We start from the raw sequence: 59,640 nt of genomic DNA, 5'->3' as shown, positions 1-59,640 counted from the left end.
GAACCCAGGCCGGGGGTGCCCAGCCTCTACTCTGCTCTCCACGAAGCCCTTGGGAGGCCTGACTGGGGTACTTTAAGGGGGTGCTTCTGAATGACTGGGGTTTTCCTCATCCACCCACAGGGAGCCCCCAGGTCTGAAAGATTGAGGAAGCTACTGCGCCCATTGTGGCCCTGGGGCCACTGAGGTGGGGGTTTGGGGCAAGGTCCTGTCTGAGGTCAGCGGGGCTGAAACCAGGGTTGGGACCGGGGAAGAGGACCCAGGCTGGCCCAGCCAGTCTGCATCCTGATCCGGGCCCTGAGCTGGAGCATCAAGTCTGCAGACAGCATTGATTTATCCCTGCGGATCCTCACCCAACCGACAGAGGGCCAGGCGGGCCTCCCCTCCTGCTGCATGCAAATCTACCCAGGGTGCCTCTGCTCATCTGTCCCTCCCTGCCTCCTCCCAGAGCCATCCTGGTATTGGGGGGTGAGGGAGAGCAGGACGGATATGGGGTAATGGGAAGCTGGAGAAACCTACTTGCATGGGTTCAGGGATCTGTGTGGCCCGCTCCCTCAGCCTCTCTGGGCTGTTGTATCCTCTTTATAATGAGGGGGCAGAGTAATAAGGGCAATTCTGAGCAGGAAAAGGACAGGCATGCCATTCTCCCTTATCCTAAATTCGAAGTAAAGTGGTCCAACCAAGATCCAATGGCCAGACATAAATAAAATTATTTTAAGGAAACAGTCTTTCCTGGGGCCCAGAATGAGATCCCTCTGTAACCTGGCAGCCTCAGCCCCATGCCACCCTTTGGAACAGAGACCACACCCCCACCCCTGGCCCACCCACTCTAAAGGCCTCTTGCCCATCCAGTACCCCACCCCTGTGTCGGTGCCCCTGCATGGTCACACACAGAACAGATGCTAAGACAAGCACAACCCCCACCTGTCCCCAGGGCTCCTCCCTCTCCACCCCCCCACCTCCCTGCCCTTGCACCTGCTCTCTGAAGGTCTGCTGGGTTTGCCCAGCAGCCATGGGCCAGCTCCAACCAGGCCAAACAGCAAACTTCTCTGCTCTCCAGGAGGCTGAACAACACCCTCTCCAGGGAGGTCTGAGCCCTTCCAAGTTTTTCCTTCCTGGGTTCTCTCCCTCAGATCTTGAGTCCCATACAGTTTCCTTCTAGCTTAGAGTTACTCTTTTCCCATAGTTCCTCATTCTTCATACTAAATGTCCCCTGTTTAAGCTATGTGATTTCTAACTGAATGACTGAGTCGTGTCCCTTAGGGACTAGGCCAGCTCTCTTTCCACAGACCACGGCTTCCTTCTGGGCACAGAGCGTGACTCTGGCGCTTCACCCCCTACTCCTAAAAGTACATTATACAACAGAGTACATCATGTTGTGTAATATGCAAACAAAGACCTAGCTGGTTGGAAAAAGTGATTGAATAAATGAATGTCAGGATAGATGAATGAATGAATCGACAAATGGATGGGTGGGTGTATGGATTGAAAGGTGGGCAGATGAATAGATGGAAGGAAGATTGGATCATTGGTCTGACTGCTTAATAGATGGACCTTAAATATTGAGCTCATGATCTTTTTATAGGTTGTTACTAGCTTTATGGGCTGGGTCTGTGTTAGGGCTGTAGGCAATACAATCCTTAAGGGCCATTCGGAAGCTTCCCGCCACAAGAGAAGAAGGACCAGGAAAAACTTGCTGGACACCAGGAGTCAGGCCATGCAAGGAATGGAAACTGTCTTGAAGGAACCTGATTGCACACCTGCATTCCATCCGCCTTCCAAGCCCGCCAGCTCAGCCCCCAGACCCACTGACACAAGTTTCCCACCAGTGACTGCATAGAAGGATGAAACTCCAGCTCTGGGGTGCTGCCATCATGGACCCAGTGTCCCCTTGGCTCAGTGCTGTGCAGTCCTTCCCTTTGGGTGTCCCATCCCTCAGCCCCTTCCCTTAAATAAATTCAATTTTCTTTCATCACCGACTGAGATGGCTATTTAGCTTGCCCGCGGGCACCACCCACCATGCTCACCTTTCACTCCTTAAACTCTCACAACATCTCTTGGCTCCTTTCGGCATGGACCTAACAGTCTGTGTCTTAAAACTTTTGTCTCCCATATTCCAAACCACCTCAGCCTTGGGCTGAGCCTATATTAAGTCCCAATAAAAGTGGGATTCATTCAGTAATTAACAAGCAACCAAATGAAATAAAGGCCATGCTATCCTGAGCGAAATAATGAGGTTGGGTTTCACAGTCCGCCCCTTTCCACTCCTTCAGCCCCATCCCCATCACCTCCTCCCCACCAAGCCTCTGGGCTGGTCCAAGCCCCCAGCCAGTCTCACACTGAGACTTTAGGGGTGAGCCTATAACGCATACGGGGGGAGAGGCTAGTGTCAGACAGTACCAACGATTTCGCTTTCTGATGGTGGAAATTGGGACACCCTTTCCTCCCCCAGGAAGCATAAAGCATGAGCCCTGAATCTAGGAGATTAGCTTATCGCTAGGGAGAAAACCACAGGGCTTTGGTTGCTAGTGTTTGCATCCCTCGGTCTGCCCTGAGCCATCCTATCATGTGTGACCCACTGACTTCGTAGAGCTTCCAGAGGGAAAGGGACTTAGACATGTTCAGTGAGGCCTCAGGCTCAGGAGGTGGATCCTGCCTCCTTCAGACAAAAAAAAACAACTCTCTCATGACCAGAGTAAACCAAAGATGGAGAAGCCACATGAGAAGGCAGGAAGTCCCTGTCACCTGAGGCTCATGACTCAAGGACAAACTCCAGGTGGGGGTGCTGGTGAATGGAAGAGAGAACTGGACATTTTATGTCTGGATTCTAGGAAGATCGAAGAGTCCTAGGGATCAGCCGCCACCAGTGGTGAGGAGCCCCTGGTGCATTTCTTTCCTCACTGGGCCTCCGTTCCCGCATCTGTGACATGGGACTCCACACCCTGCCTGCCTGACTCACAGGGCTCTTGTGAGGTCCTAGCAGCAAGATGGATGTGACACTGTAGAGGGGGAAAGGCATGGGGCATGTCACCAGGTAGGCCCAGCGCTTAACGTGTCACTGTAGCATTCGAAACTTCCAGGTCATCTGTGTTGCTCTCCAGGGTCCTCGTTCAAAATATGAGCTCCCCTGGGCAAGGAGGTAATGGAGTCCACAGATGAGGTCAATAGAGATGTGGTCATATCTTCTTCCTCTTCTGAGCAGTTTTGGGGGCTCCAAGGAGAGACAGGACCCAGGACTGCATGTAGAGAACTGGCCCCCGTTATGCAAAGAGTTCTCTGGGCTTGGCTGAAAGTTGCAGCTCAAGGGAAGATGTTTAATGCAAGAGGGGATAGGTCTGTACAGCCTGGAGAAGCAATTTGCTCCCCACTAAGAAGGGGGTAGGAGGAAGGAGCGGGTAGGTAAGGAAAGAGGGAGGGGAGAAAGGAGGGGGAGGGGCAGGATGGGAGGAAGTGAAGGAGGGGAACCCAGGCGTGCAGCAGAGATTAAACAACCCCGCCTGGGCCATCCAGCTGGCGGGAGAGGACTGGGTGTGGATTTGCCTCGGTTTCCTAAGTGGCTTGAGGCAAGAGCGTCCCCAGAGCAAACAGCTGGCCCACTCAGCCCTCCCGGTGGTCCTGCCTCAGTTTAGGTAGAAGAGTCCGCTGGATATCACCACGTAGCCCTGCAAGGCAGAGAAAACCATGAGCCAAGTCAGAGGCCACACAAGGACCTGTAGGACCCCCAGCTACCCCGTCAGCCTGGCTCTGAGTTCACGCTCTGTCACTCTTGCTGTGTGTCTCTGGGCTCAGTTTTCTACTCTGTCACTAACAGCACCCACCTCAAAAATGCTACTATGAGGATGCTGTGAGACCACGCGGACAGAGCCCTCCATACATGGTCAGCACCATCTCTGTTTTATGATTGGGAGTCCAGACCATTGAGTATCTCCTCCAAATCCAAGTCTCCCAGCAGAGCCAGGCACTCCCCATAGGTCCTCTGCTCTCTACAACGCACTGCAGAAATGTCCTGGAGGCCTGCTGATCATTCATTCATTCACTCATTCGGCAAATCTTCACTGAGCCTTTACTGTGAACCAAGCCCTGTGTCAGGTGCTGGGGGACCCAGCAGACAACAAGCCAGACCAAGTCCCTACCCATCTGTAGCTCTCATGTGGTCCAATATGGTAGCCATTAGCCACATGTGGGTAATTACATTTAAATTAATTAAAATTAAATAAAATGTAAAATTCAGCTCCTCTGTTGTACTGGCCACATTTCAAGTGCCCAAGAGCCACATATGCCCAGTGGCTGATAGTGGCTACTGTGTTGGACAGTGCAGAGTTCCTTCCTTGAAGAAAGTTCTATCGAACAGCGCTGGTCTAGGGACCTTTGACCTAAGATCAGCTGCCAGGATTTGTGGGTCAGCACTGACCATGCTTGTTTAGAGAAACCTTGGGGAAATCCCCACTAGTAGCCCTGGCTCTCTGTGCTCCTTCTTAGGGAGGTGGATCACACAAGTGCCTTCGGATCGTAGTTCTTAAGCAACAAGCATATCCTCTCTGGGGAGGAGGGTGGTGAATAACATACAGATTTTGGGCTTGAGGGACCTTGGCTAAGCTTTCTGTCCTATGCTTGTCTTGTTGAGTAAATTAGGAGGAATATTAAACTTTTATGTCCCAGGTGAAATAGAAAGAAGCTGTGGGATCTCACTCAGGCAGCTGTTTTGATTTAGTTTCACTCTGGGCCCACAATTTCTGATCAAGGAAAGTGATTTTAGAAGGTTCCAGAGTTCCTTCTCCCATCCAGCCTGCAGAGGTTTATGTACAAAGCCAGAAGGAGCCCCTTTGTCATCCTCCCCAGACACCAAAGGGGCTGTAACCACCCAGGGCACAGAATCAAGGGACATTGAAGGCCCCTGATTGTGGCCTGCTATGATATTTGATGAGGACTAAAGGGTGTGTGAAACCCTCCCACCAGTGTCTCTTGACATCCTGGGTTTTCCATCTCATTGCAACTAAGGATTCATGGGGTGGTCGTGGCAGAAGCAGGGGGCACCCCCAGGCCTGGCTGACCTTGAGATCCCACTGTTTGCATTAGCGGGAAGAGAGGGAACGAGGTGATCCCCACGTCTCGAAGCCCAGCCTCCCTCCACAGGCTGAGGAGGCCCCTCTGGTCACAACCACCGTCTCTCACCTGGTGGACAAAGACCTCAGGAGTGACGTAGTGGAGGTTGACCACGTTGGGAAGGGCAACCCCCATGCCCAAGAGAGCTACAGGCAGGAAAAGAGAAACCAAGTTCAGCCGGAAGGCAGTGACAGAGCACTGCCTGGAACCAGGTCTGTGCTGAAGTCCTCATGTTTATACCCACTTGACAGAAGGGAAAATGGAGTCTTAGGAAGGGAAAGGAATTAAGCTAAGATCACACAGCTGCTAAACAGCAGAGCCAAGATGTGCACAGAGGCAGCTGGACTCCAGTGGCCACCCTCTGACCCTCTGAGCCTGGGAGGTGGAAAGGGGCCGGATGGGGCCTGGGATGGGGGTGGACAGGAGGGGTCTAACGGGACCACACGGAGGGGAGGGCAGGGCTCACCATTGAGGTGGTCCAGCAGGGGCTTCTCAAACACGTTGCCCACGAGTGCCTGTATTTGATCCGTCTGCAGCCGCGGAGCCAGGGAAGTGGAGGACCGAGGTCCACCCCAGCAAGGGTCCGGGAGAGATGGACAGGCAGGCCACACATGAACACACCGATGAACGCATAGATGGCAGAGGCACAGGGGGAGGGAGGAGGGCAGGTCACCCTTGTCCTGGCTTCAGGCAGAGCCCAGCTACCCCCAGGGTCGGGTCAGCCTTCTGAGCACTAGGCACCCAGGAGCCACTAGCCTGAGAGGAGGCTGAGAGACCAGCGCCTGACCGACTGACACTCGCTCATGGGGACTGGCTGCCCTGTTGGTGCTGACTGGCAGACAGATGGACTGACCGATCGATAGACCGATGGAGCATATAGACTTGCAGGCCAACGGACAAAGGGATGCATGGTGGCTGCTGGCCCAGCCATGTCACGTGACGGACGGAGCAGCCAACACCATCGGATGCTGGCCTGTCCAGTTTACCCATGGTTTCAGTGGTTCCTGGGCTGACAGGTCATCGACCACCAGGCAGAGTGACAGGTAGGCCAACTGACTGACACTGACCTCACTGAAGAACCAAGGCTGACTGACCGGCTGACCAGCTGACAGGCATCATGGGAAAGACTGTCGATGGGTGGACTCTGACTGACCACTGTCGCCAAGCACCCCAGGAGGAAGCCTGGTTGTGGTAGCACACACAGATGCATGCGTGCACAAGTACACGAACACATGTACCCCTTTCCCAGGCTCATGGCCTGCCCCACTCTGGAGACCCCGGCCCCATACTTACGTCAATGAAGCCCACATTGGAGGAGGCCACAGTGAGCTTGACTTCCCTGAAAGGGAAGCAGGAGGGTTAAGGAAGGGACCTGGTGCCCACGACCCCAGTACCATGACTGCAACATCCAAGGCTCTGTGATGGGTAGTTGTGAGCCCATTGCACAGAGGAACACACTGAGGTTGCTAGGCCCAGGAGGCCTCACTTACCCCAACACAGATGTGGTCCCCTGAAGCTTCACCTTGGACACAGAGAGCTGGAGGCTAAGGTTTACTGCCTGGGTGAGTGGGGAGAGCAGGGTCAAAGGGCACAGGGCCAAGTGAGACCTTTCAGCTGGCCACCAGTGACCCCACCTCCCACCCATGCCCCCACTCATTCAGGTCCCCCACTTCCCTGGCCAGTGGTGAACAATAACCAAAGCAACCAGATGGAATCCCTTCAGAAAGTAGTGGGTGCCATGAAGGCAGAGTGGTGGCATGCAGCGGGCTGATAGGGACCATCTTTCTCAGGGTGGTCCCGAAAGGCCACCTAGAGGAAGGCTACAACATTTAGGCTGAAACCTGAAAGAAGAAAAGCCAGCCCTAGCAAGAGCCAGGGGAAGAGTATCCTAGGCACAGGGTATGGCCCGTGCAAAGGTCCTGAGGCAGAAATATTCTGGAACATTGAAGGAATAACAAGGAGACCAGTGTGGATAGAGCAGAGCAAATGAGGAGCCTGGGGCAGGAAGTGAGGTCTCCCTGACAATCAACGCCCTCCCTGCCAGCCCCACCCAGCCCACCTCACTCACCACATCGAGGGAGAAAAGGGAGTGGAAAGCCGAGTTGGAGGCCGAGGCCAGGACCTCCACTAAGGGCTGCAGCTGCAGTGTAGCATTGTTGGGATGGAGTGTGGCCACGGGCGTGCCACCCAGCCGCACCTTGAGCACCACGGGCATGGGCTCAGGAAACTGACGGGCCACCTGGGGAGCCAGCGGGGAGAGAGAGAGGAGGCCACCTGGCGGCAAAGGCTGGGTGGGCTCTCCACTCATCATTCCTCTGATGCTGATCAAGCCATCATTTGTACATTACTGGTTCTCAGGGGTGGGACCATCCGAGGCCCCTGCCCTCAGGCATGCGGGTCTGATGGGATGATAAGCATAAAGAGAGGCATGGCCTGTGCAGTCTGTGCCAGGAGGGAGGGAAGCTCGGGAGCCATGGAAGCTCCCGGAGCCTCCAGGACAAGACGAGGCGTGGTTTTAAAGATGGGTAAGGAAATGGAAGCAGAAAGAACATGACAAGCAGAGACAGTGCGTGGGCATTCCTCCATAGAGGAGGAAATAGCATGGTGTCTGAGCAGGAGGGGCCATGCCTGAGATGGAGGGGGTGCAGCTGAACCCCACTTGGGATAGATAGGAGCCAGCAGAGATCCCACAGCCTAGAGAGTCCCCCATCCCAATCCTGAGTCTTGACTCCCAAAATGACCAGAAATGTTACCAACCTCGGGGATGATCTGGCCCAGCACAGAGGTGGTCAGCAGGTTGTCATCCGACTTCTGAAATCAGTCCCCCACGCATGACAGCTTTTAGGGTGGCAGCTCCCCAAGCCATGACTTGCCTCCCCTCAACCCTCATTTAAACCTTCTAACGGCCTCCCTCTGGCCCCAAAGCTCCAGCCACCTCACCCACCCATGCTTTGGCCTCTGTGGGGGGTCTCCCCAGGCTGGACCACAGGGGCACACCTACCCCACATGCCCCAGACAGCAGGTTGACCCTCACCAGCTCTCCTGTGATGTCCATGTTGAGGGAACCAGCCTTCTGCAGCAGCAGGAGGGCAGAGTCAAACAGGTCCTGGGAGAGGCCCACGGTTGCCATGGCACCATTGGTGCCCACGTGCTCTGGCAGCATAAAGCGGGTGGCATTCATGGGCAGGACGATGGGCTTGCCCAGAAGGAAGAGAACAGCCTACGGGGGTGGGGAGAGAAGGAACAAGCAGCGGGGCGTCAGCAGGGAGATGAGAGGGCTCCATCACAGAACCCGGCCTCTGAGATGCCACCCAGCCCAGGATGCCATGTGTCCTGTGCACACCGGGAATGCCATTCCAGACCTTCTCTCCTCAGCTCCCCTGCTCTTTTAGGAATCTTCCAGAACACCAAGGACTCCAGAGGCAACCAGCCTCCTGCTCTGGGATGGCAAGGAGGCACTTACGTTGATATCCAAGGAAATGTAGTCCTTCGTGATGGTGGGTTTATTGACCATGAAGTAGCGAATCTGGGACTCGGGACCCACAGGCTTCAGGCCTGAATGAAACCAGAATGAAGAAGAATAGACGGCACACTTAGTCTAATCTACCCAGAAAACTCAACCACCTGACTACCTTGTTTAGCCAGACCCAGGCCAAGGAACAAAAGCGGTGGGAAAAGGCCCCTGAGTAAGCAAACTTAAGTTGCAAAGTGCACACACCAAGGATTCGGCCACTCACCACCTGTTGATTCTTAGTTTAGACACAATTCTGACAGTTTTAGTGTCCGCTCTCCCAATCAATGGAAGACTGAAGACCCCAGATTAGAAGGAAAGAGACAGATCACACTAGGTACAAACACCCCCTGCTGAAGGCAAGAAGGAGCCACGGAAAAAGAAGAGAGTTCACGTTTACCAAGGTCCAGACATTAGACTTACACTCTCTCGTTCTATCCTCACCACAGCTGTAAGGTTAGGAGGCCATTTCTCACACACGTACACACACACACACACACACACACACACACACACACACACACGTGTGTGCGCACAAAGTTTGGTGAGTTCAGCTGTGTCCAGGATTGTATACCAGGTCCATCCGACTCAGAAGCTACCCTCTCTCCCCCTAATCACACTGCCTCCTACAGGCACTCAAAGGGCACAGTACCGGCCCCAGGGTCGTGTTAGATGCAAACCCCTGTCTCAAAGGCAAAGCAAACCAACTGCCAAGTGCAGCTGCCAATAGTCACCAGCTCTGGACCTCGCAGTCCATGACAGCAGCATGGGAGAAACACCAGAATCCCAGGCAAAGCCATCGGACAGGAGAAAGTGTGCTTCAGATAGGAGCAGCTTCCAAAGAGGCGGGGGCGGGGGCGGGGGAGCGGGGGTTGAAGGGGGCAGGGGGCAGGGGGCGAGGGGTGGACAGAGGAAGCCCTGGATTGTGTGCAGGGCTCCCTGAGAACCTGTCAACAAGGATGCTTTCTTTGATCTGTGTGGAGATGGGTAGGCAGGTGATTGCCAGATAGTTCTTAAACATTGATAAATATTTAAACTGCTAAAAAGAAAATGAGGCTGACCTGCTTTCATAGCTTTTAGTTTCAGATTGTAAGATGAGGTCCTGATGGAGCCTTGTTTAAGGTGAACTGTGGCCACCTTTCTAAGTGGACTGTGCTTTGTGGCTGCCAGCACCTGGGACTTCGTCTGAGGGAGGGGAAGGTGCGGGGTGGTGGGGAAGAGACCAGTGACTGGTGGGAGCTGGTAGACACACGGGGAGGATGTTAGAGGTGTGCTACTCAGTGTCAGGAGCTCCCCAAGGGCGGTGCCTGCTCATTAACAGGCCTCCCCTGTCTGACTGCTCCCCTCCCCAACCAGTGCTCCTGGGACCACCCCCAGTGACCCACTTACACTAAAATCCTCATCTCAGGATCTGTTCCTGGGGGTTTAGCCTAAGACAGGGTCTCCGCTAGTACGCTCCTACTACTCCCTGGTAATGAGGACCCCTGGGAAAACCAGAGGTGGGACAAGCCTCGTGGAAAGTGGAGAGAAGGAGCTGTGACTCCGGACGGTGGTGGCCCCTGAGGGGAAACAGGAGAGGGGCACTTGGGAGCAGAAGAGCTTGAGTTCTGTTGAGCACATGCTGAGTGGGAGGAGCCTGTGGGACCTCCAGGAGGAAATGGAATATAAGGACCTGAGCCCTGAAAGGGGGAGAGATAGAGAGTCCAGCAAAGAATGTGGGAGATGTGGGAGCACAACCAGGGGAGCAGGGGTCTCTGACTCTCCAGACTGGGGAGGAGGCCATTGCAAATTGCATGTACTACCCTACACACACACACACACACACACACACACACACACACACGCATACATGCACTAAACATTCAGACATTCTAGAATTTTTTGAGATTCCCCCCAGATTCCATCAATAATTGTTTAGTCAGCCTGGCCTGTGTGGCTCAGTGGTTGAGCATCGACCTATGAACCAGGAGATCATGGTTCGATTCCCGGTCAGGGCATGTGCCCAGGTTGTGGGCTCAATCCCCTGTAGGGGGCGTGCAATAGGCAGCCGACCAATGATTCTCTCGCATCATTAATATTTCTATCTCTCTTTCCCTCTCCCTTCCTCTATGAAATCAATAAAAATATATTTAAAATAATAAAATAATAATAATAATAATAGTTCAGTCATCCTACAATTGACCTCCCAGCAGTCTACCCTGACCCAGAGGGGGATTTTGATGGGTGATAAGGGCCTCAGAGGGTCTCAGATGTCAGGAGACTCTCAGGTCTTACCAATTAAAGTTCCCAGGTGGACATTGAGGCCCTGCACGAGGTTGGAGACGCTCAGACACATCTGCGACAAGACAGAGGAGCCTGGGTTGGGGCGGCACTCAGGGCTGGAGGAGGCAAGTCGGGAGGATCTAGGGTCCCAGTCTGGAAGTCTCCCCAAACTGGACCCCAAGGCTTGGAATCCCTGCCTTCCTCCCACCACCAGTGGGCATCTTCAGGCACCTCATGTAAGCACCAGAGAGTCAGAGGGGAAGCTGGGGCCCCTGGGTATCGAGGAAAGAACAGGACTGTGGAGTACAGCAGAGGTGGCCAGAGCAGGGCCTGGGCAATGGAGGCAGGGAGCCTGCTGCATAGAGGACCAACTGGTGGAAGGATGCTACCTATGGTGGAGGCAGGCCAGGGAGCCCAGTGTTCTCCTGGGCATAGTGGGCAGCCAGAGAAGCGTATTAAGCTAGGGTCACTGTGATAGAAGGTGAGGCAGGGGAGAGACTGCAAGGCCTGGGGTGGCCACTGTCTGGTCCAGGCTAGAGCTGGTGAGGCTGGCCAGGCATGGCCAGGAGAGGGCCAGGTCAGGCTGTGCCTCCTCCGCCCTCGAACCTCAGTTTTCTCATCTGCAAGATGGGGGGATGGCACACAAAGGGTTAGTTTAGTCTCTACTCCTGCCTCTTAAAGGAGGTGGGGATGGGGTAGGAAGGGGCAGCGATGGAGCACTGGCTCTCTGTCAGCAGTGGGCCCACGTCAGCCACAGGCAGCTCATGACAAGAGCTAGAATAGTAACAGTGACAGCATCACTCACACCGCCCAGACTGTCCCAACTTCTCCATGGATGTTAATGCGCTTAACCCCACAGCCAGCCCCTCTCTCTGCCTTCCAGGTGTGGAATCGGGGGCAGAGGTAGGTTAGGCAACTAAGGATCCTGTGTCCAAGGATCACAGCTGAGGGGAAGAGGAATTCGAACCTCGGCCACATCTGGCTCCAGGCCCATGCCCTTGTCCATCCTCATTTTCACAGCCACGTGGCCCCAAGAGCACTGTCCCCATCCCCCACTCTTGCATGAAATAGGGGCTGGCCCAAGAGAATGAGCCTCCTTCCCCTGCCACCCCCAACCCCACCCTTTTTGGGCTTCCCCATCACTGCCCTGGACACCTCTTTTCTACTCTCATGGGGAAAGTCGAGGAGCCCCCTCAGGGCCTTCTAAAGAAAAAAAAGCAGCAACCATCACAATCCCCCTGTGCCTGCCTCCCCCCTGTACCTGCCTCCCCCCTGTGCCTGCCTCCCCCCTGTGCCTGCCTCCCCCCTGTGCCTGCCTCCCCCCTGTACCTGCCTCCCCCCTGTGCCTGCCTCCCCCCTGTACCTACATCCCCCATTGCCTGCCTCCCCCCTGTGCCTGCCTCCCCCCTGTACCTGCCTCCCCGCTGTACCTGCCTCCCCCCTGTACCTGCCTCCCCCCTGTACCTACATCCCCCATTGCCTGCCTCCCCCCTGTGCCTGTCTCCCCCCTGTACCTACATCCCCCATTGCCTGCCTCCCCCCTGTGCCTGCCTCCCCCCTGTACCTACATCCCCCATTGCCTGCCTCCCCCCTGTACCTGCCTCCCCCCTGTACCTACATCCCCCATTGCCTGCCTCCCCCCTGTGCCTGCCTCCCCCCTGTACCTACATCCCCCATTGCCTGCCTCCCCCCTGTGCCTGCCTCCCCCCTGTACCTACATCCCCCATTGCCTGCCTCCCCCCTGTGCCTGCCTCCCCCTGTACCTACATCCCCCATTGCCTGCCTCCCCCCTGTGCCTGCCTCCCCCCTGTACCTACATCCCCCATTGCCTGCCTCCCCCCTGTGCCTGCCTCCCCCTGTGCCTGCCTCCCCCTGTGCCTGCCTCCCCCCTGTGCCTGCCTCCCCCCCTCCCTGCCTGCCTGCCTCCCCCCTGTGCCTGCCTCCCCCCTGTGCCTGCAATCCCCCCTATGCCTGCCTCCCCCCCGTGCCTGCCTCCCCCCTGTGCCTGCCTCCCCCCTGTGCCTGCCTCCCCCCTGTGCCTGCCTCCCCCCCCCCGTGCCTGCCTCCCCCCTGTGCCTGCCTCCCCCCTGTGCCTGCCTCCCCCTGTGCCTGCCTCCCCCCTGTGCCTGCCTCCCCCCTGTGCCTGCCTCCCCCTGTGCCTGCAATCCCCCTGCATTCACACGCCTGCTGAGGACAGCGATGCTTTCCTTCCCCAGAGACCCGCCAGGAGTCCTTTACCTTGTTGCGCAGGACGGCTTTGATGTGTTTCTGCACCCGGACCAGCAGCGCAGGGGCCGCGCTAAGGGAGAGACACAGACAAGGCCCCTGAGCTCCCGGCCAGTGCGCTTGGGCCTGTCTCCTTTGGCAGAGCCACAGTCCGGGAGCGGAGTCTCTCCCCTCGGTCAGGGGCCAGTGACTCCCACTCCACACCTGCCAGGGGCTGGACACAGTGCTGGCACAAGTGCCCCCAGAGATGAGGAAACTGAGCCTCACAGAAGAGGTCGTTGGTCTCAAGGTTTGGAAGTGGCTCAAGGTTTGAGATGTGAAAATGAGGCTACGTTTGGGGGAGAGAGACAGGGCGTTGGGAAAGCTGGGCCCCGCCATGTCTGTGGCCACCTGGCTCCTGGCCACTCGGAGCCCAGTGAAGGGGGGCTGCCGCCTGCGTGGGCTCCAGTTCTCTGCGGCACGTTTAGAAAGTCCTCTCCTGGCTCTGGGCCCGTCCCCTCTGAGCAATGAGAGATGGGTCTAAGTTAATGTGTCTCCACAGGGATTCCTAGGAAACCTGCTAAAATGTTGCTCCAAGCTGCCGCCCAAATTCACTCAAGTGCCCCTGGGGGAGGTGGAAGAATGGCATCTGTGCTTTTAATGCCATCCACCTCGGGGTTTCCATTTCTGTGAACAGCCACCACCCGGGAGGACTGCAAAGGGATGTTGAGTTCCAAATGGTGATCATGGGACACAAGCATGAATGAATTTATACCCAACTCTTCTCTGGGAAAAAGTCCCTCTGAAATGCTCACCCACCTCAGTGAGCCCTGCCCACATGTGGGAAGGTGTAGGCGTAATGCAGGGGATTCCCAAGCCGTAGGTTAGTCAGCCTGTGGGGGATTGAACTCCACCGTTGGCCAGCTGTGTGATCTGAGGCAAGTCACTTAACTGCTCTGTGCCTCAGTCTGTCATTCTGCAAAATGAGGGCGATACTGGCACCCTCCTGGTGGGATTACTGTGAGACAGAAAGGGCCTGGACCGGACCCAGCACACAGCAGGCGCTCAGGAGGCGGGAGCTGCTGCTAGCTGTAGGTGAGGACAGGTGAGAGCTGGGCAGGAGCCAGTCCCCCTGAGCTTCAGGCTCCCCATCTCTGCAGTCCCTAAAAGAGGCATCAGCCCAGAACCCTTCCAAAAATAGTATGTTTGTGTGCATTGTCACATGGTGCAGGGCCGGGAGGCGGAGGGGACACGGGCAGGGGCTGCATACTCACTGTGTGACCTTGGCAAGTCCTTCCCCCTCTCTGAGGCTCAGTGTGCTCAGCCATAAAACAGGTGTGACACTGGAGATCTCTAGGCCCGTGGTGGCGATTGGATGAAGGCTTGAGCAGGAAGCTCAATAAATGACCGCAGCCCAGGCACCCACCTGTGACTGCCATCGAACACGATGGCGTTGTTGAAGAGTGAGAAGCAGGAGGAGATGCTGACCACGGGGGTCCCGATGGAGCCCTGGTCCACACGGGCATCAGCCAGCAGTACCACGGGCAGGACCAGCTCCAGGGGCTCTGGGACTCTACGGAGATGCCATTCTTGAGCCCCAGCGGCACCGCCCAGCAGAGCCCCCGTTGACCCATGCGAGATCCTGTAAACCCACAGACCAAGCCTGCCTCCCCCCGACTTGATACAGGCAGGACCCCCACTCAGCACAAAATGACCCCACCTGAGTGCCCCAAACTCCACTCAGGGTCACAGACGTTACTCGGGGTCACACCTATACCTAGTGGATAGGTATGAACTCTGGTTCCCCGTAACTCTCACCACAAGACCCTGGGCCAGTCACTCCCCATGCCGAGCCTCAGTTTCCTCTTCTGCAAAAGTGGACATAAGATTGGGGGTACCGATCTCGAGGGCTGTGCTGAGTTCTCCATGAGGTAGTCATGTGAAAACACCCTCCTGCAGCCTGGCCCACAGGAAGCCTAATTAAAATGGTAGTGTCAGGACAGAGGAGTCAGAATACCAGTAAGAGATCTCTCTGAAGGCCCAGCTCGTAGTTTGAAACTTAAATGAATATGCAGTGACTGATGCACAGAAATAATTCTAATAGTTATGTTTATTGAGCACCTCGTATGTGCCTTGCACTGTGAAAGGGAGGCGTCATTTTCATTACAGCAACGAATCCCTTCACTTCAACCCTCGTAGTCTTGCTGTGAAGATTCATCCCATTTTACAGAGGAGAAAACTGAGGGCTGGAAAAGTGAAATGACTCTGATTGTCCCTGAAAATCCTCCTTCCCTGCCCCCCGCTACGAGGAGACTCACTCACCGAAAGACCTTGATAGTAAAATTGGCTGCTGCAAACAAGCGTACCCCAAAATCATCAACGAATTTCAGCTGAAGGCGGAGCACCTGGACGTTCAGAATCTGGACCCTGCAGGGTAGGAGTGGAGGTGACAAGGCAGCTCCCATGAAACCATGGAATGGACTCTGGGGTGGGTACTCTGAGCCATATCCGCATCCACACTGTCGATGTTATAAAGAACGCCTTTGGAAACATGGGGTGAGGGATAGGCAGTGAGTTCTCCGTCTTAGGGGCATGCAAGCCATGGATGGGCAGCCCGGTTGTAAGAAAAGGATGCAGAGAGGACCCTAGCCCTGGACAGGAATTGGGTGAGACGACTTCTCAGGTCTTGGAGGGATTTTAGTGTCTGACTGAGGTCTAGAAAGCTGGGAAGGTGGGGAAAGAAAGACTTCAAGATCCACAGAAGGCAGAACTCCCCCCTATACCATCCCAGTCAACCACTTGGGCTTGGAGCCCTCCAGCAACGGAAAACTCACTCCCTTCAAAGCTGTCTGTTCTGATTGCTCAGCACTTTTCAACTAGCCTAAAATTTCTCTTTTTTTCTAAATGAAAGTCATTTTTTTCCCTGCATAGTAGTGAGGGGCAGGTGATTCAGACACTACAAATGGTATAAATTTTAAAAGTCACATCAAAACTCCACCCTCAGAAACTCTCACTGTTAGCACTTGGGTAACATCCCTCCATCCTTAGGCCACAGGCTGGCCTAGAACCTGAATCTTTTCACTTGACAACCGCCCTAGGTGTGTTCCCACATCTACAAGCAAGGACTCTTAGCATTATATTTATACTAGAGGCCTGGTGCACGAAATTCATGCACGGGGGGGGGGGTGGTGTCCCTCAGCCCAGCTTGCACCCTCTCCAATCTGGGACCCCTCAAGGGATGTCCAACTGCCCATTTGGCCTAAACGGGCAGTCGGACATCCCTCTCACAATCCAGGAGTGCTGGCTCCCAACTGCTCGCCTGCCTGACTTCCTGATTGCCCCTAACTGCTTCTGCCTGCCAGCCTGATCACCCCCTAACCACTCCCCTGCCAGCCTGATTGATGCCTAACTGCTCCTCTGCCAGCCTGATTGCCCCTAACTGCCCTCCCCTGCAGGCCTGGTCCCCCCCAACTGCCCTCCCCTGCAGGCCTGGTCCCCCCCAGCTGCTCCCCCCTGCAGGCCTGGGTCCCCCCGCAACTGCCCTCACCTGCTGGCCATCTTGTGTCCACATGGGGGCAGCCATCTTTGACCACATGGGGGCAACCATCTTGTGTGTTGGAGTGATGGTCAATTTGCATATTACTCTTTTATTAGATAGGCTAGCAGCACACTGTCTGTGGTGTCACCAGAGTACAAATCATGTAGGAATCTTGATTTTGATGTCGTGCCCAGTTCTCCACCATTACCAACCAGCCGTAGGGCCTCAAACAGGGGGTCTCTCCAGCTGCTCTTTTACCCACCCAGTGTTTTAAAGTCTAAAAATGTTTAATTAGTTGCCATCATTCAAAGATTGATAGATTTTATAACTTCCCTTGGGAATCCAAAGATCTGGCAAGAGTGAGTCTGTGCGCCCACATGGATGGGGTCAACTGGCCCAGCCCCTCCCTGTCTCTGTCATTGAGTCTCTCTGCACTACACGGGGGTGTGGAGGTAAAGTAGGCTCAGGCCTGTGCCCTAAATTCAGTGCCTAGCTTTCGGAGGAAGGAGCCAAGAGTCCTGCCAGCTCTGGGGACCCAGTCTTGGCTCCTCGCGGCAGAAATCTACCAATTCAGAGGCACAAGTCCCCTATGTCTCCACCTGGGGCCCATCTCCTAAGTCCCCCTGTGACCACTCACCTAGTGGGTGGGAGTAGCTAGCCTGGTGAGGGAAGCACTCCCTATAGACTAGGAGGCTGGAGCAATCTTCCCAGTGTTCCCGGTGGTGAGAGCACGCACCTGCCAGGTGGGACTGCTCGCCTCGTGGCGGGCGTACCTCATCCGGAGGACGGGAGCACTCACCTGGTGGGCTGGAGCACCTCTCCGCTCCGGTCCAGGAAATGCGGGACAGTGACCTGCAGGGCCTGCTGGAGGGGGCCTTTCCCCATTTCAGACACTGTGAGGCCAGAGCAGGGTGAGGTTAGGCTGCTCTCCGGAGCCACCCAGGGAGACCACAACACCCACCATCTGCCCCGAGGCCTGAGCAGAGAGGCCTCAGAGACTGGAAGGGGAAGGCTTGTCACGGAGTGGGTGGATGGGGGGCCAGCTGCCTCCCCACGAGCCCTCCTCGGGTGGACTTCTCACACCAGGCCCGAAAGGCATGCCTTTCCCCCTCTCTCTGTCTCTCCAGATCCTACTTGTTCTACGCTGCTCCTCAGAAACAATAACAACCTTTGGCCTTTTGCAAGACTCTGATGGGGTCCCACCTCCTCTGGAGCCCCAAACAAAGGGGCCTCCCCATCAAACAGGGGCGGGAAGGTCTGAGGGCTGGAGGCTGAGAACTCTGGAGTCCCTCAGGTTCTGGGTGCAAATCTCAGCTCTGCTACTATCTGTGTGGCTGCTCTGTGCCTCAGTTTCCTTGCCTTTAAGTTTGCAGCGATTATAATGGTACCCATCCCATAGGGTCCTTGTGACGACTCAGCACACAATTAATGGTAGCTCTCCCCGTTGCTGTGTATTTTTTGGGATAGCAGTGGCTGCCATTCTATAGTGCCTCCTTTGTGCCAGGCTGCTCCTCACAGTTCTATGCCATAGGTACTGAATGATGCCCAGTTTACCAAGAGGTGAGGACACCTGGAGAGGAGAAGTCAGATCAGGGCTGAAACACCTGGCGCCCAAGGCCCTGGGCTTCCTCACACCTGTACTGCACCATCAAATGAAGGGTTGAGATGCCCGAACTCCGCTCAGACTCACTGTGGGACCTGGAGAAGTCCCTGGGCCTCTGGGCCTCGGTTTCCCCAGACCCAAGCATAAAGGCAGTGGTCTCTAGGTCCCCAATGCCCCACTCTCCAGTCTGACCCTCTGTGGCCGAGCCGAGACTCACACCCAGGCCTCTGGACCTCCTCTACAATGCGTTCTTGACCTCTAGGGGGTTTGGCAGGAGATGGAGGACCCTGTTAAGAAGCCAGGCGGCCTGGCCGTGGAAAGGTGTGTAGGGCATGGGCCTCCTGCCAGATTTCCGCCCAGAACAGAACAAACACAGGCAGGTGCACCTGGAGGCTCCTGGACAAAGGAGGCTCATATGGGCGAGGTGGAGAAAAGGTGGCCGGCGGAGGGCAGTGGCCTCCTGTCCCCACCCGCAGGCATCCGTGCCTGGGGCCGCGTGCCAGCCACACTGTAACACGGATCACTGACCCCTTTCCTCACCTGCCTATCTGCCCAGATACAAGGTGCTGAAAGGCTGTGTCCGCACCAGGGGACCCTGCTGCTTCCCTGAGCCACTGCCTCACTGCTTCGTGGCCGGGGCCACTGACCGTCCTTCCGACTCTCTGGCCCGAGTCCCTCACCCTGTAGTCTGGCCTCAGGAGAAGCAGCTTCTGATGTCTCACCCCTAACCCAGCTTCAAGACCTCGAAAGCCTCCCAGGGGCAGCTGGGGGGCAGCGTTGGTCCCGCCCTGAGCCTAGGTTTCCTCACTGTGCCTTCCCCAGGGGATGGGGTGGGGTCATAGGACAGAGGCCTAGGTTGGGCCGGGTGAGGGGATAGTTCTCACTGTGAGCTCAGCAGGGATCTAACTCCAGGTGCTCCCCCAGTGCCGTGCTAGACATGCCTTCCCCAGCACGCATGTACACACAGACACCCCCATGCATACTTACGGCGCGCAGCCACACTCACCTCCATGCACCACGGCATTTGCACACATGCCCATGGTTAGGCACCCACCCGACACTCGAGTACATATGTGGATACATCTCCATGAATTTTCAAACTTACACACAGACACACACAAGCAAAAGTTGCCAAACTGACCCACGCCTACCCCACTTAGGCCCGTGAGCACAATCACGCAGCACACTTGCATATGGGGCACGACATACGCCCCACTCATGCATTCACGTAACATTGGTTGAGAAGCGCTGTGTCAGAAACTGGGAGCCAGGGACACCGTGACAGATAAGATCCGGGTCCTCGGGGGCTTTTGAGTTCACAGGTACATGCACACACTTAGAATTGTACATACATGCTGACATGGACCCACTCGCACATGCTCGTGACAGACACACGTGGGACAGCACAGTGGCACATCTCTTACCGTAGCTCAGCATCGCCTTGTTGAGTCTGACCACGGTGCTCGGCAAGGAGGCGTCGACCACGGGCAACAGCAGCGCCAGCAGCAGGCCCAGCCTGCATGCCTGAGCCATGGCAGTCCTTGTCCTGGCCGCTGCCCCCAAAAAATCTGCGGGCTGGGGTGGAGACAAGCATCAGGGAGCTTGTCCAGATCCCACTCCCAGCCAGAGGTCAAAAGCCCTGAATGGTGATCCCAGCCCTACCCCGGGCCCCACGCACAGGCTTGCGTCTCTGCATTGGAAGAATCACCTTCCCCAGCCTGCTTGGTCAGGAACCACGAGGGATCTGGTTTGGAAATGGCCCCTAGGCCCAGAGAAGACATGGCCTTGCCTACAGCCACACAGAAAAATGGGGCTTCTGCAGGACCCAAGCCCTGCCGAGGAGGATGGGGAGACTCACAGATGGGGAGACTGAAGCCCAGGCCACCACCCTGGGGCCCAGGGCTGGGTCACCTGATGCCAGTGTGACAGCCCATTCTAGGGTCCAGCTGTCCAACCCCAGCCAGGGGAGGACCTGGGGTGGCTCCTGTCCCCATCTTGTCCAGGAAGTGGGCCTCTTCACCACCTCTTGCCCCTCCCAACCCCAGCCCAGCCAAGTGGGCAGATCTGTGTCCAATTCGGGGAGAGGAAGCTAGGCGGGAATGAGGGCTGAGTCCCAGTGGGGAGCACTTCCCCAGAGTCCCACAGCAAGAGCAGGGATGGGCCCTTCTGCAGAAGGCGGTTGAAAGTAGTGTCCCCATTGAACAGATGGAGAAGTTGAGGTTCCTCCTTGGAAGAGTGCCAGCCCATCCTGAGTCCTACCTCAGGCAGTTCCTGGGTCAGGTGGACTGCCAGCCCCAGACAAGCCCTCATCTGCCCCGGGCAGGTCTGGAAGCGGCTTTATAGGCTCCCTGGTATGCAAGGCCTACTGGGAAGGGATGTGGGGAGGGACAGGTTTGCTTGTGGTTGCAAGTGTTTTCCCTGCAAACATGGCCTGTGCCAAAGTGTCTTATCCCACTTGGGCAGTGGGGCTGCCACGTAGCCTGCCCTGGATGCCAACCACGGCAAGACCCTGGGTTGGGCAGCTGTGGGGCCTTGAATGGCAAGAGATCTCTGGAAGGAGCTCTGCTCCCAGTTGGGTCCTCTCATCACTCCAGCCAGACCTGGCCAGGCCCAGGAAGGAGAGAATGCTCAAGGTCAGGGGGTGGCTGCAGTAACCTCTCAGGCCCGGTGCCTCCAAGCTGGCCCAGAAACATGATCCTTTTAGGGGGAGCAGGAGGCTGCCTGAGCCCCAGCCCCAGTGACTGGCTGAGCCCTGACCCTTGTCATAAACTGAGCCCTGATCCTCATCAGGCACTGAGCCCTAACTCAGAAGACAACAGACAAGAGGTGTGGATGATCCAGTCCCCACTACTTAACACCCCAAACTCTCTCCAAATGCAATTATTGGTCATAATTACTAGCATCAGAGGAAAGTGTGTTTGTGAGTGTAAACATGGAATGGGCATTTGACACATTGGTTTATGGTGTTACAAGCCTGTTTACATGACCTTACACATGTGCAGGTGTGGAGAGTTCTGTGTACAGTATGTATATGTGGGCTTTGTATACTGAGTATGTATGTGGGTCTGTGTGTACATGGTGTTAAGTGCATGTGTGTATGTGTACATATGTATAGCAGACTGTTCCATGGTATTGGGAGTGTATGTGTGTTTGTGTGTATACATACATGTGGACATAGGAGGTGATCGCATGACTGCAGGCAAGGCCCCTTCATTTCTCTGTATGGCTCACCTGGGATACAGATACAAGGAACCTGGGCCTTCCCCCTCTCCAGAGTCCTCCATGGCTCCCACTGCCTCCATACCAGCCCAAATCCCAGGCCCAGCGCCCAGGCCCACCCTGTGCTGGGTCCCCACGAGAGCCCACAGACACCAGTGAGCTCTCCCTTGAGAGGCCAGAGCTCACGTGGACCAGCCCTGTCTCTAGCCAGGGTCCCTATCCTATTCTATAGGCAGAGGAATGAGAAGCTCCAGTTGCACACTCCCTAACACCCTACTCCTAGCCTCCGTGTGTCCACCCGTGCATAAGACCAGCCCTCCTGGCCCTGACCGTAGCGGAGACAAACAGCAGACTCAGTGGAGAGGGGCGCAAATATTGACAGAAGCCACTCTCAGTGTTTGCTCTTAGGGTGAACATTTCCTCTTCCTCGGCATTTCCAGCACCGGGGACACTGAGGGACAGACAGGAGACACAGAGAGGGAGATTCCCACCAGCCCCTCCTCCCTACAGCAGGGCAAGCACGTTCAGTGGCACCCTATGTGCAAGGTGTCCTGCCTTTACCCTCACCCCCAGGGATGGGAGCCGCTCACGCCTGCAGCCAGTGCCTGGAACATTGAGGTGCTTCGTAAGTATTGGTTGAGTTAATAAATGAATGTACAATTGTTAAGACCCTTGTAACAATGATAATGGCAACATTTTCAGGGCTTCCCCTTCACCAAGTATTCTTGAGGGTACTGTATTAGTTTCCTAGTACTGCTACAAAAATAACAGACTTAGTGACTTAAAACACGAACTATCTTATAGTTCTGGAGGCCAGAAGTCCAAACGGGGTCTCCCTGGGCTAGAATCGGGGCATTGGCAGGGCTTTGTTCCTTTCCAGAGACTCTGTTTCCTTGCCTGCACTCCTTGGCCCATGGCCCCTTCCTCCACCTTCACAGCCAGCAAGCTGGGCTGAGCGTGCCCCGGGCTGCCATCTCTCTCCTCCCTTGCCTTCCTCTTCCACATATAAGGACTCCTGACCACCCTGGGCCCACCTGGACAATCTAGGTCTTCTCCCATCTCAGGGTCAGCTGATTAGCAGCCTTCATTCCATCTGCAAGCTTTAATTGCCCTTTGTATGAAACCAAACACATTCACATGTTCAAGTTTTAGTACACAGGCCTCTTTCGGGAACCATTTCTTCTGCTTCCCACAGGTACTTAGCCTGCAATTTGAGCAATAGCCACCAGGGGGGCAAAGTGAATTCATTTCAGCTTCACAACCCAGTTTAGGCTCTCTCCAGAGGCAGGGGGCGGAAAATGAAACCAGACATTTCCACTCTGCTAGGCCATTGCTTTTCCCCAGTAAAAAGCAGAACTTTATTCAAACATCAGCACACATATATTAGTTCGTATTACACAAAATGCCCACCAGTGAGAAGCTCGGCATTCTAAAATGTATTCAGATACAACCGAAGAAAGTGGCAAGGCTGGGAAACTTGGAACAAGAAGGGGTCTGGAGCAAGAAAAAGCAGGGCCTGGATATGGGAGCCTCAGCTCTCACCCCTGCCTCGCCCCTGAGGCCCCGGCATGACCCTTCCTGTCTCGAGGCCTCCGTTTCCCCACATTAAAGGTGGAAAGTTGGTCGGAATGGGCTCCTCCCTTGAGGAAGTTCCAAGGCCAAGCTGGAGACTAGGTAGGCCCCTCCCCCGCCCCTACACTCCCCCCCCCCTCTGTGAGGTCACAGTGCCAACAGCTCCACTTGACCCCAGCAGATTCCGCAGGACTCCTTTCAGGGAATGATAGGAGGCTGAGGTAGCAGCCAGTTCCTCCTCGCCAACTCCCAGAGAGCCTCCCTCCATTCCCCATCCTAGAGAAGGAAACCAATGCCACGGCCCTCAAGGAGCCCCCGGGACCAGGGTGACCCCCTCGACGATGTGGCCTACTTCTGCAGGGATCCCAGGCCCAGGAGGTGAGGACAGCAGCCCTTTATGATTTACAAAACGGTGCCCCTCAGCCCTCACCTTGGACGTGAACAGGCATTACCACCTGCAGGTTACAGGTGCAGCAACTGAGGTCAGAGGTTTGACAGTGGCTTTCCTCAAGCCTCCCGGCCAGGAAGTGGTGCAGCAGGCATCCTTTCGGCCTGTGTTTATTGGGCTACTACTGTGTGCCAGGCACCGAGTGGATTGCTGAGAGCACAGTGTTGGATTTGGGGTCAGCAGACCCAGGTCTGTCGCTGATTCCCAGGCTGGTGGTCTTGGGCAAACTTCTCTGCAACTCAGTTTCTCAGCCTGGAACATGGGGACCGTGTTTCTTGTGAATTGTAAAATGCCACTGTGAATCTTGTCAGCCCCAGAGCGGTCCAGCGAGGCCGGAACCCCTGCAGAGTGACGGAGGAGTCCTCGCCAAACATGAGTAAGCAGGGAGGGGAGAGGGGAGCCCTGGGATCTTCGTGGGCAGCAAGGGGCTGAGGGTCTGAGATGTCGGATGAGCAACCCAGGGTGACCTGGCAAGGGGCAGGGCATGGGGCAGGGGTGCTCACACCAAACTCTGGGTGCGCCCAGGTGTCTGCAGGCACCATGTCCCACAAGCCAGCAGTGACATGACAGCCCTGTGTTCTCTGCAGATGATGCCTTCCTGTTTCCGCTCCGTCTCAACGGCCCATCCCCAGGCCTGGTTCAGTTCGTAGTGGGATGTATGTGTAAGTGTATACTGAAGGGCTGCCTCAGGCCAGGCTAACCTTGGAGGTGGGGGAGGGGGTGTGAGCCTGGGCTGGGTTGCAGGGGCGGGAGAGAGCACAGGTTGAGCTCTGGAGGTCTTCCCATCAGAGGTGTCAGGGGTGTCATTCCAGCCAGGATCTCTTCGGTGGTTGGACAGAGGGACTGGGAGGGAGACTTGCAGCTTGGAGGAGGAGCTAACTGCCAACCCTCGCCTACTCTGACAGAGGCCTGGCCACTGGGTCAGGAGAGCGCTGGTGAAGTCATGGGAATGGTGTGATGAAACTGGCCCTCCATCCATTCATTCACTGAGCTATCCATACCTTTGTTAATATTCATCAACTCATCAACTCATCCATCCTTCTACCCTTCCTCTCTTTCCCCATCCACTCAGCCATCTTCCTATTCATCTATCTTCCAAACCCCTTCTCCCATCCGTCTGTGTCTCCTTCCACCTGCTCATTGTCCTGATTTCCTACTTTTTGCCTAGCTCCACGCTGGGCAGTGCTAGGCACCAGGATGAACCAGACAAGGACCCTGTCCTTGAGAAGCTCCCAGTGTCTAGAAATGGGCATTCATGCATCCTAGGGCTCCTGTGTCACTATTAAGTATCTATTAACTGCCAATTGCAAGCAGTAATCACCTATAGGCCTCATACTCACTCCAAGCTGGCACTTACCCATAAGCAGAGCAGGGTTGCCCTGGGCTCAACTAGCAAGTCGAGGGGGTCTCCCAGCTCCAGTCCCGCCCCCCACCCCAACACACACACACACACACACACCACATGACACACACACACACACACCAGGGAGTCAGCAAGTCGTTGGAGAATAAGAACAAGGGTGCAACGACTCACTGGTCTTCTGTCTCCTCTGCAGCCTGGATCACCTGCCTGGCCTGCTTCCTGAGGACTCAGGTCCACCAAATTCTATTCAACACCTTCAGGTAAGCAGGGCAGGCGAGGGAAGGCTGATAGGAGTTGGAACCATGCAGCTGGTAACCATGGCAGCCTCCTCACTGGTTTGAACCTCCCCCTTGATCTCCAGACCAGACAAGCTGTCCCACACCTGGCTTTTCTCAGATACCTTCACCCCAGAACATACTATGGCTCCCCATTGATCCATCACCTCAGCCTGCAGCCCTTTGAAATCCTGCCCCACCTTTCTTTGCGAACTGCCCTCATTCTGCTTCCTGCGGTGGACTCGTTGGGCCAGCAAGGCAGGGTTCCCACTTCCTGGACCCACTTTTCCTATTCCCACCTCCACACCTTTGTACACTCTGTTCTTCCTGCCTGGAATGTCCATCCCGTCCCTTCCCGTCCCTTCCTGCCCCGTCAGACTCCCTGAATTCCTGAAGAGCTTTCACTTCATTCATTCACTTGAAGTCTACATGCTAAATGTTTCCTTCATGCCTACTCGGGGCTCAGCCTTGGCCCTCGCCTCTCATGAGCTTCCAGTTGAGTGGGGAAGGCAGACACCAGGAACAGTGTGAGTGTGGGGAGTGAGAGTCTGGAGGTTGTGGCAGGAGGGGACATTTGAGCTGAACCCTGAAGGGTGGATTCACCAGGAGCGAAGACAGGAGGGGACAAACAGTGTGTAGATGGAGAAAGGGAGTGCTGAGAACGCAGCAGCCATCGTGAATTGACCTTTGATGGCCCCAAGTGCTGGGGTAAGAGCTTTCTTCCCTCTGTCATGCGATGGAGCCAAGGAACATGCCAACAGCCTGGAGAGGGTGTCGCTGCCCAGAGAAGGGCCTGCCCCTCAGGGTGGGGAAGAGCTGGAGGCCAGGCAGGGACTGGCCAGCCTGTGCAAGCCCTGCCTCGCCTTGACCACTACTTCTCTGTCTTCCAGATGCAAACCGCTCTTCCAGAAGCTCATGGAAAAGACAGGTGTCCTGGTCCTCTTTCTTTTTGGTGCGTCCCCAGGGCCCCGGCCCATCCAGGTCGGGGAGTCCCTAGCTCTCGCCCATTCTGTAGAGGGAAAGACTGGGGGTTCTGGCACTGACTAGGCAACACAGCCCCTCTATGAGCCCCAATTTCCCATCTGTCTAATGAGTGTTGCTGGGAGGATTAAATGTAATAATGACCAAGAAAATTTTTTGAAAGCTTTGAAAACTGTAAAGCTTTTTCCAAACCATGTTATGATAATTATTACTCCCTCTCTCTGGATTTCTGTGACTTCCTTCCAGCCGCCACCACCACCTCCCACATCACAGTTCTGCTTTCTCAAGCAAAGGAATCTCCTTCCTCCCCTCAAATGTATGGGGACAGGGTTGGATTTCTTAGAAATTCCTAGAACACTTAACCCAACAAATAAGGTTTTTGAAAATATATGTTTTATTGCTTTTTAGAGAGAGAGGAAGGAAAAGGGAGAAGGGAGAGAGAAATAAAAACATTGATTGACTGCCTCCTGCACACCCCCTACTGGGGGGTCGAGCCCACAACCCGGGCTTGTGCCCTGACTGGGAATCAAACCATGACCTCCTGGTTTATAGGTTGACGTTCAACCACTGAGTCATGCCAGCTGGCTTGAAGGATTTTATTAATGGCTTAAACAGTAAGATTTCAGGCAACACAGTATCATAAAATGACTACCTCCTTTTCTTCTCTTTGCCAATTATCCCCAATAGGATTGGGACAGGGGAGGGGGAGGAGATATGGATTATTTGATTTATGTGAGACACTTAGCATTTTTGAAATCATTCAGTAATAAAGTAGACATCACTATTATCCCATCTTACAATGAGTTGTAGAAAGGTAACGTAACTTCTCCCAAAGTTGCACAATGTTAGCAAGGGGCAAAGTTGGGATTTGAAGCTAGATGCCTTTACTCCAGACTCTAAGCTCTTAACCTTTCATCTTAAATGGTTCCTCCTCATTCCTCTGGCCCCACAGGATTCTGGGTGTTTATGATGCACTTACCATCCAAAGTGGAAGTCTGGCAGGTGAGTGTGTGCTCTCTTCAGGCACACTGCTGACTGACCTTCCCCATTCAATGTCACCTCTATAAGCTTCTCTCACTGTCACCACTCCTGGATCCTAATCAATTCCTTACTCACCCCAGCTCCAAGTCTCTGCCTTTGCCATGCCACTCACCTGGAACCCATCTCTCCTACCAAAATGTGACTTTCAAAGACCAGATGCAATATTCTCTCCTCCAGCATGCCTCTCCTGTCACTCACTCCCAGAGATAACACATCTCTTCTTTATCAAGGCTCCCACATAAAATGGGATGATGAGGGCAGGGACTCACTCCACTCAAGGCAGTTTTTTCTGCTCCAATAAGATGGGGATAGGCGATCGTTTGCTATGTGGTTCCTGGGGAAGAAGGAGGAGGACACCAATGACAAGAGCTCCCAGCCTGAGGACTGCAAAGAGGCTCAGAAGGCCTAGAGAGAAAGGATATTTTATGAGCCTGTCCCTCCCTCTTTCTTCTTCTCTTATGAACTCTCATTTCCTTCGAGATCCAGCTAATATGTCACTTCCTTCAGAAACACCCAGGCAGAGGTGGTCACGTTCCCTTCTCTCCTCCCACAATTTTCCGTAATCACTAATATGAGTTTCTGTAATCATTACTATTTCCCCAGCTGTACTGGCAGCCCTTGAAGGCAGAGCTTATTCATTCCCGCAATATCTACCTCAGGACTAGGCACCAGGTTGCCACTATCAATGTTGGATGATAGGATGGCCACACGGGAGTATGAATGGAGAGAGAATGGGTGGGAGGATGAAAGTGATGGATGTAGGGGTTGGGGGAACTGTTTGGAGGATGAATGAGTGAATGGAAAGTGGATGGATGAAAAAGTGAATAGGTAGGGAGGCAGATGGACTATATGGGTGGGTGGGTGGATGGATGGATGGTTGAATGGAAGGATAGATAGTTGGGATGGTGAATGGATGGGATAAGTGGATTGATGAAAGGGTACATGGACAAGGTGCGGTAGATGGATAGAAGTGTAGAGGGATGAGAAAGGTTGGATAAATGGAGTAGATGGATAGAAGAGGGTAAATGGATGGGATGGTGGATGGGAGGGAGGATAGATGAGTGTGAATGTGGATGGATGGATGGATGGATGGATGGATGGATGGATGGATAAAAAGGAAGGTAAATTAGATTTTGGATAGATGGTAGATTGGTAGATTATGAAAGAGTAAACAAGAAGGTAGATGAATGAACAGATTTATGGTTGTGGGAAAATGGATGGATGAAGCTCTATTGGGCCCAAATTCGACCATCTGAAAGAGATTTCTTGCTTCCTCAACACCCCACCAGGATGACAGCATAAATACTCCACTGCAGAGCTTGAGGTAAGAAGTTCTATTAACACCTAAAAACCAGAGCTATAGCTAGGACCTAGGATGTATTGACTAACAATGTGGGCTCTGAAGTCAGACCAACCTGAGTTTAAATCCCTGCTCCAGTACTCTCTACCTGGCTAAACTTATGCAATACACTTTACCTCTCTGGGTCTTTGATTCCTCATTTATTAGATGAGGCGTAACACCCACCTTGCTCTGGGTAATTATGGGTGTTAAAGAAGATATAAACTGTCTTGAATAATTCCTGGCCTATAGTTAGTGCTCAGCAAAAGACAGCTGAAAAGAATTTTAACCAACAAGATACTACCTAGCGGCATTATCCTTAATTGCAGACAAAATACTCAGGAATATTTGGAAGGAATGAGGTAGGTTAAAGAATATTCCAAGCAGGAGGAAGAGCATGAGTAGTATTTTAGAGATAAGATGGGGATAGGCCCAGGAGAGTAGAAAAATGTGAAGCTAGTTCTTAATGGGCTGACTGGCAAAGGTAGAAGCCAAGGGTGACAATAATACCACAGATCAGTCAATCCATGTTCTCACCCCTTCCTCGTAAGGCTGTACCAGGAGAAGGTGCGACATCACACAGGGGAAATCCAGGTTCTCCGAGGTATTATAAATCAGCTCACTGCCAAGCTCCAGGAGATGGAAGCCATGTCAGATGAGGTGAGATGCTGGCCATTCTGCCCCCAAACACCTAACTTCTGTTTGATGCCCTGTTTCTTATACCCCAAGTTTTGATGAAGTATGTTCCCCAATAACTTCCTGAAAAAGAGTGAAATAAGAGGTACAATTTATAATTTATGAACTTGCATATTTAAAAATATCTTTATCCTACCCTTATACTTGATTGTAGTTTGGCTGGGTATAGAATTATAGGTAGAAAGTACTTCCCTCTGAGAATTTTGAAGGAAGCTCAGTATTTTGTTCTAGTTTATATTATTGCTGTTGAGAAGCCTAACTTTTATTATTGGTCCTTTAAGTGTCATCTTACAAACTCCATGAGAATTTATAAGATATTCTTTTTTTCCTCAGTGTTCTATATTTAACCCACTTGGGGGATGCTGAGTTTATCAGAATCTATGGATTAATATTTTTCAATAGTTTTGGAAAATTCTTAGTTATTATCTCTTAAAATATTGCTTCTTATTATCTGTGTCCTCTCCTGGGACTTCAACTATATCTATGCTAGACCTTTAGAATTTATTCCACATAACTGTTATGCTATTACTTGATTGGTTTGTTTTTTTATTCTTTTTTTCTAGTTGCTTAAGTTTTTATATTTTCTATTCACATTTCTTTAAGCTAATTAATAATCTTATATTCTTTTCTGTTCAGTCTACTGTTAAATCTTTCCATTAAGTTAATTTCATATATTGCATTGTTCTAGAACATACATTTGATTCTTTTTCATAGATTTTTAACTCTATGGTGAAACTTCAACATTTCACCTGTGTTGTCCATCTTTTCCTTTATTTTATTTAACACTGGAGGCCTGGTGCATGAGATTCGTGCACGGGGGAGAGAAGGGAGGGGCACGTGTCCCTCAGCATGGCCTGCACTCTCTTGCAGTCCAGGACCCGTTGGGGGATGTCCGCCTGCCAGCAGTCAGACATCTCTCTCACAGTCCAGGGCTCTTGCAGTCCGGGACCCCTCGCTCCTTATCGTTTGCCTGCAGCGGAGTCAGGAGAGGCTCCCGCCACTGCCACTGCGCTCACTAGCTGTGAGGCCAGCTTCTGGCTGAGCGGTGCTCCCCCTGTGGAAGTGCACTGACCACCAGGGGGCAGCTCCTGCATTGAGCATCTGCCCCCTGGTGGTCAGTATGCAGCATAGTGACCAGTCGTTCCACCATTTGGTCTATTTGCAATTAGGTTTTTATTATATAGGACTAGAGGCCCAGTGAACAAAATTTGTGCATGGGGGGGGGGGGGCGGGGAGGAGGTGTCCCTCAGCCCAGCCTGCACTCTCTCCAATCTGGGTCCCCTCGAGGGATGTCCAACTGCCTGTTTAGGCCCAATGCCAATAGGATCTGACCTAAATGGGCAGTTGGACATCCCTCTCACAATCCAGGACTGCTAGTTCCCAACTGCTTGCCTGCCTTCCTGGTTGCCCCTAACCGCTTCTGCCTGCCAGCCTGATCATCCCCTAACCACTCCCCTGCCAGCCTGATTGCCCCTAACTGTCCTCCCCTGCAGGCCTGGTCAGCCCCAACTGCTCTCCCCTGCAGGCCTGGGTCCCTCCCAACTGCCCTTCCCTGCAGGCCTGGTCACCCCCAACTTCCCTCCTCTGCCAGCCTGGTCACCCCTAACTGCCCTCCCTTGCAGGCTTGATTGCTCCCAACTGCCCTCCCTTGCAGGCCTGATCTCTCCCAACTGCCCTCCCCTGCTGGCTATCTTGTGGCGACCATCTTGAGTCCACATGGGGGCAGCCATCTTTGACCACATGGGGGCAGCCATCTTGTGTGTTGGAGTGATGGTCAATTTGCATATTACTCTTTTATTAGATAGGATAGAGGCCTGGTGCATGGGTGGGGGCCAGCTGGTTTGCCCTGAAGGGTGTCCCAGATCAGGGTGGGGGTTCCCTTGGGGCATAGGGCGGCCTGGGTGAGAGGCCTGTGGTGGTTTGCAGGCCGGCCATGCTTCCTGGCAACCCAAGTGGAGGCCCTGGTATCTGGGATTTATTTATCTTCTACAATTGAAACTTTGTAGCCTTGAGTGGAGGCCAGGGCCAGCCAGGTCGGGCGGGAAGCTTGGTTTCTTCCATCGCCGGGGGCAACCCAAGCCTCCTGCTCCCTCTAGCTCCATGGCCACTGCCATCTTGGTTGGGTTAATTTGCATACTCTCTCTGATTGGCTGGTTGGTGTAGTGGAGTGATGGTCAATTTGCATGTTTCTCTTTTCTTAGTGTAGACATACACTGAGTGGCCAGATTATTATGCGTTCAGAGATCATAATAATCTGGCCACTCAGTGTAGATGCTTATGTTCAGAGATTCTGTGGGTCAGGGATTCAGATAGGACAAAGCAAGGATGGTTTATCAGTGTTCCATGATGTCTGAGGCCTCAGTGGGGGAGACTTGAAGGCTAGGGCTGACTCGAGACCTGGGCCTGCAATTAACCGTGGGATGTTATCACTCATGTCTGGAGGTTGATGCTGGCTGTCAATTGGAACTCAAGGCTGTTGACTAAAGCACCCAAACGTGGCCTCTCCATGTGGTCTGGGCTTGTTCACAACAGGGTGGCTGGTGTCTCCAGAGAACCAGGCAGTGCTGAATCACCTTAGGACTTAGTTCAGAAGTTATACAGCATCACTTCTGCCATAATCACAGTCCCACTCAGACTTATGGGGAGAGAAATTAAGTCACACCTCAATGGGAAGAGTGTCAAAGTCACAAAAGAAGAGCATTGGATGGGAGACCTTGTTGTAGCCATTTTTGGAAAGTACAATCTGCCAAAGCTGTAAAAAGTCTAATCAAAATAATAGCCAGCATATACTGAGCCAGCAGTGGAGCGTAGTGGCTAAAAAGCTGGAACTCTGGAACCAAACTGCCTGGCTCTGCCTCTCATGAGCTGTGTGACCTTGGACAAGTTATCCTTTTGTGCCTCGGTATTCTCATCTTTAAAATGGGGATGATGATAGTACCTACCTCCTAGAGTGAGGAAATTAGAGTGAACGTATGTGATGCTGAGAAGCCCTGGCACATAGTAGCGACTTTGTACCTCTTAAGTCTAATCCTCACAACAATGGGAGTGGACATGATTGTCATCCCATCTTACAGATGAGAAAAGTGAGACTGAGATGGGCAGTAACCAGCCCAACAGCCCACAGCAGTAAAAGTCTGTCTAACTTCAGGGCCCCTGCCCTTAACTTCGCGGAGACTCCATTCCCACGTGTGACACCCTGTCACAGTGGGAATAAAAGCACTGCGTAAACCCAGTGGGTGGGATGGGGTGGCTCTGGGTCGCCTGGGATCCCTCACAATACACTAGTCGTGACTGGGGACCAGCCATGGCTTCCACAGGCAGGGTCAGCAGTTAGGGGAGGACGGCCTGTCACTGGGCGTGAACACACCTGTGGACCGTGCTCTGTAAGTGCACAGCTTATGTTTTCTGTCTCTTCAGCAAAAAATGGCCCAGAAGATAATGAAGATGATACAAGGAGATTACATTGAAAAGCCGGACTTCGCCCTGAAGTCTATCGGTAAGTGATCACCTCCCTCAATGTGCGCACCTCAAGTTTCCTCAGAAACTCTTCCGAGGGTGGATCTCAGTGCTGGTCTGGTGCACCCTCTGCTGCTGGGGAGTTCATCTTCAGAGCTAACCCTGCTCCCCAGCTGGAATCTTTCATGGAGGCTGACGTGGGGAGGGGAGGCCTTCCACCACCCCTCCTCCCACTCCCTGTCCTCCAACCTAGGGGTCAGCAGAGCTGCCCTTGCCCCAGGTGGGGAAGACGGACCACGTTAAAAACCAACACAGGCCCGATTATGGTTGGGGATTGGTGCTTCGGAAAAATAAAGCAGGTGGCTGGGAGGGAGGGTACCTGGGCAGAGCGGGGAGTGTTTGGGCTGTAACCTGGTGAGGAAGAAAAAGCATTCCAGACCAAGGGAACCGATTTGAAAGGTGCCCCTGCAAGGACACAGCAGTATCGAGTGAGGGCATGCAGGAGGAAGTGAGGTGGGGCCGGCAGGGCCGATTGCCTCTGTCTGGCAGCCACCAACTGGCCCAGGCACCCCCAGGCCCAAGCAGATGTGAGATCAGAGGGCATCAGCTTAACCTCCCAGGGCTGGAGTAATGGGTGTAAGAATTACTGGGTGTAAGTATTACTCGTGTAATTCTTACATCCATTTCTCTTCTGGGAAATGGGTGTCCTAGTAAGAATAGCCATAACAATGGTGATGACATAAGTGAGGGCTGACTCGGTGCCAGGCACTGCTGGACAAACACTGAGGTATTCATTCATTCCAACCTCACAACAACCCTATGAGGTGGATGTTATCTATCATTCCTTCTATTATTGTTATTATTATTCCCATTTCCCAGAGAACACTGAGGTCCAGAGTCAGTGTCCAATCAGTGAGGCTCCCCTCCACCAGGGCTGCTCAGCTGAGACCCTCCATCCCCCACCTTTCATACAGGAGCCTCTATTGACTTTGAGCAAACATCACCCACATACAACCACGACAAGGCTCGCTCCTACTGGAACTGGATCCGGCTGTGGAACTATGCACAGCCCCCGGACGTGATCCTCGAGGCAGGGGGAATGGGGGAGAGTGGCAGGGGTGTGGGCAGGGGTCTGGGGGTCTTCACTGAAATCGGAGGTTGGGGGTGAGAGTAAAAGGAATGGAGCCTGGGGCAGGGGCAGGGCTTGATGCAGGAGACCGATGGGGCAGGGCAGGAGGCAGACAAAAGTGGCAATTGGTGGGGGTGGGGGTGGGGTGGGGGTGGCGAAATCAGGGGCAAGGGCAGGAGGCAAGAGCAGACAGCAGGGACCACTGGGGGGCTGGGCAGCAGCAGGAGACAGGCACAGGGATAGGGGGACAACCTGCTTTAGCTAGAAGGGGCCTCACCCAGCCCTCAAGACGGAGGGTCAGGGAACCCTGAAGGGCCTAAACAGGCCCCTGTCCTCACTGCGCTGGGCTGAGGGGAAGACTCATCTTGCTGCCTGCAGTCAGGGGAGCTTCCTGGAGTTGGGGGCACTCAAGCCAAGCTTGGTAGACAGGCAGGCTCTGGCTCACCCAGAAGGGCAGAGGAGGTCTAGGGGAGCAGGATGGGGTGAGGAGTCTGTCCTCATCCACCCACCCAGCATAACCTCCCTTGCACCTGCCCCTCCAGCCCAACGTGACACCTGGCAACTGCTGGGCCTTCTCGGGTGACCGCGGCCAGGTGACCATCCGACTGGCCCAGAAGGTCTACCTGTTCAACCTCACCCTGCAGCATATCCCCAAGACCATCTCACTGTCGGGCAGCCTGGACACGGCCCCCAAGGACTTTGTCATCTACGTGAGCAAGCCCTGGCAGGGAGCAGTGTTTACCTAGGGCCATGGTCGGCAAACCGCGGCTCGCGAGCCACATGCAGCTCTTTGGCCCCTGAGTGTGGCTCTTCCACAAAATACCACGGCCTGGGCGGGTCTATTTTGAAGAAGTGGCGTTAGAAGAAGTTTAAGTTTAAAAACTTTGGCTCTCAAAAGAAATTTCAATCGTTGTACTGTTGATATTTGGCTCTGTTGACTAATGAGTTTGCTGACCACTGACCTAGGGTATGGCCTCGTAATGGCAGCATGCCAGGCTCTGTGGTAAACTGCACAACTCATGCAGGCTGGTGGGCCTTGGGGAGGCTCTGTTAAGGCAGGGCATGGCCAGGGTCAGGGTCCGATCGCAGCCTTCAAGGACAGGGGATAAACAGCTATTCTACACTGAGTGCCCAGATTATTATGATCTCTGAACGCACAATAATCTGGCCACTCAGTGTATATCCTATATAATAAAAGGCTAATAAGCAAATTGTCCCCTCAACCAGGAGTTTGACCAGCAGGCAGGCCAGCCAACTGCCCATGTCCCCTCCACCTAGCCAGGCTGGCCGGACCCCACCCATACACAAACTCATGCACCGGGCCTCTAATATATATATGTGTACACACACACATACACACACACACACACACATATGTATACACACACACACACACACACACACACACACACACACACACTGAGTGGCCAGATTATTATGCGTTCAGAGATCATAATAATCTGGCCACTCAGTGTATATCAACCCAAGCTTTTCACAGCTAGTTTAGTTCTCAGAGACCCATTTCACTGATAAGGAGACTGAGGTCCGGAGAAGGGTAAGGGAAACACCCAAGTCCTACAAGTCAATGGCCGAGTAGAGGTGGACCCTCAGCCTCCTGAGTCCCAGGCCAGAGCTCTTTTCTATCCATTATTCTGTACTGTAACAGAATGGTCCCCAAAGAGGTAGGCAGCTCCCCATCCGGGGGGCGGGGGGGGGGGGGGCGGGTGCAAGCCTCAGCTGGAGAGTGGCAGCACTCTCTGAAGGTCCTGCCTGTGCCTGACACTTGCTTCTTGGTTCTGATTCCACAGGGCATGGAAGGCTCCCCCAGGGAGGAGGTATTCCTGGGGGCGTTTCAGTTCCAGCCAGAAAACATCATTCAGACGTTCCAGCTCCAGGTACCTGAGAAAAGCTGCCTTGCTGAGCACCTACTAAATGCACTGTGTGCCGGGCTTTACCCAGGGGACCCCACTTCATCTCCCAACAGCCCAGGAGGTGCACGATTGTCACTAACCCACTTGACAGAGAAGGAAACTGAGGCTCAGAGTGAGGGACCTGCTGCCAGGATAAGGGTGGGCCCCTGAGGAGATCCATGCAGTCTCTGGAAGTTCCCAGTTTCCCTCGTCTGCCCAGGAGCCCTCCCAGGGGCAGCAGATGTTGAGTGGGAAGGGCCCATCAGGCTAGGAATGCTGGCTTCCAACGTAGCATCTGCGTGCTGGCCATTCCGTTATCAGCACCTGGTCCAACCATAGGTGGGGAGGCTGAAGGGGAGGGAGCTGGAGACAGAAGCAGGACTCGACGAGTAGCTGCTGGGATGGCCCTGAGACTTGGTGGAATAGCTAGGCTTGGGAGCTGACACTGGTCCAAATCCTGACCCAACCACAAATTCTGCGTGATCTGGGTCATTCCCTCCCTCGCTGGGCCTCAGTTTCCCCTTGTATAATTCCCTGGGAGATAGAGACAATCCAGTCTCCTACATCTACTGTGTTCCAGGTGCCAGTGAGTCGTCCAGCTCCAATATCTCATTTCATGCTCACAGCAACCGTGGGACACAGATGTTACCACTCCAGTTTCACAGGGCGGGGAACTAAAGCCCAGAGAGGGATGGCCATTTACTCAGGGCCCCACAGCACATAGGTGCCAGGGCCCCAAAGCTGGCACGCCTTCCTGATCAGTGTGTGTGTCCTTCTGGCCTTAGCATCTTCCATCCCAGCCCCTGAGTACCGACTTGCTATGTGGCCTTGGAACTGTCCATTCCCCTCTCTGGGCCTCAGTTTCCCCTCCTATGAAATGGGTCCCTGCCACTCCCAAACGCCCTTCTGAACAGGCAGAGTGGGGGCCTAGGGGAGAACTGCCCCGTGTCTGTGACTCTTTCAGAACCAGCCCACCCGGACCTTTGGGGCAGTCAAGGTGAAGATATCAAGCAACTGGGGGAACCCACGCTTTACCTGCCTATACCGCGTGCGAGTGCACGGCTCTGTGACCCCACCCAGGGAGCAGCCTAACTGATCCCCCACCCCGAGAGAGATTAAAGTTTATTCTTCATGACCCAGCCCAAGACTACGCGTCTTTGGCCCCAAAGATTAAGGGTGGGCTAGCATTTGATGTAGCAATTATTGATCATGTACTGGGTGCACAGGCATCCTCACCACAGCCCCATGGGGCCCTATTTCACAGATGGGACAGTGAAGGCTCCTAGGAACAAAGTGACTTGCCAGAGGTCACAGCCAGAAAATGGCAGCATCGGGACTCAAACTGTCTGACGGCTGTACGTAAGTCATCTCCCTTGCTCCAAGGCGAGCTCTGCCCTTGACTCAGGCATGACCTTGGGCAAGACCCAGCTCTCTCAGGGCCTCAGTCTCCACAACAGTACAATGGGGACAGGAGTATGGCTGTTCTACCAGATAAGGTGGAAGATGGGAAATCTCACCCCGGCCCACCTTGGAGTGTTTCAGCATCTTAGGCAGGACACACCCACTCCGGACCTCAGTTTTTCCAGGCATAAAGAAACATTTATTTTCCCTTTTGTGCATCAAAACATAACATCGACAAGTAAAGTGGCAACCCACAGAATGGGAGAAAATATTTGTGAATCACGTACCTGATAAAAGATTAATAACCAGATTATATAAAGAATTCCTACAAAAGAAACCATCAACAAAACAAGAAAGCCCACTGCATGGGAGAACATATTTCCCAATGCTATTTCAGATAAGGGTTTAATCTCCAAAATTTACAGAGAACTCATACAACTTAACAAAATGAAGATAAACAACCCAATCAAAAAATGGGCAAAGGACCTAAATAGATACTTTTTGAAAGAGGACATACAGAAGGCCAAGAGACCTATGAAAACATGCTCAAAGTCACTAATCATCCGAGAGATACAAATCAAAACAACAATGAGATACCATCTCACACCTGTCAGAATGGCTATCATCAAATCAACAAACGACAAGTGATGGCGAGGATGTAGAGAAAAAGGAACCCTCTTGCACTGCTGGTGGTAATGTAGACTGGTGAGCCACTGTGGGAGACAGTATGGAGTTTCCTCAAAAAAACTAAAAATGGAACTCCCATTTGACCCAGTAATTCCACTTCTAGGGATATATCCCAAGAAACCAGAAACACCAATCAGAAAGGATATATGCACCCCTATGTTCATAAAAGCACAATTTACAATAGCTAAGATTTGGAAACAGCCTTAAGTGCCCATCAGCAGATGAGTGGATTAAAAACTGTGGTACATCTACACAGTGGAATACTACACTGCTATAAAAAAGAAGGAACTTTTACCATTTGCAACAGCATGGATGGAACTGGAGAGCGTTATGCTAAGCGAAATAAGTTAGTGGGAGAAAGATAAATATCACATGATCTCACTCATATGTGGGATATAATAATTAACATAATTTGATGAACAAAAATAGATCCAGAGACAAATGGCAGAGGAGGTGGGGGCGGGGGGATTAGAGAGCAACCCAAGGACTTGTATGCATGCACGTTAGCATAACCAATGGACACAGACACTGGGGCGTTAGGGGCTTGCCCAGGGTGGGAATGGCTGGGGTGGGGAGGTCAATTGGAGAAAAAGGAGACATATGTAAAACTTTAAACAATAAACAACAACAACAAAAACACGAACAAAAAGAATTCCTAAAACTCAACCACAAAAAAAAAAAACCACAATTCAAAAATGAAGTAAGGACTGTACCAAAGATACAGACATTTCTCCAAAGATATATACAAATGACCAATAATCACATAAAAAGATGCTCAATATCACTGATCATTAGGGAAATGAACATCTAAACTACAGTGAGATACTACCTCACACCCATTACAAATGGCTACTATCAAAAAACAGAAAATAGTAAGTTGAGGAGGATGTGGAGAAACTGGTACCCTTGGGCATATTGTGGGAATGAAAAATGCTTCAACCATTATAGAAAACAGTATGGTGATTCCTCAAAAAGTTAAAAATGCAATTACCATGTGATCCAGGAATTCCACTTGGTATATACCCAGAAGAATTGAAGATGGTCTCAAGGAGGTATTTGTACACCCACGTTCCCAGCATTATTCACAGTAGCTAAAATGTGGAACCAATCAGGTGTCCATCAACAGATGGATAACAAAAAATGTACATGCCATGAAGTCTTATTTGATCTTAAAAAGGAAAGGAATTCTGACAGTTTTACTAGAGGAAAAGAGCTGTGGAGATGAATGGTGGTGATGGTTGCACAATATTATGAATGCATTTAAAACAATTGAACTGTACACTTAAAAATGGTTAAGATGGTGCATTTTATGTTACATGTGTTTTACCACAATAAAATCTGGGGGGAAAAGTTATACTAGTCACTCATTTTGCATGCATAACCTTTGCCATAGCTGAGTCCCACCTGTTCTGTATTTGAGCTTACAGAAGTGCTAAAAACAGTCTCTACTGCCAGAATCCACTATGACTTCACCCACAAGCTGTCAGCACAGAGCAGGGCACACAATAGGTGCTGGGTGAATGATCACCAAAACCCCGGCCCCAGGCAGGTGACAGGAGATCAGTCCTCTGGGAGGGAGTGGCAGGGCCCCAGATTGGGGCAGGCTGGCCAAGCTGGAAAGGGCACGGACTGGAGCCTGTAAGGGAGGGAATTCATACAGGCAGGGGCAGGCAGATGGGGAGGCTGGCACAGGTCCAGCTGGGCATTAGAAGGGCGGATACATCGGAAATACACTTGTTTCCTGCCAGGGCACACTGGACAGGCTCTGCACCAGCCCCTGGAACCTTCCAGCACCCAGCCCTCCAATGGTCTCCAGAGTGGGTGGGCTTCAAGGGATCACCCCATTCTCCCGCCTCTCATTGCTCCCTTCCCCTCCCCAGCAATCAGTGGGCCTGGGAGCCACACATGCTCAACCTGGCATTATTTCCATAATTGTATAAGAACCATTTTTGTCATTAAAAAGCCACACCATACTGAGATTTGTTGAAAAGCAAACCCATAGGCAGACTACTTCCTCCCCAAATGCCCGTCCCAGTCTTACTCCTCTAACTTTTCTTCCCATCATTTGCCCTTTAATTTTGTTTAAAGTGCTTTTGTTCAACAAATTTTTTTTGAAAAGTTTTATGTAGCTAAACCATTCTTTTCCTTTATAGCTGATAACTTGTATACATTGCAGGAAGAGCCTGCACAGTTTTAAGATTATAGCAATATACTCCTATATTTTCTTCTACCAATTTTATCATATATATTATATACTAGGTTCCCAGTGCACAAATTCGTGCACCTTGAAAGGAACTGTGGGCTGTGAGGCTGCGGTGGGCACAGGCCTGGGTCTCGGCCCATCCTCCGCACCCCCACCCGGCCCCTCTTGCCGTGGCCCCCAGTCCCCTGTCTGCTGGCAGCCCCGCTCCCACCATTCCCACATGCTCACGGCACTGGCCCTGCTCGCACCTGCTGACGGCACGGAGTGATTGGTGCTGGCACCGTCAGTGGGTGTGAGTGGCAGCTGCTGCCCCAATTGCCCCTCAGGAGCAGGGGGAGGTAGAGAAGTCCTCAGGGGTGATTGGGGCTGGCAGCCGCCACTTGCACCCACTGATGACACCGAGCGATCGAGGCCAGCACCAGCAGCAGGTGTGATCGCTGGGTGGGACTGCGGTGCGCGGGAGCAAAGAATTTTTATTAACCACCAGAGGCTTGCCCCGATGACAGCGACCGGTGCCCGGTCTTGGTCTGGCACTCCTGCTCACCTGCTCCACCATCCTGCCGCAGCCGATGCCCACCTCATTCTGTGTTCTGCCGCCTGCTGCCACTGCCCACCATGTTCCGTGCATGCCCCCTGGTGGTCAGCGCATGTCATAGTGACCATTTGTTTGGTTGTTCTGCTGTTGGGTCTATTTGCATATTAGCCTGTTATTCTATAGGATAGGTAGAAATGCTCTTTAGTGCATGCACAAGATTTGGATGTAGAAAAACTTTTTAAAATATTTTTTATTGATTTCAGAGAGGAAGGGAGAGAGAGAGAGAGCTAGAAACATCAATGATGAGAGATGATCATTGATCGGCTGCCTCCTGCATGCCCCACACTGGGGATCAAGCCCACAACCCAGGCATGTGCCCTGCCTGGGAATCAAACCATGACCTCCTGGTTTATAGGTTGACGCTCAACCACTGAGCCATGCCAGCTGGGCTGGATGTAGAAAACTTTAATGCATCAGGACTTTATTTTTGTGCATGGTGTGAGGTAGGGATCTAGTTTAATTTTTGCTAAATTATTGCCCAAAGGGCCACACTGCCGTATTATTATTGAAGAGCCCACCTTCCTCTGTAGCTTGGCAACAGAATCAATGCACAGCTTCTGGTCTCTTTTCCACTTCACTGAGCCCCTGCCTCGTCCTGCACCAGCCCGGGACTCCTCGAGTTTCTCTAGTTTGGGAATATGTGAGTGCCTTCCTCTTGATTACTCTGTTTCTCATACACTTCCCTTTCAGGCGAACTTTAGAAGCAGCGTGTCAAGTTGCATTTTTTAACAGCTAAACTTGCACTGGTTGTATGGGTTCGTGTGTGGAGCACACATTTCTTGGCCATGTCAGCCCTTCTCTCTCTGGGAGGTGGACTCTTCTCTCCATGTCCTCTAGTTTTCCTTCATATGAATCCTGCACTTTCCTTATCAGGTTTAATCCTGGATATTTTACAAGCTTTAGGGGGTTGTAATGGGATCTTTGCCCTCATTGTCATTTTCTGTGGTTAGAGCTGCTGTGGAAGAAATTCAGTTTGTTTGACACTCATTTGGCACTCGCCCACCCCACCACCCCCACACGCATTCTTCACCCTCTTGAGGGTTCAAGTGAATTCCCCCCACAAGCATTTCATAATGCACAGGTGACAGGAATGGAGCACCCTCACAGATGAGGAAACTGAGGCACGGAGAGGCGGAGCACCTTCCTAAGGTCACACAACGAGTCCTGCCGCGGCTTCAACACCCAGGCCCCAAGGTGCCTGCTCTCCCCTCCAACCTTCCCACAGGCTTGTCAGATTCTTGTAGGTTCAGGTGCACCAACTGTGGAGCTGCGAGTGGAGAGCAGGATCCCAGCGGCGCCGTGGGGGGCAGGCTGACCCCCACCCCCACCACAGGACCACTGAGGCCACGTACAGACCACAGGCAAGGGCAGAGCCAGGCCACGGGAAGCCTTGTTCCTCCTGAGGAACCCCCCTACATGTGGCTCAGCTCTGCCTGGGCTACCAGGCTCCCCTTCATTCACCAAAGGTCCCCTTTCACCTGCCCCATATGTGCACCCCACACCCCACAGACCCTACCCTCCAAGGTCAATAGGCCGTGGGTTGGGCACCACAGCTCACAGTGCTTGTGAATAGGGGACAGGCTCCGAGAGGAACCCAGTCCCACCCAAGGCCTACATCGGAAGCCTGACAGCACGGCAGGGACCTGCTCCAGCCCAGGGAGGCTCTTTTCCGGGGCAGCATCCCGCAGATAAAAAAGGTTGCCCCTAGGCCACACTCTTTGCCCTCATTCCAGGTCCACAATGCACAAGGCTGGCCACCTGCCCGCCATTCGGCCCACCCACCGGACTGAAGCAGAGGAGTGGGCGGGCAGCCAGCCAGGGTGGGAGTCAGCAATCTGTGGTGACCAAGGCAGAGCCGGAGGTACTGAGCACCAAACCACCCCCAACAGCCCCAGAGTGGCGCCTCTGATAATCCTACCAGGAGCCCCATGATTTGAGCTAATCCGCTAATCCCTGGACACCAGGCCGGGTAGGGCTGGGGCAGGCAGGCAGGACCACAGCTTCTCTGAGCCTCAGAGATCCTGGACCAGTGACAAGTCAGAGAATTAGGCCCCACCCCTGCCCTGTGCTCCCTCACTGTATGACCTGCAGGGAGTCACCCTCTTAGCCTCGGTTTCCCCATATGCACCCAAGAGATGCTAGTCCTCACCTCTTCCGGCCAGAGGTGGAAGAAGGTCCCCAAGATCCACTCCTGTTTTTGACCATGGGATCCAAGGGTTTATGGGAAGCTCTAGGCCTGGAAGATTGGCACAGACACTGCTGCCCCCAGACCCCACCCACCTCTCCTGGGTCTGTGGACACTAAGAAGCTTCCCCTGCCCCTCAGTGGGGCAAAGAACCTCCTGCTCTGTTCAGCTCTCAGGCACTGGGCGGGGGCAGTTACCTGGAGCAGGAGGGGTCAGACCTGGGGAAGGAGAGGCGAGGCCAGCCCCTGCCCAGGGTTAGTGAGCTTCTGCCCCCTGTACACAGCCCAAGTCCATTGAGACCCTCAGCTTTGTTGGTGGGTCTAGATGGGAAAGGGGAGGAAGGAGAGGCCTGGTCCACCCCTCAGGGCTCAGAAAGCATAGCTCGCCAGCGACCCCTTCCTTCTGACACTGCCAGCTTGTCACCATCAGTGCCACCAACTAGCCCTGTGGCCAAGTGAGACATCACCTCTGGGACAGGACAGAAGTCCCCAGATGGCCCTTTCCAATGAACACGGATGTGCCAGGCATCATCCCAGGAGGCTCTGAGAGCCTGGGCTTTACAAGCTGAGAGAGAAATAAACCCGACATATAACCAGCACCCTTCACTGAAGGCTCGCCCTGCTGGGCCCGGGGCTAGGGCTTGCTGCATATCCCCACGTCCACTTCTCCCACAGCCCTGTGAGGGAGGCGCAATGGGAGGAAATGAGGGGAAGTGGGCTGCGTGTGGTCACACAACTTGGGAACTGCAGGGAGGAATTTAAGGTTGACTGGCTGGCTCTGGAGTCACTGCTGGTGGCCTGTCTGGGGAAAGAGGAGCTGGTAGGGATTGGGGTCTGTGGCTGTAGGTCCACAGGGAGGGTGAGGCAGGCTTTGGGGCCCCTTCAAGCTGGCCTAGCTAGGTCTTTCCTGTAGCCCCTGTGAGAAGCTAAGGGAACAAACAGTCCACCTCCTGGGCAGAGCTGGGCCAGAGCAGGAGGTCAAAGTGGATACCACCCAAGGAAGGACTTCCTAACAGTTCAGCTCTGCAGGGACTGAGCCCTCTGCCCAAGGAGGTGGCAAGCCCAGATCAAGCTGGGCTACTCGAGAGCTCAGAATTCTGTGGATTCTCTAACCCGGCTTCGATGTGGCTCCTTCCTCCTCCTCCCTGAGGGGCCCTCCGCCCTGGACTGTCTATTGAGTGCTATCCATTGGGATGTTGGCATTTATTTGAACACCAGCAGGGACTTCTTCCCTGATCATGTGTCCTACTTAACTCCCTGTCACTTCCCACCCCTGCTTTATTAGTTCCTATAACAGACATTAGTTGATCGGTTTACTATTTTCCTTGTTTGTTGCATGTGAGGTCCCTGAGGGCAAGTACCATGTTGGTCTGCTCCACACTGTGTCCCCAGAGCCTAGCACAGAGCCTGTCATCCAGTTTCGCTCCATAAACACCAACTGGATGAACAGACGGCACACGGGAGGGGTGCTGACACCCCGAAATGCCCACCAGTGGAGCCAGCAGGCTCGGACTCTCGGGATCAAGGAACAAACAAGGACGATTATTAGCAATAGGGCACTGATGTAGCGTGAGGATCATTAAGGATGAGCAGGGCTGGCTTGGCCTGGGCTCCCCCAAGTCCCAAGGGGACACTCCTTGGTCGTTGTCACAGGAGTAGCATTCCCTGGGGAACGTGGTGGCTCACATGGGCAGGAGGGAAACAAGGGCTGGAACGTGGGAGGCTGGGACCCAGCCAATTCCCCCTCTGACCTCAGTTATTCTGTCTCCACAACAGATCTGGCTGATGAGAGGTAGGAAGGGCCCTCGGGGAGGCCGAATGCTACCGCTTCTCATCCAGGAGAATGAGGCACAAAGGGCCGGGCGGTAAGAGAGCGAGCCCCGATCTCCTGTGTGCAGGCAGGCCGAGAGTCCGAGGGTGCTCATGCCACGGGGGCTGACTCGGACAATCTCCACGGTGACGCCACCAGCCTGACATCCAGGACGCTGGACAGAAGCATCCCTGGCACCAGGCAGCCTACCAGGGCCGAGTGTTGGTGCAGGCTGGGCCCAGCTGCCTAGCCCAGCTCCAGGCGTCTTCCTCCCTACAAGTCTCTGCTTATTTAACAGCCATCTCTCTTGTTCCATCAACCCTCCCGGAGCCACCTTTCTCCTCTCTCTCCACCCCCCCCCCCCCCAAACCCCCCTCCACCCCCCTCCACTCCCCTCCCCGCGTCTGAAGGTCTCCCTGTGTGTTTGGATTTCACCTGCCTTACCATTTCCTGTCTTCAGATCTGTAGAGAAAGGCTGGGTATAACCCAAGCCTGTGCCTTCTCTACCTGGGGGTGGGGAGCAGAGCAGGGGAGGGGCCATGAGGACCCCAGGCTCCAGAGTAAAACCAGCTCTGCCTGTTGAGAAACATCAACCTTGTGAGAATCCCATTCCACCAGGGGGCGCTCCCTCCCTAGCAGGATTGCCTGATCATTTATTGCCTAGTTTCTGTTCTAGAATACACCATCCACGGAATGCCAGCTTGCCAAGGGGGAAAGATTCATTGAATATAACCATCAATTGTGAGACACATCCAAATTTCTTAAACCTTTTTTTATAAATCTTTATTGTTGAAAGCATTACATTCTTAGACCTTTTTAAATTTGTTTTTAACTTTGTCTGAGATAGTAGCCTTTGATTCAATCACCCAGGCCCCAAAGTGCTTGTTCTTCCTTCAATATACCTTTTTTTTTTTTAAGGAAAAAATTATGTCTGAGAATTGAGGAAATCTGATAGTGTTTGAAATTGAAATAAAAAGGGGGGGAAACGATTTCTAATGGAAAGAAGCCAGGGCAACTCCGAGCTCCTCTCCTGCATACCTCAGGCTCCCACAGCCAGCCCTTGGCCATCGGTGTCTGCCACCCTCTGGTCCAGGCCCCCCTCCCCAACCTCCATCCCAACCCCTGGCCTCCCAGAACCACTCCTGTCCCTATAGCCCATCCCCACTAGGCAGCCAGAGGGAGCTTTTCAATGAGAGTGTATTGCACCCCCTTATTAAAATGCCCTCAGGATTCCCAAGAGAAAAGAGCCTGGTGTGACCCCGACCCACACAGGGCCTCTCCATGGGTCCTTCTTCCCTCTGCCACTCCCCTGAGCCACCCTGGCCTCTTTGCTGCTCTCTGAAAATGCCAGTTCATCCCCACCTTGGGGCTTCTTCCTGGCCGTTCCCTCTGCTGGAAGACTGCACCCCCGCCCCTCAAAAAAAGGGGGCAGCAGGCACTGGTCTGGAAGCAGCTGTCACAAAGCCCAGGTACCACCATGCACCACAAAAGCACCTGTGACTGTAAGCTGAGCATCTCCCCTTCTCGAGTCCCAGGCTGCTGCCTTGGGCACTGGACTCGTGAGGGACGTGCATGACCCCGGGGGATCTGCTCTCTGAGCCCAGAGCACGGATGCTGGTGGTGCTGTCCCCTTGGGGAGCTCAGCCACACAGAATACCCAGCAGCCCCCATATCCTCTTGGGCCCCTTGGCTGACTAGTAGGAGGGCCCCACCTGCCAAGCAACTCCCATTGCCCACCCCTTGACCTTTGTCCCTGCAGTGGCCCCCTTTTATTTTTCCAAAGTGAAGAAGTTGGAACTTGAACTTACATAGAGTTAGGCTTAGTAGATTATGGAAGTATTCTTTTTCTTTTTTTAATCCTCACCTGAGGATATATTTCTTGTTTTTTACTGATTTTTAGAGAGGATGTTTAGAGAAACATCCATGTGAGAAAGAAACATCGATTGGTTGCCTCCCAAATGCGACTCAACCAGGGATTGGTGCATTTTCTTCTAGATCATTTGGCACAATCTGGGTATGTGCCTTGACTGGGAATCGACCCTGCAACCTTTTGGTGCACAGGACGATGCTCCAACAAACTGAGCCACCCAGCCAGGGCCCTGCAGTGTCCTTGCCTGACACCATCCCTTACTCCCCACCACCTGCCAATCCAAGACCTATTTGCCCTTCCAGACCCCTGTCAAGACCCACCCAGCATTGAATCCACAACGAAGCCTGGTTACCCAGAGCCAGTGGGATCCACTGCCCCTTCCAGCATCTTCACCAAAGGCTGGGGGCTCACAGACAGGGTCTGCAGTCCCTGTCGGGAGGGAAACTCCAACAGCCAGCCAGGACCAGCGAATAGAGGACACACATCCCCAAATGAGGGAAAACACAGTGAGATCAACCTCCGAAGATCTCCCAGGGGAGGCATGCTTTGAGCTAATAGTTATGAGTATTTATTGGACAAATAGTTACCCAGCACCTGCAATGTGCCAAGCACCCCGCCAGGGGTGGGAACCGTAAACACGGCAGACCTTGTCCCGCCCTGGGGGAAGAGGACTCAGTGACAGACATAAATACTGAGATTAGAAGAAAGCAGGGCAGGGCTTAGAGAGGGCAGGAGGTTGGGCATTGAGGGGATGTTTGAGCAGGGCCTGAAGGAGAGGCCATTTGATGGACCGGATGCCTCTCTCAGAGAAGACAGCAAACACAATGGTCTGGGTGGCTCTGGGCTTAAAGGCTTCCTCCTCCTGAAAGCCATCTTGGATTGCTTCTCCTGGTCCCCAGTGCATCTGCACACTATTCCGTGAGCTTCACCTGCCTCACCCTGGATGCTTGTGCTCAATAAGATCATCTGGAGGATAAATGGATGAGAAGATGAATTCACACAACAGAGGAGCGATCTGTGTCCCCAAGGGGAGATGGCTGGGTGCTCTGACTCTGATGTCCCCAGTGCCTGGGACAGTGCTTGGCATACAGCAGGTGCTCAGTAAGTGGTGCCAGAAATATGGAAGTGGTGCCAGAAAATAAGGTCAATGATGGCTTCTCTCTGAGGACAAGGCTTCCCCAACTCCCCTCAGTGCCCTGGCGCCCCATCTCCTGGTGGAGAGACACCCACCCTCAGTCTATCAGTGGGGTCATGACCCCTCAGCCCAGCAGGGCCCAGGAGAATGTTTCTGCTCCCCAGAGATAAGTGGCTGCTCCTTGCTCTGATTGTTAGCAGTACATCAGCAGGGGGAAACTGGAGGCCTGGCCTTCCTGCTCCTCTCGAGAGCAGCTGGCAGTGGCCCTAGATCCTGGAGAAGGTGACCCTCGTGGTTGGTCTACAAGGAATTGCAGCGACAGACCATCTGCACATCACATGAGGGAAGCTTGAACGCCAAGGTGATGGGTTGTGTGGGTGTGAGTACCTGAGAGACTGGATGAGTGAGGGTGTGAGTGAATATGAGGGTGTGGGTGCATGTGTGCACGAGTGCACAGGAAGGCAGAAAAATGATCTAGAAAAAAATGCACCAAAATGATCTCTGAGAGAGAGAATCCAGATGGTTTTTATTGGCTTCTGTGCTTTTCTGTATTTTCCTAATTTTCTATGCTCAGCCTGTGCTACTTTTAGAATCAGAAAAGAGCTAAGATAAGTCTTTAAAAAAAGAAAACGTCATTCTTTAAGGCCATGGGTGCAAAAGGCAGAGAACAGACGAAAAGGAGACAGGTGTAGCTCTGCAGGCACCTGGGCCTGGGCAGAAGGACAGAGTGCTGTGGGGTGACCAGAGAGAGGCAGGGCCTCCAACCCCGCTTCCTCACACCCAACTCCTGTGTGAAATTGCCTTCTTTGCCCCATTGGGAATCTCAGCTCCTTCAGACCCGGATACCCCAGAGTTATCTGCCTGGTATTCAGGTAGGGCCTGGGCCAGGAGGGGCTGGGTGTGGGCAGCCTGAGAGACAGGTGGAACATATGTTGGCTAAGCCCAGCCCCACCTTTTGTCCTGGGGCCTGAGATTCCACATCTTGGGTGCCTGGTGTCTGGAGGGGCTGCCTACAAGTTCAAGCTTGGTGTCCAGAGACAAATCTCCATGATGCGCTACAGTTGGGGTAAGAGGTAGAGTGCAGGCTCTACAATTATTTTAAGTGCCTACAACGTGCCAAAACTGAAATGCAGTAAGACTGTTGTAAAGGGCTGGGTCTATTGAGAGAGGGCTCCCAAGTCCCGGAATCAGGAGGAAGCTCCCCAGAGGTTGGCATGTCCTGACCATGTCAAGATCTTGGGACTTAAAGGGGACCCTGAGTCTCCCTCCAGGTCAGGGCTGTGCAGAGAGGCCTGGATATTGCCAGCCGCCTCCTCTCGCCTTCCCTCACCTCGGCTTTCAGAGGAAGCTGGCCCTGCCAACACCTCCAGTGGCCCCCAGAGACAATACATCTCTGTGAGACAATACATCTCTGTTGTTTATGGTGCTTTGTTACAGGGGCCCTAGGAAACGGATGCGGGGATGATACTGGGGTATAGCATGCAAGTGTGTTTTGGCCTCACTAATCCTGGCTCCTGGATGACCCCTTTACCTAAGAGCCAAACCTTGGAGGGTTTGGTTCTCCGCAGCAGAGAACACGGTGCCCCTGGGAGGAGGCACTGCCAACAGGGGGCGAGTAGAGGGAAGCCGGCTTGCAGGCTGGAAACGTGAAAGGGAGAAGCCGTGGAGAGAGATGCGGAGCCCCACATTGGCCCCGCAGGGCTGAGCCTTGGCCTGGGTAGAAGGGGCCATGGAAAACACGAGTCACAGAGACCTCCAGGAACCCAAGCCCGCAGTCCACCTCCTGCCGCTCCGGCAAGCCCCCGCCGAGCGAGCGCGGCGCTGTGGGTACCATGGCACAGCGGCGGTGGCCGCTCTGGCTTTCCGCAGGTCGCAGGGCAGGTGTCCAGAGTCCGCACGTTCCCCAGAACAGGATGGGGAGCTGCCGAGAGGGCTGGTAGCACAGCAGAGGCCTTGGCAGGTGCCTCTGGGTCAGAGGGGGACAATGAGCTCAGAGATGAGGAGGAACTCCAAAGCCAGACCGTGGCAGAGCCAGGCCAAGGTGCCACCCACCACACTCCCAGGTCTCCCTCGCACAAGGGCCAGCCAGGGTATAAACACAGGATTCTCTGCGGTGACAGTGATGGGGGACAGACACATGGCAGGGGCCGGAGACAGGCAGATGGCTGCTGGTCTCACTCTTGTGGGAGACTGAACCAAGTTCCACAGCTCACCCCAGCATCGTTACCCAACCACTACTTCACCTATCTCGGGCCAGAGAGCTGCAGCCCATGTCCTGTGGGAGGGACTCTCCTCCCTGCCCCCTGCCAGGGGCAACTGACCCGATCAGAGAGACAGCCTGGTGCCTAAGGGGGCGAGGGACACAGCCCAGACTCATGGACTCCAACATCAGTGAACATTTATTTTCTTTTCTAGGCCTCCGGTGAAGAAGGTCAACGTCACCACACAGGCAGAGCGCCGACAGCCAGGGGAAGTAGCATATCCTCTGGGCCTGGCAGGGGTGTGCCAGGGACAGACAGGACCTGGCCGTCCTGCCAGAGGACAGCAGAGAAGGCTGCGCCGCCTCAGCACCTGACGTGAAAGCCCTTCTTCACAGAGCGCAGAGGGGCGACCTTCAGAGGCTGGGAGACCTGCTTCAGGGAGGAGGCGGCCGGCCGGCGTGGGCATTGCCGATCTCTGCAGGCTGTGCCTGGATGCCTGGGACAGGACTGAGCGGGCCGACTGGGCCATGGAGGCTGACTAGGGCCGCTGCAAGGCAGAGGAGGACTGGAGCCCCGGGGAGGCAAACCTGTTGGCCATGAACCCAGAGCCCGAGGCTGATGAGAACAAGGAAGAGGGGGAGGAGATGTTCGTGTGCAGGCTGGCCGTCTCCTTGCTAGGATGCAGGTCCTTCGAGACATTGTGGGTCACCGTGCGGATCAGCCGGCCATGCTGGTCTATGACCTTATGTATCATGAAGTCAGGCTGGTGGGTGGGTGCCAGTTCGTTGAAGTACAGGTTTTGGTAGACCTGAGGTGAGAACTGTGGGGAACAGAGCAGGGCGTGTGGGGACAGGCAGGGGGCATCTGGACCAAGAGCAGGCTCGCAAGCAGGATGGGCCTGGGGTCCTTCCAGGCCAACGAATCTCCAGGTACTCTGGTTGTCGCTGATGGCCACAGCCTGCTGGGCCCACAAGCCACTGTGCTGAGGCCCGTCAGCCCTCCTCTTGGTGCTGGAAGCCCTCCTGTGAGGCTGGTCCTGGGCTGTCCCCACCTTGGAATGAGACCTCAGGCTGGACCCTGAGTGGGGCTCAGGTACAAGGAGCTCCCAGCGTGCTCCCACACCTGCCATTAGCACTCGCCAAGATGCACTTGGAGTCCCACCTCCAGGAGAGGGTAGGGAGGCCAAACGGTCCCTTTTCTCCTTGACCTTCCCCCAGCCCGGGGCAGAGAGCTATCTCACTTATTCTGAGTCCCCACCACAGAGGCTGGGCGCTCCCATAATGCCCCTCTGGCAGATGAGGAGGGAGAGGCTAAGAGAGGCTGGGATCTGCCCGAGTAAGAGACAGGATGGGGCTCAAAGTGGGTCTCTCCCAAGTCTCCACTCCTTTCTCTCCCCAGGAGAGCCCCCTTCCATTCCCTCTGCCTCTTACTGACTGGGTTCCTGGCACCATCACACCTGTGTCTGCTCAGGAGGAGCCCACAGTGTGGAGACACGCGCGGTAGACACCCTCACAAACTAATAGCCAAACCCTGGGAAATGCTTTGAAGGCGATGAAGGTGCCAGGCCCATGGAGGACATCCTCCCATAGACCCAATGAGGCTTGTCCTCAAGGACAAAACCTGTGTCCATGGTTTCAACCGGAGCCTTGGCAAACAATGTCATGCTGAAATTGTCCTGCTCAGAATCCCATTAAAGGACCCATGTTCCCCTCACCCCACTGGAGGCCCCTGTGGGCACTGATGGAGCCTCCAGCCCCAGCATCCCAGGGAGCGCCCCACCCTGCCGCACCTGGTGCTTCATCAAGCCAAGCTGCACATTGGTGGACAGGAGTCCAGGACTCCGCAACCGCTCCTTGGGCTTGTACGCTGCTCCCAGAATTTTGCTCACCTGCAAGAGTCATGGGCAAGAGTGAAGGCTCAGGACGGAGAGCTGTGGGCCCATCAAATCCCCCCCCCCACCCCACCCCCGTGTCCCCTATCAAGCCTGACCTGCTTGTCCTTGGACTCCCACTTGTGCCAGGTGTTCTCAATATCTTCCAGGGAGCGCTCGCCAGCCCATGGGGACGTCAGGGTTATCTTCTGCAGGTTGGCCCAAGCTTCCGCCTCCGTGTCTGCATTCCCGTTCAGGAGAGCCAGCAGTGCCACCTCCTCCCGCCGCTGGTACACCAGGGCCTCAGCAAAATCCCGCTCCTCCCTAATGTGAGGGGCTTTCCTTCATAAGATGCCCTCCACACCACAAGTCAGGGAAGCCCTCCCAGGAACCCCAAGAGGGTTTCTCCCTCCTGGATCTGATCCTTCTAACCTTCTCATTCCTCCCATACGGCAATATGCCCAGGGCACATCACTGACATTAGCAAAGCCCAGATTAAACTGGTTCCCAACAAGTCCTGTGATTCTTCCCATGACACTGTGCTCTCCCCCGTGGCGGTCTGACACCCCATCCTGACCTTACCTCTACTTCCCCTTTGGAATACTTAAATATCCTCTCCCAGGGAAACCCTGCCTCTGCCTTGTTTGATATCCTCCCGTAGGACTATAAAGACGCATGCCTTGACAGAAGCATAGGAGCCACACGGACTCTATGGGTGCCTGGAAAACTCCTACTTACATGTCAAAACCCAACTCCTAAATCTCTTCTCCTATGAAGTCTTCCTTAGTTAATCCACCCAATCAGAGGACTGTCCTCAGCCATCCCTATTATATATATATATTGATTTCAGAGATGAAGGGAGAGGGAGCGGGAGATAGAAACATCAATGATGAGAATCACTGATCAGCTGCCTCCTGCACACCCCAAACTGGGGATCAAGCCTGCAACTCAGGCATTTGGCCTGACTGGGAATCAAACCACGACCTCCTGGTTCATAGGTCAATGCTCAACCACTGAGCCACGCCGGGCAGGCCCATCCCTGTTCTTAATATCCATCACTTATCACATAGAATAGCAGCCATGAGTTTGCATGTCCACCTCCCCAGTGCACTGGGAGTTATCAGAAGCAGGACTCATGCTTGGATTGTTTGGGATCTCTAGAACCTATTACAAGGCCTGGCAACCAGCAGGGCCTTAATAAATAATTTTTGAATAACCCAAAATTATCCAAGATTTGGTCAGGGATAAGGGTAGAGCATGGGGGGAGGAGGAACCTATAGAGGAAAGAACAGGTAGCAAGCGTTCTGCCTTCCCCGTGACTCAGAAAAAGAATCCAGTGTTTGTTCAGGACCAAAGCCCTGGGCACTCTCCTGCCAGGGCCCTGTGGCCACATAGAGATGGGAAGCCAGCACTGGCAAATCTGAATCTGGCTCTGGGGCCGGGTCCCATCTAAGGATGTGGGTTTTTATGTGGCAAAGTCAAATGCTCAATCTTGCAGCTGAGCTGAGCTGAGCTGAGCTGCAAGAACAGAGCCTCAGGCTCTTAGGCCACAGCTGCCACCTATGGAGCCAAGTTTTCAGCAGGTCCCCAGCCTTTGGCCTTCCAGGGCTTTCCCTGAATGTGCCCAGCACCACCCAATGCAGGTGAGGTTGCCTGGGACCTGGAGAGGCTCCCAGCACTCCCTCCCTGGGCCAGAGGAAACCAGGTAACTCACTGCAGCCCTGGATAGATCTTCTTGGAGGCATGTATGGATTCACTCTTTTTCTTTAAGCTTTTATGAAGTTCATCATCATCAAGATTCTGGATATCCTTCAGCCTGCTCCAAACTTGCAGGCCAAATGTCCCTGTGATTTAATCAGACCCAACTCAGTGACAATGACTGCACTAGCCTCCCCGACTCTGAACCTCTGCCCCTCTCCTTCCACCCTCGAGTCAGTCAGCAATCCCTTACGCCTGTCCCACACTTCCTGATGCCCACCATATGCTGGTTACTCAACAAATATCTGAAGGAATTAGATGCTAGCCCTAGTATATACTTGGAGCTCAGGCCTAAGGCATCCTGCCCCACATGTAGGAGAGAGTACTAGGGCAAGGACTGAGTGATCCTCAGTTGGGTTTCAAGTAGCTCATGTATGAAATGGCAATGATACAAAATGATCAGGGGTACCAGACATGGGGCTGGGGAGAAACAGGCCTGGAGTAGAAAGCAGGTAGTGAGCACAGAGAAACATGAGTCCTACTACTTCTGGGCAGGAGCAGAGTATAGTAGTAGGCCATTGCCCTGCTGCAGACTTTTTTTAATTAAGAAAAACAAAACAGGTATGTTACAAAACCGTATTTCTATAAAACCATTGGAGAGCTGTAGAAGCAAAGAAAATAGATGAACTAAAATTACAGAAAGGAAAATGTATTTCCAAGAAGAACTGAAAGCAGGACCTGCTTTCTTTCCTGGGAACATTTTCTGAATCAGGACTCAGGCAGGGTGAGAATCAGGCTCAGCTTAGCAGAAGGAAGCTACTGGAAGGAAGAGAAAGCAGCAGAGCCTCTGACAGCCCTTCTGGCTGGCATGATGGATTAAGTCCAGGGGAGTTCCAAATGCATAGTTCTTTTTCCCACCGGACGTTGACTTAGTACTGGGGGAGATGAGAGTCTGGGGTTAGGCTAGAAAGACAGAGTGAGATCACTGAGAGACAGTGTCCCACTGGAGGAAGAAGCCTGTAACAAACACAACAGACTTCACCCCAGAGACCACTGAAGACGGAAGTAAGCTCAATCTACCTAAAGACGCAGTTCAGTCCCAACCCAGCTCAGTTCCTGGTTGCGTTGGGATGAGCAGCCCTATACACAGAAAAGAGCAAATGTAATGGAGGAAAATCATTATCAACTTTGCTCTCTATGGTCCTTTATACAAAGTTCAGAAAAGTTTTATTTTGAAGTATTTCTGTTTTGGGGGGTTTTAATGCATATGACATGTGAAAAGATAGGAAAATGTAACCGATAATCAAAAGAAGAAATAGGCATTAGAATCAGACCCACAGATAATTCAGACATTGGAGTTAGCAGAAAAACACTTTAAAATAACTATTGTAAGTAATGTTAAATAAAATAAAGGAAGGTAGAACAAAATGGAGGAAGAAAAGGGGGGAGAATTTCAACAGTGAATTGGAATCTATAGAAAAGGACAAAATGAGTATTCTAGAGCTAACAAATATAAAAATACAAGAATTGATCAGATAGATTTAATAGCAGTCTGCATATAGGAGAGAGAATTAATAAACTGGAAGGCAGGTCCGTGGAAAAGATCCAAACTGGAATGGAGAGATTGAAGAAAAACTGGAGATGAAAGTTTCGGTGGAGAGAGTCACAGACGTGATGGCCATAGCGTCAGAGTGTGTGCCTTGGATGGACGGGTATAGAGTTAAAACTAATGGGAAAGCTAACAGCCATGCCTGCAGGTCTGATATGTGCATCTCCAAGTGTGCTTGCAGCCAAAGGAAAGAAATTCAAAGAGCAGCTAATGAAACCAGAGAAGCTTCCCATATATATACTCCACCACCTCTCCAGTCTAACTATGTTGAAGAGCAGCCTGGAAACGTACAAATGGGCTTTGTCTCCGTCCGCACTACAACTGGTTGTTATATTAGCCAGTGCAAGGATGTTTATTTGAGTCTTTGTGAAATATGGGATAATGGAGACAGTTCAATTTGGAAAAAGATGCATTATGTTTATCTGCAGATTCCACCATGAGAGTTTCTTCTGGAAATTGCCGTGATTACAGTTTCAGGATTGGTAGGCTTGGTTTCAGCAAGAAAAGGTTCTAGATTTAAGAAAATTGCTTATCCATCGGGGCTGGCTACTTAAGGAGCACCTGTTTGTTACCCAGTTCAGTCCATAACAATTGCAAAGGTAACCTGGGGAAAGGCATATGGTATGAGCCAGCAAATTTATGAAGCAGTTAAATCATCGTACACACAAAAACAACAAAAAAAGAGTCACTTCCTGAACCTAAAGGAAAAACTAAGCTGGGAAGTTATGCTGCAGTAGAAATACCTGTGAAAACAGCTCACGACCTGAAATACTCAACGGCTTTGTCAACAGAACTCAGTTCTGAAACGAAGACCAAATCAGAGTCCACTTCAGGTGCTACACAGCTTATGCCTGTCCCCAAGCTCGAGGATCTCAGGCAGTCCCACCCGGAAGATGTAGACATGTACAGCACTAGAAGCTGAAATAGTGTACAGAGAGAACTACAAGATGTGTGAAATTTCAAATAATAATGGGGAGGGGATCATGTCATGAGTATTTGTGACACATACAGCATAACAAAGCAAATGTATCTCCCTTTCATCTTCTAATGTATAGTTTGACCAATCACGTAAGTGATTAAAACACAAACAGCAAATACAATCCAAATGATCTACACTAATAAAAGAGAAACATGCAAATTAACCATCACTCTGCTACATCCACAAGCCACGCCCACCAGCCAATCAGGAGCGAGTATGCAAATGAACCTAACCAAGATGGCGGCCAGTCACGGAGCTGGAGCAAGCAGGAGGCTTGGGTTGCCCCCGGCAATGGAGGAAGCCAAGCTTCCTGCCCTGGCCGGCCCTGGTCTCCACTCAAGGCTACAAAGTTTCAATTATAGAAGATAAATAAATCCTAGATACTTGCTTCTAGCCGGCCCTGGCCTCCGCTCAAGGAGGTGCTGAAAAAAAGAAAAAGAAAAAATGGAGGGGCTGGGACCTTGGGTCGCTGGGGGATGATCAGGCCAGGATGGGATGGCAGGGACCATTGGGGGTGAGCAGGCCATCAGTGGGGGTCAGTTGGAGGTGATCAGGACAACGGGGGAGCAGTTTGGAGTGAGCAGGCCAGCAGGGGGGCAGTTGGGGGTGAGCAGGCCAGCAGTGGGGGCATTCGGGGGCGAGCAGGCCGGTGGCAGGGGGCAGTTGGGGGCGAGCAGGCTGGAAGGCAGAGTGGTTAGGGGCAATCAGGCAGGCAGGTAAGCAGCTGGAGCCAGCAGTCCCGGATTGTGAGAGGGATGTCCGAATGCTGGTTTAGGCCCGATCCCTGTAAACCAGCAGTAGGACAGCCTTCGAGGAGTCCCAGGTTGGAGAGGGTGCAGGCCAGGCTGAGGAACACCCCCACCCCCGTGCACGAATTTTGTGCACTGGGCCACTAGTATTAAATGATTGGCGAAGAGACAGAGGTAATAGTATTAGGATGTATTTGATGACTGAAGGGTGTTTATAAACAAAAATATAGAGTAAATATGGGAACACTTATGAGACTAAGATCTGAAAAATATATGTATGTGTATATCTCAGTGCTTATACACACATATACTTGCTTTAGCTTTTTCTAATTAATATCAGCTAAATTAGAATGGTTTGTGAAAGGATATGTTCCCTGTCCTCTTTTTTCATTTCCTAGAGCTGAAATAAAATATGCATATTTTGCCCTAACTGGTTTGGCTCAGTGGATAGAGCGTCGGCCTGTGGACTGAAAGGTCCCAGGTTCGATTCCGGTCAAGGGCATGTACCTTGGTTGCGGGCACATCCCCAGTAGGGGGTGTGCAGGAGGCAGCTGATAGTTGTTTCTCTCTTATCGATGTTTCTAACTCTCTATCCCTCTCCCTTCCTCTCTGTAAAAAATCAATAAAATATATATTTTTTAAATATATATGCATATTTTATTACAAAAAAAAGAAAGAAAAAATGGAAAGAACAGAGCATCCGTGACACGTGACAAAGTCAAATGTTCTGATATACACGTAATTGGAACCACACAATGAGAGGAGAGAGAGAATGGGCAAAAGAAATATTGAAGAGATAATATCTGAGGATTTTTCAAAATGAATGAAAGACTCCAGATTAAAAAAGATCAGTGAACTCCAAGGAGGATAAATACAAATGAAATCACAATTTGGCACATCTTAGTCAAACTGTCCCCCCAAAAAATAAAAAGCAGTCAGAGAAAAAAGAAAAATTACCTTCAAAGTATCAACTTACAACTGACTTTTCAAGAGAAAACAGAAGACAATGGAATGGTCTTTTTTAAGTACTGAAAGAAAATAAACTGTCAGCTGAGAATTCTATGTCCAGTAAAATAATAAACTTTTAAGGCAAAATAAGGACGTTTTCAGAAAAATAAGAGCTTAAAGAATTTATCACTAGCCCTGGCCCGTTTGGCTCAGTGGATGGAGTGTCGGCCTGTGGACTGAAGGGTCACAGGTTCGATTCCAGCCAAGGGCACATGCCCGGGTTGTGGGCTCGATCCCCAGTAGGGGGCGTGCAAGAGGCAGCTGATTGATGGTTCTCTCTCATCATTAATGTTTCTATCTCTCTATCCCTCTCCCTTCCTCTCTGAAATCAATAAAGAAATATATATGTTAAAAAAAAAGAATTTATCACTAGCAAATCAACTCTATAAGAAATAACAAAGGGAGTTCTTCAGACTAAAGGAAAAGGATTGCAGACAGAACCCTGGCACTTCAGGAAGGAACGAAGAGCAGGAGAAATGGGAAATGAGAGGGTAAATATAACTGCTCACAGGAGCGTTAATGACAGTGCCTTGCTGGAAGGGGTACCATCTGTAGTAGTAAAACATATGGGAGCATTAGCACAAACAACAGGAAGGGGAGTGTAAGGTTCTTGCATAGGAAGTGGTATCAGGTTAAGAGTGCATGTTACTATCTAAAGAGTAACCACTAAAAGAATAATACAAAAACACATCACTAAAAACTAACAGGGGAACAAAACAGGATAAATTTTTAATACTTGATTAATCCAAAAGAAGACCAAAAGAAGAAGAAGGAGGAGGAAGAAGAGGAGGAGGAGGAGGAGGAGGAGGAGGAGGAGGAGGAGGAGGAGGAGGAGGAGGAGGAGGAGGAGGAGGAGGAGGAGGAGAAGAAGAAGAAAGAACGAACAGATGGAATAAACAGAAACAAATATCGGATGATAGACTTAAACCATGAAAGTAATTTCATTAATATTTAAATGGGTTAGACATCCAATTAAAAGGCAAAGATTGTCAACAGAATGATAAAATAAGGCTCGGTATAAATAATCAAGAATACAAAGAATATTCAAGAATATAAAGTATATTGACCTGGCCGGTGTGGCTGTTGGTTGGGCATCATCCCATGCACCAAAAGTTTGCCGGTTCGATTTCCGGTCAGGTCACATGTCCAGCTTATGGGTTCCATCTCCAGTAGGGGCATGCAGGAGGCAGCTGATCGATGTTTCATTCTCACATAGATGTTTCTCTCTCCCCCTCACTTCCTCTCTCTCTAAAAATCAATTTAAAAAAAAATCTTTTTTTAAAAAAAAGAAAATAAAATGAGGAATTTCATTGTAGAACAGGTATAAATTTAAAATATTTTTAATGTAAACCCGTAAGAGATGAAAATTCAAGAAAACCTAAGTGAATTTAAGAAAGTAATAATCCTGTGATAGGAGAAAAGAGACCAACATAATGCAAGGAGGATGAATCCTCCATAGACAAGATGAGAAGAAACCAGATGAATTTTTAATGAACTTTAAACAACCTCATAGGGCATGACAGATTATAATCCAGAAGATTTCAGCCACAGAGCTAGTCTGCAGCTACTACCAAGCACTTTGAAAGACTGTTTAGCAGAATCTACTGAGACTCAATGTATATACCTTGTGGTTCGACAGTTCCAGTCCTATATATATATCCAGTCCTAGATATATATCCAACAGAAATGCATACATTTGTTCACCAAAAAAATCTGTGTATGAATATTCATAGCAGTGTTATAGTTAATAGAACAAAATAGCCAGAAACAACTCCAATGACCACCAACAGTAGCACAGATGAAGAAATTATGGTATATCAACAACCAATTACTATTGAGCAATGAGAACAAATGAACTACTACCTTCAACAAATGGCTGAATTGCCTGGAATGGCAATAATGTTGAGAGAAAGAAGCCAGGCACAAAGGATAACCTGTCACATTGTTTCATGTATACAAAGTTCAAAACCAGGCAAAACCAAGCTCTGTGTTT

At 52.5% G+C, this 59,640-nt stretch overlaps 2 protein-coding genes and 1 pseudogene across 2 annotated transcripts; 2 read left to right on the top strand and 1 right to left on the bottom strand.

Moving 5' to 3' along the window:
* Window positions 1-3,579: 3,579 nt before the first annotated feature.
* On the bottom strand, window positions 3,580-19,752 carry BPIFB2 (BPI fold containing family B member 2). The gene is made up of 15 exons (XM_008141230.3): window positions 19,644-19,752; window positions 17,416-17,509; window positions 15,401-15,505; window positions 14,505-14,651; window positions 13,112-13,172; window positions 10,886-10,946; window positions 8,564-8,655; window positions 8,135-8,320; window positions 7,858-7,911; window positions 7,165-7,339; window positions 6,591-6,654; window positions 6,394-6,439; window positions 5,567-5,630; window positions 5,170-5,246; window positions 3,580-3,659 (listed from the first exon to the last, which is right to left on the bottom strand). Exons 1-15 carry the CDS (start codon window positions 19,750-19,752, stop codon window positions 3,618-3,620), a joined length of 1,377 nt encoding a protein of 458 aa, XP_008139452.2. The 3' UTR covers window positions 3,580-3,617.
* Window positions 19,753-23,208: 3,456 nt separating this feature from the next.
* SUN5 (Sad1 and UNC84 domain containing 5) lies at window positions 23,209-36,788 on the top strand. Its single transcript, XM_028144602.2, has 13 exons — window positions 23,209-23,388; window positions 23,770-23,834; window positions 24,046-24,120; window positions 25,015-25,081; window positions 25,987-26,048; window positions 27,030-27,079; window positions 28,408-28,442; window positions 29,009-29,117; window positions 32,571-32,649; window positions 33,584-33,699; window positions 34,281-34,448; window positions 35,547-35,633; window positions 36,613-36,788. The coding sequence occupies exons 1-13, from the start codon at window positions 23,303-23,305 to the stop codon at window positions 36,742-36,744; spliced, it is 1,131 nt and encodes a 376-aa protein (XP_028000403.1). The 5' UTR covers window positions 23,209-23,302; the 3' UTR covers window positions 36,745-36,788.
* A 15,693-nt stretch (window positions 36,789-52,481) lies between these two features.
* On the top strand, window positions 52,482-55,833 carry LOC103285564 (MICOS complex subunit MIC27-like; annotated as a pseudogene).
* Window positions 55,834-59,640: the final 3,807 nt, after the last annotated feature.

This window comes from Eptesicus fuscus, chromosome 12 (assembly GCF_027574615.1).
Source record: "Eptesicus fuscus isolate TK198812 chromosome 12, DD_ASM_mEF_20220401, whole genome shotgun sequence".
In the NCBI taxonomy this organism is placed as follows: Eukaryota; Metazoa; Chordata; class Mammalia; order Chiroptera; family Vespertilionidae; genus Eptesicus; species Eptesicus fuscus.
Note: the sequence above shows the minus strand (reverse complement) of the source record. Positions and strands in the feature narration are given on the sequence as shown.

What these genes read in the sequence shown, in the direction of transcription:
- SUN5 (XM_028144602.2), top strand. Translation starts at nt 23,303, where the DNA reads ATGCCACGGCCCTCAAGGAGCCCCCGGGACCAGGGTGACCCCCTCGAC. An exon ending in ACTCCACTGCAGAGCTTGAG is followed by an intron (nt 28,443 to 29,008) that starts GTAAGAAGTTCT and finishes CTTCCTCGTAAG; the next exon opens with GCTGTACCAGGAGAAGGTGC. An exon ending in CCCCGGACGTGATCCTCGAG is followed by an intron (nt 33,700 to 34,280) that starts GCAGGGGGAATG and finishes CTGCCCCTCCAG; the next exon opens with CCCAACGTGACACCTGGCAA.
- BPIFB2 (XM_008141230.3), bottom strand. Translation starts at nt 19,752, where the DNA reads ATGGCTCAGGCATGCAGGCTGGGCCTGCTGCTGGCGCTGCTGTTGCCC. An exon ending in GAGGTGCTCCAGCCCACCAG is followed by an intron (nt 15,506 to 17,415) that starts GTGAGTGCTCCC and finishes CCTACCCTGCAG; the next exon opens with GGTCCAGATTCTGAACGTCC. An exon ending in CCAATGTGGGCTTCATTGAC is followed by an intron (nt 5,631 to 6,393) that starts GTAAGTATGGGG and finishes CCGCGGCTGCAG; the next exon opens with ACGGATCAAATACAGGCACT.